Source organism: Melanaphis sacchari, unplaced genomic scaffold (assembly GCF_002803265.2).
Source record: "Melanaphis sacchari strain LSU unplaced genomic scaffold, SCAv2.0 Contig2_pilon_pilon, whole genome shotgun sequence".
Taxonomy (NCBI): Eukaryota; Metazoa; Arthropoda; class Insecta; order Hemiptera; family Aphididae; genus Melanaphis; species Melanaphis sacchari.
In genome coordinates this window covers 4,658,730-4,730,818 of record NW_020271173.1, presented here as the reverse complement: position 1 = coordinate 4,730,818, position 72,089 = coordinate 4,658,730, and the positions used below count along the sequence as shown (strand labels likewise).

Sequence of the window (72,089 nt, the reverse complement as noted above, 5' to 3'; positions counted from 1 at the left end):
TCCTTGTAATTATTCGTATTGCAGAACGTTGGATTCGTATACTTGTACACGATCAATACTTTCCCAACAATTTTCAACATTGATGAAATAGATATTTTGATTTATGTTTGGTTATACTGATTTCAGTGATTCAGAATTACCGTTTCACACTAGTACATATACCAGTGGATTGGTAATGTAATATTATAGGTGATCCAGCACCACTGCAGAGTGACTTGACCACTGACGTTTTTAGCGTAAGGAAAAGCGTTGGTTGCGGACGACAAAATGTTAGGTTTTGCATTTTTTTTTTAAATTGTTGTTATATTTTAAATTAATGTTATTAGAATCAGCTAATATTCGTTTGCTTGTGAGTGCGCTACATTGGCTTCATGTGTTTTGTGCTATAAATTATGATTGATTAAGCAATAACATGTACGTCATCCGGTGATACTCAATTGAGCGGGTGAGTCACTTTTCAGATTACTAATAGGTAACTAACATATTAGTCGACAAACACCCATGGAATTTAAAAATAACTGGGATAGATAGAAAACCAGAACTTTCATCTACAACGATTGCATAAAATTGTGATTAACTGTTATATACAATGTACTTGAGCTGTTAAATAAATAAGACTTGATCAGTCTATTCTGTTGTATCGTGTTCGTGTTCCCTCAAAAATAATATGTACTTTGTAAAATAGTAAAGACTTTTTTCATGTTTAAGTGGTATACTTCACTGACCCAGCAAACACTGTCTTAATATGTAGTGGTATGTGATTTAAAACCAAAAGAAGATTTATATTTAAATGTATTTTATTTTATATTTTACGGTACAAAGTGGCAACGTCGCACATATTTTCGAGCCCAATCCTGTTTTTTTGTTGGCCTCCTATTGTTTGATTGCGACCGTGTTCAAGAGGGCTGTGAAAAAGGTTAATCGTGTTCAATCCGGTTTCAGCTGTTTTATCAAGTCAACAAATCACTCGTTTTCATTATCCATTATTAAAAATAATCGAGAATCTTGAACAAAACTATTACCCAGGAAATATCGTTTAACATTTCCTAAAGAATAATCGTCTACTTCGTTTTGGAATGTAGATAAATAATTGCAATCTTAATGAAATTGAAAGTACCATATTGTATGTTTATAAATTTGCTGTCGATATTCATTTTTGTGTCAGAATTTTATTGTGATCAGGCCCGGTTTAAGGCGTAAGTAGTATATATATATATATACTGCAGCCTGTACAACCACGGATTTAAGAGCACTGCGTACTGTCATCGATGTTTTTTATTAAAATATCTAAGTTTAGAAATAGTAAATTAAAGTCGGTATTACACTGCATCGATACATTTTTTCGAGCGGTCTTATTATTTACAAACGCGTTATATTTCCATAGGACCGGTAAAACACCGACTGTCCGACTTGATGTGTGCATCTACAGACCACTATAATTGTGCGGGCACAAGGCCGCAACCTAAAGTAATTAGTAATTGAGTGACTTGAGTCAGTCCTTAATAGTAGTTACTTATGGTTGAGATTTTCTATGTTTTTACACGCGTCGTGCTAACAAAAAAAACGTCCGTATGTCACTTATTGAAAGTTGTAATAAAATGTTTTATACATTAGTGCGAGTAGTGCGTTAGGCTTAGGTTAAATTATTAATATTTACTTAATAACTATACAACATTCTTGACAAAATATAAAACAGGAAAACAATGACTTAATGAACGATTATGATATTATTGGGTATGATTTCTATCATAACTGTTATCTCTTGTAATTATTTGTCTCTACATTAGAAATATCTAGAATTTTGTTTATTATAATTTCGTTACTCGAGTTCCCTATTTTCGTAATTTTATCTACCTACTTAGGTATGGGCTATTGTTTCTGTAATTAAATCTTTGATTATAACATTCTATTTTTTCATTACTGCGACCATTTTCTTGTCAATAAAATTGCAAAATATAATAAATTTTAAAATTTTAAATAAACTTTTTTTTTATTAACACAATTAAATAAAAGAGCTGTCGTGACTCACGGGATGCCTGGTAGATGTGAAACATTGGAATTAATAGATATTAAAAGTATTTACAATTAATGAGATTAGACTACATTCAATACAATTAATATTGAAAAGCAAGTTAGTATTTACTATGTAAACAAGCGGAGAACGTGATATTGATAGAAAACAACACATGTATGTCATATTTATAACAATGGTACATAGGTAAGATAACAGTGATAACACACACCACGATTATTTTGGGCTACATTTATTAATAAGCGCCACCGCCGTCGCACTATAACAATGACGGAGCGGGAGGTCATGGCATTGAACTTTGGAGTTCAGACTGTCACGGGATCGTATAATCAAGGCGTGTCAGTAAACGTTTCACATCTAAAAAAAATTTTAAATTTTAAAATATCCATAATTACTAAAAATAAGCCAAAATAATCTTACTATATTTTCTACAATACTAGTGGTAGTTTTCTTAGAGCTGTTCATAATAAAGTGATGTATAAAAGTCCAGATATAAAATAAAACTTAAGTTCATACACTATTTATATACTTTTATAATAATTTTCTATTACATAAGTATGAATATAAATTTTTAAGGTGTGGTTGGTGAAAAATGTTCGACTACCAGAAAGTACAAACACAAAAACTTAAAAAAAGACGTCTCTTTCCTACGAAATAGTCTAAAAAATAAAATACACTAGGCCAGATGTATTTTAGGGTTTAGCAATAGACAAAAGATGTTTAGTAGAAGAAATATAATTTAAAAAAAAAAGGGTTTATCCAAAAAACAACTTAATCAAAGTATCAACGTAATACTTTAGAAATTAATCGACAGCTAAGTTTCAATTCTAAGTAATTAATATTATGGTTTTATAGGAAGGTGTAATCGTGCTTCTGTTTTTGAAAAAATATGCAAGATGTGCCCAGTTAAATTGTGTAAAACTATTGTTTTCAACAAATTATACAGTACATTTTCTAGTACGAATGAGCCAATAACATATAAATATGGTAAAGATACGCCTTGGAATATTTTGAAAAAAAAAAAATAAAGGACACTGGTTCAAAAATGTGGTTTGATAATTGATGAAGATTTTACATTCATGGGAGAATCACTAGGTGAGTTCACCAAAAGTTGCTTATTTAAATTGTGTATTTACATATAAATATCATTATAGTATTATTTTAGATGGACTTATTAGAACAGATACCATAATTGAAGTGAAATACCCACATTCAGTAAAAAACCTATAATCTAAAAAGATCTTATAATTGAAGAGACTATCAAAAACAAAAAGGTAAGAAAATACATAAGTAATACACATAACTACAATATTATATAAGTCATTTTTTCAATTAATTTTAAAATGCTACATTTTACTATAATAATATACAAAAGTACTCGTACTTCTTTAAATATTATTTTTAATTTAAATGAATTTCTTAAAAATAAGACAAAGTGGAGAAATTACATTGAAACATGATAATAATTATTATCAAATAATTGGATAGTTGAATATTTCCAAAAGAAATATCTGTTACTTCATTATGTATTCGCATAATTGGATACACATTAAAATAATCAAATATGATCCACAATTTTGATTTGATTAAACTGAGTCTAAATTAATAAAGTAAAATTAAATACATATTATACATTACATAATACACATACAATGGAACCTCGATAAGTCAAACCGCGATTAGTCAAAAACCTTGATAAGTTGAAAAAAATTCTGTTTCTTTTCGAAAACCCCGATTACTTGGAAAAAAAACTATAGATAACTCGAACATTTTGTGCTCCAAATATAGACGGTTAATGACAGATAATTTTATAAACATTTATCTAATCAGCTTGTCCATTCCAATAATTTTATCTAATCGCGTTTATTATCGTATGAATTAATTAACTTGGCACGCAACAGCATTTTTCATTTGTATCGGTATTGTCAGTTGCGATCGATCGGTTACGCGTGTTCGATATCTCTGTACGGTTGTGAATGTAAAAAATGCCTCGTTATTTAAAAACGCTTACTATTGGAGAAAAACAAAAGGTTCTTGAAGCAGTGAAAACTGGAAGAAAAAAAAAGGACATTGCGGAAGAATTTGGAATACCAGCCAGCACATTATCAACCATAATAAAGAATAGTAAGGAAAATGATTTAAACTTTCCAACAGACCGGAAGAGGAAGAGAGGCCCTGGTTTTTCAGACGTAGAAGAATGTGTAGTTAAGTGGTTCAAACAATGCAAAGATGCCAAAGTCAGTATCGGAGGTCCTATTTTAAAAGAAAAAGCCAAAAATTTCGCAAAATCATTAGGTCATGAACAATTTAAGGCCAGTAACGGGTGGCTTGAAAGTTTTAAAAAACGACACGATATTGCTTTTAGAAAAGTCTGTGGTGAAAGTGCAACTGTCAGTGATGATATAGTAAATGAATGGAAATTACATTTGAGTGAGCTACTGGAAGGATATAAACCATGTGATATATTTAATGCAGACGAAACTGCACTTTTTTACAAATATATACCAGATAACATTTTAACATTAAAAAATGAGAAATGTAACGGTGGTAAACGTAGCAAAGAACGACTCACACTATTATTGGCTGTTAACATGACTGGTACAGATAAACTGAAACCTTTAATAATAGGAAAATCTAAAAATCCGAGGTGTTTTTCTTGTGTCAAATCTTTTCCCGTTGATTATACAGCAAATAAGAAAGCATGGATGACTAGTGAATTGTTTGCGGAATGGCTATTACGAATAGACAAACAGATGAAAATACAAAAACGTAACATTTTATTGTTTATAGACAATTGTTCGGCTCACAATTCTTTACCGAATTGTCAAGCTGTAAAAGTCAAATTTTTACCACAAAATCCCAATTCAAAATTGCAACCTTTAAACCAAGGAATTATTAAAACATTCAAGACGCTTTATAGAAAAGAAATAGTGAGAAAAATTATAAGTGATATGGATGACGAAAAATCTACAGTAATCGATATTCTTCAAGCTATGCGCATTGTTGATAGAACATGGAGAAACGTAACAACATCAACAATCGTGAACTGCTTTAGATCGTGTGGGTTTGTACTTAAAATTGAGAAAATCGACACATTGATGCCTATAATCGAAAATAATGATTCGGATGACAGAGAATGGACGCTGATAGCAAGTCGTTACGGAATCGTGGAAAAAACTTTTAATGATTTTGTTGAAATCGACAAGGACATTGCCGTTTCTGGTGTTCTGACAGACGATGATATAACTGACTCCGTTCGTGGCACTGAAGATGTATTATCTGAGCCTGTGCATCGTGTTTCAACGAAGCAAGCAACAGGAGTACTCATATTGCTAGGACATTCATCGAACATTTAAATAATGTGGACGATAAAGTGTAGGTACTCTGCTTTAAATATAGTAGAAAATATTATTGATAATAGCAAATCTCAAATTTTAAGTCAAAGTAAGATAACAAATTATCTGTTATAAAGTTACAACACGTGTTTTATTATATTTTTTTTATTTAAATAACCTATATAATCAATTTTTATACATTGTAAATGATAATTAAAAACTTTAATACATACATTTAAAAAATATTTAAGTCTATTTTTTTCTAAACCTTAGTAACTCGAAAACCGGTCATAGTCCATTCGGCTCCCGTTTTACAAAAAAATCAATTTCCAAGCGGCTCCCGTCCAAAAAGGTCCAACGAACAGGTAAATTCTTAAACGGCTTCGGTTTTTTACAACACAAATTTTTTTCCACTGTATACAGATTTAGGACTATCTCAAAAAATATATGGTTAAAAATGTCTTGGTGTACACTAAGTAAATTATTAAAATTGTATAAAAAAAGCTTATAGTATAATATGAAAATTTAAATTTTTAACGTTAAAAAATATAAATAATGTAAAACATGATTGTATAAATAATAATACTAAAACAATCATACATTAGGTAAATTTGTTAGGCACAATTTTTTTATATAGTCTGCGTGCTATTTTATTTGATGAAAACTCATAAATGATTTTTTCCACGAACACTTGTTTTTTTCGATCAGACAGGCGTCCATATGTCTAATAATTATTGTAATGTTTACAATCATATAATTATACCTGTTTGTAAAACTTTTTGACGGGAGCTGTTTGGAAATAAGCAAACAATAGACGGGAACCATTAGGGATTCGACGCAAAAACCTTAATAAGTCAAAAACCTCGATAAGCCGAAAAAATTGCATTTCCATTGAATTTCGACTTATCGATATTCCACTGTTTTTATTTATGAATTCACGCATATTATAATATATAATATAAGGTAAGTAAATGTTAAATAATTTAACCACATTTTAAAATATCTATACATTGCCATATTGGAACTTTTTTGTCAATAGGTTTTCTTACGAATGAATACTATCGCAGAGATTATTGATCCACAGTATGCCAAATGTATTTTTTTTAAGCTACATCACAGACTAAGAGAATATATATAAATATTTAAAATAAAAAAATATAGAACTGCATAAAAAATCTATATTTTTGTATGACTAAGAAAAGAAGAGTTGGTTGAATGAATTAATATAATTATCATAAATACATTATACAACTACCTATTAAACGATAACGATTTCAATTTTTTTTTTTTAAATTAATTGCTCATTTATAATAGTAAATTAATAACTCACTTATCATTAACATTGAAGCTCTGTGTAACTATACAATTTTAATATTTAAAATTTTAATGTACATTTTTTTTTTTTTTTTTTTGGCTGCGTATTTGTTAAAATAATATCTTGTTAGGTTAGAACTATATTTAATTCATGTTGTAAATTATTTTTAAACGAACATTTGAAGTTAATTGACATAATAAGCATATGTTTGGTAATATTAAATATGCAATTATTTACATGTTTTTATATAATATCCTAAAAATACCTAAAACAGTTTAATTATTTTTCTTGTAAATTATAATAAAAATATTTAATGAAAATATCAAGTATCTACTCATTTCCGGAGTTGCCAGATTACGGCCCGAATACAGGTAGTCGTATTTTATCCCAAATATGTAAGGATCTCGATTGCGTAAAAGTACAAGGTCTATAGTTCAAACACACATTGGTTCACAAAATAGCTTATAATTAATAAACTAAGGTAAATATTTTAAATAATGTATTGGACGTATTTATATTTAAAATTCAAATACTTTTATGTAAATACTTTAAAAAATTAAAACAATTATTCGTTGTTATATAATATTGAATGATATCAACCTACGTCATATACAACATATCTTGTTTATGATTATTATAATTAATATACCAACTTCTGAGACCTACAAAGAAAAATTAATAGCTAATAATTTATTACCTGAGAAATTAATTAAATTAATTTCTGATTTTATTAACTGTTTAATTACCAAATAATTAAGTATTTCAAAATTATTATAAAACAAGTTTTACTTATTTACATTTTTCCGCGTAAAAAATATTTAAACACATGGTAAGTATATTTTGTATATTAAATACTTTCTGAATGGATGTATATTTGTATGTGTATTTAAATATACAATTAATGTGTTAATAGCCGATTATTAAAAAAATAATAAATTTATTATATTAAAATCTTATTAATTTTCGAAAAAAATAATAATATATATACATATATGCAAAATTATAAATTATGGACTTAACCACTTTTTTTTAAACCATCGTGAATTAATTATGATGGTCGCTCACAAATATTTTTAGTTGCCTTTCTTTTTATACCATTTCGAATTTTTTAACGTTTCAATATCTGATCATTATTTATTATTGGCTTCATGATTTTGATCATTAATGTCAAGTTTACTTTAGCTTATTAAAATTTCTATGTATTGCATCGTTCAACAAAATTTTACAACATTTTTTTATTTCATTTACTAATAACTTATAAAATCGACATTTATATTTAAGTAGAAAATCTAATATTTATTTTTTTCGCTTAACATTTCGTAAATTTCCATTATTTACATTTTATACTATTTAACCTATCGGACACAATCGGAATAGGCCAAAAGTTAAAAAAGTTACTCGGAGCCGCAATCGGACGACGCCTCTCATTCCTCAATTAAAATCAATTTCATGTGGCCGCAACTTAAACTGTCAGTGCAGTCAACAAATTAGACAATTTAAAAAAAAATCAAAAGATTTTAAGAGTTCAAAAATACAATGACTGACAAAAACGCACATCCTTGTTAAACTTGCCATAAATTCCACATTTTCACATCGATATATCGCTCAAAATGTATTACTTGGGATAGAATTTGAATAGAATTTTTCCTCGTGACAGTATGACACAAGGATTAGGTATAGCCGATAATTAATCTTATAATTTAGGGTTTACGACACTTGATATTTTGTTACTGGTATCTACGTTATTACCGGTTACACGATAATAATTACTGTTAAAATTATACGTCGGTAATTATCAATGTCGTATTATCAACAGATTTATTGTTTCCAACTCAGAAAATCTATCTTAAAAACTAAATGTTTATAATTATTAGAAAAGTCACAAATATTTTGTATTTCCGTGAAGGAGTTTATAATTTTTACAATCATAAAAAAAGGTTCTAGTTCTACAAATAATTCTAATATTATATACTAGAAGTTTTCAACCTTTTTAATTTTTATTGTAAATTAGCAAATAATTATTATGGATTATTTTCTGTAATATATAATACATAATACGATATATTACAAATATATATAAACTATAAAGTCTTAACCTAAATGTGAAATTGTTAAATATAATGTCATGTTCATTTAAGTATCCTAAAGTTTAGATGCAAGTGCTTGTTCTTGATAATGGATGCAATAGCTTTTCAACTTTTGAAGTAAATGAGAAAATGGGGCGCGATACGATTGCGCGCGATCTTTATTGACATTACCTTTTTAGGCGTAAAATTGCGCGCGCTATATTATTCTTACTTTTAAGCAACGTTGCCGAATATATTTCATGGTATTTCATGGTAAATCCGTATGATACTATAGTAGATTATTTATTACCTACTTATTATTGTCAATACCAGATAAACTTTCCATCACTAAAAAGTAATTGGTTATGTTTTTAATCATACTTTTATAATGAATCTGATTTATTGTAAATTTCCAAACATGTACGAATATACCTATACTATAATCGTGCATGATGTGACTATAATAATAAAAGTCTAGAAAAAAATGGCTGAAAGTTTCCATAGAAGGTACATATAACGCACAGTTAATTAGTGCCCATCTTCCAATATTTATTGTTATAACTATCCTTATATTAACTTAGTCAGAAACATTTATCAAATTATTAACCATTTCCAAGGGCATAATCAGACCAAAATCGAAGGAAGAGTTACAGAAAATTAAATTTATCTGTAAGCAAAACAAAGATTATGTAAAAATAAGCCACCAGAAAATATACTTAAATATTTGGCCATAGTTGGAAATAGGTGTCGGGGCTTTAAAATATTTATATCTGTATTTAAATATTAAAAAAAAATTATGATAAAACTTAATTCTTGTTTAATAAAAAATTCGACAACGTTGCACCCAATTTCAGGAGCAATCGTACGCCTTTGAATAGTTAAAATCATGTCCTTAGCTATTTTGATTCTGCGCGCAATCCTATAACAAAAAAGGTGAAACACGCATAATCGTACTCTGCCGAAAAAATGGAATATAGACCATATTTTACCTGTACAGTATACATTTTATAACGTGCACAATATGCTGCCTTTATAATACTGTATGTTCCTATATTCTAAGATTAAAATCAGCTTCTTTGTTCCATCAACTCATAAATACTGTACAAATTCTTAAAAACCCCGTCCATTGTTATTTCTTGGAAAGTTTCTCGAAAGAGAATAGACACATGATAGTATCGAATTAGTTTCATAATTTTCATCCTACTGGCTAAATCGCTAAATTGGTTTCTTTTAAACAAATACTTATACATTGAGGAGAGTTTTTTGTTCACATTTTTGTTCTATTCTATTACCAAATAAATACTACCTAATTAAAATAGTTAATATTTTCAATTTTTAGCAATTTTAGTTTAAAACCATACTCAAAAAATTGTATGACAGACAATGTCTACAAAAAATTTAAAATAATTTAAATAATATTTGAAGAAAGTTTACTTTCCCCAAATTATTATTACCCCAACAATCTAAACTTTTAAATGCAGCCGTATAACACTTATCGTCAATAATACTGTTCCTAGTACACACATTTTCAGATATTTCTTAGGTACCTAATTATTTAAGGTAATTATTATCAGATACATATTGGGCACTTACTTAAAGTATAACGTTAGGTAATAGGTTAATTAAATTTGTTCCGAAAACAATATATTTATTATACTATTATTATAATTAAATATATTTATACCATAATACGTTATTGTTATTAATTTTTGAAATTTTGAGTTACACGTTAATGATACCTCATCGTAAAAATCATAAAACCGTGTTAATAGAGTCATTATATAAATTAACAATATTTTAGTATTAACTTTTTTACCTTTTTATATAATTTAAGGGTATGAGTGTTTAACAGTTTGGTATTTAATACTGATTTTAAAATTTGAGTAAATATGTTTTTACAATTCTTCGATCACAGTTTTTGTTATTGAACTTCTCTAAAACAGCTGGACTGATTTTCATGAAATTTGTTGTTTATATTTGGTAGGTCTGGAAATAGGTAATAGACTATTTTTTAAACCCTAGGTTTTAAGGGTGGCCGACTTCAAATATTTTTTTTAATATTTAACGTGTAAATCACGATATATAATAAATGGTGCATAATAGGTATATAACAGGCGGCTGTCTGCGGATTTTCAGCTACTTGTAACCTGACTTTTTTGTTCGTCAAATAATGTGTTTGGTATCAGCGTGTAGACATAAAGTGTTTCGAGAAGACGTGAACCGATTAAAATAATCTCGCTCACCGTTCGTACACCAGTCACCTATCACCAACGTCCAACACTATAACGTATAGTGAATATTTGTATCAATAATTTTTGATTAAACAAATAACAAATTTAAACGATAAAATATATGTCGTAAATATAATAAATCAATACACATATTTATTTTTACAAACGTTATCTATTTGTTTTTATTCATATTTTCAACAGAGATTTCAACAGTGAAATATTATTTTGTTTGTGTTATTATTCATATATAGTCATAACTCATTACTTATTAATTATTACTAGGACTTCGATTTTCTAGCAAATGCTTCTTTTGAGGGGATTAGGGAATATAATAGAAAGATAATATTATTATATTTGAATACGTTTTGAATCGTTCTGATTTCAATGAAGTAAATTTTTTTTTTTGCTTTTTTCTACAAAACCTGCTTTTTATTGCTTTTTCCCCTATTTGCTTCTTTTTTCTTAATTTTTACTTATTTTTCTTGAAAATGTAACTTATTTATATAAGTTATAGACTAAAATAGTATATTATTATTGTCAGAAATTATAAAACCCGTGAAAAAACTAGTAATAAATGGATAACTGATAAAATAATTATCGTTATTGTGCCGAAATTGTATAGTTTTAAAATTATCTGCGTATTTTTATAGCAGATTCTAATACTTTAGTTGACCGGTAAATATCAGTTAGTGAAGTATAGTGTTCTAAATAATTTCTCTATAATCGTTATTAATACCCAATAGGATGAGTTTTAAAGAAAGTAACTTGACTAAATATATGATCGTAAATTCCTTTTTTAATATTTAATTTTATGTGTAATTTAAAATTTTTTTTTTTTTTAATTAAATTTAATAAATGCTTTTTTTGGCTTCTTAAAATGCTTTTTAAAGAATTTATTTTACCACAAAATCCAAGTCCTACTCATAACGTTTAATTTTTTTTTTTCATCGTTTCTTTGCGCAATGGTATTAAATTACAGATAGTAACTATGATGCAGATGAACATGGTTGAAGATAACCTCACGCTTGGTTCACCCCTAGGTCAAGTTGTTTTTATTATTAGGATACCGATTATTAATAGTGAATAGCCGTTTAAATTTAAACGAGTTTAATTTCCTATAAAGCTTTTTTTTGCTATGTCCATAAATATGCACAAGAACAAACACCGAAAATCGCAGGCTTTGACATCACGAATCCTTGTTTTTCTCATGGACAATTTTATGTTGCTTGCTCCCGTGTCAGATCAGCAAAAAACCTAAATGTGTATGCGCCTCACCAAAGAACAAAAAATATTGTTTACAAAAAAGTATTTTCATCTTAATAGAAATATGAACAGAGGTATTATATATATATATATTAAACTTATATAATAAAGAAAATAGTAGTTTTTCAATCTAATTTGTTTTTATATATAAAATAGTTGAATACCTTCTGGGCGAAACGGTGTAATTCAGCTAAATAAGTATATAATATTATTTAAATGGAAAAATATAAATTTGTGTCATACGTGTTTTCTAAAACTACTTATCAGATTATTTTTAAAATAATGAATTCGTCGCGGTGCAGATTTTAACTATAAGTGTATTGTAGACTGTGGTCCCGTTGACTATACGACTACGGATTAATAATTTTTTCAGGGTAATTTTATTAGCAGTTTCAGGCCGAACAATTAATCAGCTTAATTTATTTATAAATCAATACTGTTGTATTAAACCAAGTCAAGCAATCCACAATAGTTTATTATGTTATGTTTTTTTATGAGCAATTTTACAAATTACATAACACGTCATCTGACCTGATTGACCTACCAATTATACTCCACGCATAACCTGTTGGCAGACTATGTTTTGTCCTTTGCACGTAGCTCTTGGCTTCTGATTTGTTCTCCAAACATCTGGTTATCGGTCTACAGCGCTAACCCAAATGTAAACAACATAATACACCGTGCTGCAGTGACTGCGTTTTTTGAGTTTATATTTAATCTCCGTCAATATTTTGAGTTTTGTATTTAGTGTTTAAACACTTGTTATTTTATGAATAATATAATTAAAGATGTCAGATTAGGAATATTCATCAATGATATTTTTACAGAAAAAAATTTTTGTAGCAAAGTTTGTATAAATCAGTTAATATGGAAAAAAATAAAAAATTAAAAAGTAACAACATAAAAAAAAATATAATGTTATGTATTTATTTTTATTTTATGCTGAATATAATCTTACTAATAATATAAAAATGTATTTTATCTTTCAATGAATAAATTCAAATGTATATTATAATATAATTATTTTTATATTTTTTAAATAATAGATACAACTTAATAAAATATTTATTTATAAAATCTTAATAATTTAACTATTTAAGTTTTTAGTTGGTTGGCAATAAAAAAAAAGCTATAATTGTTATGCATTATTAAAATCAGAAAAGGACAATATTAAATATCGCAGTTTAATGAAACGCATTTCCTATACACTTGACGTAAGACTGAATTTAATTCATTTTGGCACAATAAAGGGTTTCCGACACTTTGAAAGGTATTAACAGTAATTAATGAAAACGAAACTGCCAATTATCGGCAAAACCTTTTAAACGAAAGTTTGAAGAGCTTAAATTTTAAATTTATAACAATCGATGGTGAAGTAGTATTTTAACTGAAAGAAGCGATCTTTTAAGCTGAAAAAGAAAATATTTAATGTGGATTCGTTGCTTTCGAGAAAAAGAAGACCCATTTACTATCTAGACCAGGGGTCTCCAAACTTTTTTTATCCGAGGGCCACATAAAATAAAAAAAAGCTCTTAGCGGGCTAAAATGTATGAATACATTGAATTTTCGTATATATTTTATAAATTACAGCTAATACAGCTGATAATTTTTCGTGCGCGCGATAACGACTATGAAAACTAGGTATACATATTTTTAGAATATTTTCCGTTATTTGGCGGACTAGTGAAAACTTATTTGGGGGCCGCATCCGGCCCTCGGGCCGTAGTTTGGAGACCCCTAATCTAGACAACACGTTTTCGGTTAAATACTGGCGATTGTTTAAGTCTGGATTGACAAAATCGTTACTTCGTCACTTTGAATAGAATGATATTTTCAAAAGATTCACCTGGCCTTCAAAATCAAACTAACAAAGGAAAAAGGTTTATTGTTCAACAAATACTGGATCTACAGCTGGTTCCATACCTGGTGCGTTATGTTTTGAATAATAATAAAAAGAAAAAACTTGTTTGAAGAAATAGTATCTCTTTTATATGACAATGCCGTTATTGTATTGGATAATGTATACCATACCACTCGGGAAAAAAAGAATAAATTCTAACAATGTCCTGAAAAAAGGTAAACTTGGTGGAATGGCTACGGTTTAAAGACGAAGAATTCGATGCAACACAATGTATATAAAAATGACCTTATTGAAACTGTCCAACGTATAAAATCAAATAAATAATTGATATTTAAAATACCTAAATTATATATTTAGATTCACTTTATTATTTTATTATTTTAAAATACAACTCGTAACATCATCGATGAGTTGTGAAAGATGTCGGAAGGATAAAATTGCCTCCTTACCATTCTAAATTAAATCCAATTGAATTAATGTAGTCATTGATGTTTTGAGATTGCTTCCTTGTCATTGTATTATAAATTGAATCTAATTGAATTGGTGAAGCAATATTTAAAATCCAACAATACTATGTAATGACAAATAAATCAGCTAACGTCAAATATTTACTTCACCAAGCCATTGACAGTGTGAAAGCAGAAAATTGACGTCTTTATTTCACACATGGAAGATGAGTAACAAAAGTTTTGGGAAGTCGACTTTTTTTAATATGAGATTATTAAATCAACTTCAAACCAATCCTAACTATATTCTCATAATTGGAGATTAACAAACTCATCCAATGACGATGACAACGACGACTATTAAATTTCCACTATAAATACTGTGTGTAATATTTATTAATTATTACTTTCTTTTTTTTTTTTTATTATTATTATGTATATTATATATTTTTCAAATATTTATGGTAATTGTGAATAACAAGAATATCTATGTTTAAATGAAATAATCGTTTTTATCTAGCTTTATTACTGTTAGGATGTTCGAAATATCGAAATAATAGATCTGTATATTTGTATTGTTTAAAATTAACAAATGAAAAATAAATAGTAGTACAAAATACAAAGTACAAAATACAAAGTATAACTGAAAAAGTGACAAAGCAGACTGGTTGTTAAAAGTCAGAGGCAGGTTTGGCAACATTACTACAAAGGTATTAAACCAGTGAATATTAATTCGCATTTATTCGGATCGTGAAATCCAAAACGAATTCCATAATAATATACAATAATAAATCAATAAATAAATAATAAAATCGAATATAATGGCCAAAGGAATGTGTGTGTTAATTGTTATTGTAATCCGCAAGCACATGACGTCTGCTATACTCGCAGCCAGTGGCCATTTGACAAGTTATAATTTATCTTAAACATGTAGATGTAACAATATGTTAGTCATAAAAACAGTAATAGGTACAAGTGGTACAACACTGTTTTATTTGTGTTCATTGCTTTATTATTTATTTTAATGCGTTATTTAGAATAAAATATAAATTAAAAATAAATAAATAAAGCAAAAATGAATTACTTAAATATCAATTTTTCGTGTTCTGTGTTAAACTTTAAAATTTATAGTATCTTATTTTTTTTAACATCAATTTTAGATTCTGAGCGAAGCACTGAATATATTGATTTTACAATGATGTATATTTTTTTCTTTTTGCAAACTATTTATAGGTATGAGAAGTTTTCAATTTTTTTTTTTTTTATAAATTCCAATAAAACATTTATGAATATAATATCATATAATATACATTAATAATCTTGAAAAAATTTTAACCAAACGTAGTACTAAAAATTAATAGCTTTATCAAAAATCATCAATAAATATACTTAGTGATATAGACTAACAGACCATTTCCGCTCAGAAATAGTTTGTAAATTAAATATGTGTTTAAGCCAATTTTTTTTTTAATGGCATGTGTTTAATACATGATAAATAATCCACTTAAACGTGACATTTATTAGAATGTATTTTGTGTTTATAGATTATTATTAAATCAAAGAAAAAACTAGCATTGTTTCAAATAATTTTTCATTATTTAATGTACAATACTTTTTTTTTTGTAAGTTACCTACTTTTTTCAAGTGATTACAAATTGTATAATGACATGATGTCATTTTAAAATGAGTTTTTTACTCAATTTTAAATTTCGGTGAAATGATTTATTATAACTAGAATCAACAATTTATGAATCATTAATATTTTTTACCAACCAAACTCATTACATTCGTCACAGTCGTCAAATATTTATTATTTTTTATTTGATATGAATAACTGTACACTTTAATGTTATTTAAAATATCGCGTACAAATAAAATGTTTCAATGAGCTGCATTATAATTATTCGCTGTAGGTATATCAACTAATATAAATGAAAATGTATATAAGCATGACTTCGTCAAACATTACAAAAATATTGCCCTCCACCGTCGATGATATGAGGGTTGAAAAATTACAATATTCTAAATTTATATTCGATCGATTTTCTGAAAGGTTTGAGCATCCGAATAAATCGTTTACATGAATTTGGAAAAATGGGAAAGCCAAGTCGGTCGTACACCGCTTGATCTTGTATATCAAAATATGTGCATTACTTTTGCAGGGTAGTAGTTTCCGGCGGCGAAATTTTATTGGTCGGGTTTAGTTGATAACGTGTCGGCAGTAGAAATGGGGTAGGGAATCGCTGGTAAAAGTTGCTAGGCCATCGCTGGAAAGCGAAATTGACCAAGAACGGTATCGTTTGCTGCTGACCATACATAAACACTTGTTGGCGTGATGATGATGACAACGGGAAAAAAAAGGCTCTTTGCTGTAATTGTTGTTGGTTTTGATGTCGTTGTCGGCACTGCTGTTGCTGTTTGTATTGGTTTTGTTGTTGTTGTTGTTGATATAATTTGTAAAGGTGTTCATATTGTTGTTGGTGCGGTTGAATTGGTTGTCGATGCGGTGGATGTTGATTCTGTTGCTGCAGTGTTTGCTGTAATTTCCTGTCTCCTTGCAACAAATCATATTCGTGCGTCGAAAAAACTGAATAATATTATAGAAACAATAAGTTATAAAATATATCGCTCAATAATTAATATTAATTTATTAGGTGCCTTTCTAAACACTCATTGACGTTATAATAATAATAACAGTAATGATTGTTATTTCCCGTATTAAATAATAACTTTTACTTTAATATTGTTAAAAAAAAACGTAGATAAATATAGAAATCATTCGTATTGTATCGTTTTGAACAAAATAAATATGTAAATCAAAATTCAACTATTAGGAAATAAGATTATTTCTTTCAAGTCTCAAATGTAGAATTTATTACCTGATTGTTGCGTTTTAACAAACTCTATAGGAAGGCAGGTGTTAAATTGTTTGTTTCGTGATCTCATCCACGGTGCGAGTTCATCATCAGTTCCTTAACAGACAAAAAGAGATACAAGTTATATAATTAGTAATATTAGTCACATATATATAATATATATATAATTAATTGTATAATAAGTTTATAGATATACCTTTTGATATTAATGGCTCGTTTAAGTTAACGTAAGGCCAATCTTCAAGTACGAAATTAGTTTTTTTGAACGGCTTAGATGTATTTTTAACATGGTAGTCTAAAGATTTCTGAGGTTCTTAAGCAAATGATAAAATTGATACATTAATGATATAGTTACTTATTAATATTATTTAAAATATTTATAACTTACTGGAATTATGTAATACCAATTTAGTTCGTCTATTAAATATGGTTTTGCTTACGTCCAACTTCAAAGATATATTTTTTCCACCTAACCAATAGTTTTTTTCTGCATACGCAACAAAATTTTCTACATCATTAGCATTCCTATGAAAAACTTGTATTTCACAAAGAGTTATAAGTAGTAATTCATTTTTAGTTTAAAAGACATTTTCATTAACAACTTACATAGAATATAAATCAATAATTTTCGTATAAGAAATTATTAAAAAAATATATATAGTTGTATACAAATAACACATTAAATTTGTATTAAAAACAAAATTATTATAAGACATTAATAACATAACATTTTTTATTTGAATATAAATAGTATTAATTTTAAATAAAAATAAACTTTTTTAATCATTTATCATATTACAGTGGAACCTCGATAACTCGAACTTCTTTAAGTCGAATTTTCGATAACTTGAAAGAATGTCTTGGCCCCTACTTCATAACATATCATATGTGTAACCTCTGTAAGTCGAATTTTCGATAACTCGAATTTTTTTTTCGTCCTCAACTGATTCGAGTTATCGAGGTTCCACTGTATTATCATATTAGTCATATTGTATCTAAAACTATTATTGCGCATAAATCATTAAATTTGTAAGAAATTTAATTGACAAGCATAAATATATAATCAATATTAATAAAATGTATAACTAAATCATAGTCATAGATATTAAAATCAGATAGGTATTTAATATTTATGCACTAAAAAAATATACCTACGTAATTACTAATAACGTACGGAAGCTTTTACAGTAATTTAGTTTGCTGCAGCTATTAATATTCGTTAATTGATTATTAAAGTAGATAAATATAATACAAGATAGTTTCAAGTTTGTAATAAACTTTGTGTCACCTAGTTACTCTTATATTGTTATAATGTTATGACTTATGGGTAGCCGGGTAGGTATGAAAAAAAATGTGTATTGATGTATTACTTTAAGACTACATACATATTGAAATTTTATTATAATTACACATTTACGTCTTATTATGTTTATGCATATGTAATATTTTTAATGGGGTGATAATCAAAAACTTGAAAAAAATAAAATTAAATGATTAATAATATTATTATATAATATATAGTGTTTATCATAGACGAATTATTTTTGAAATTTAAATTATGACTTAATTAACGTATATTTACTATTATTTATTTAAAGATTTCATGAAGTTTAAACTTAGAAACATAAAGATATTTTGATTTTATGCCATCAAAACTATTTTATTTTCGTCTTTGTTTTTCATCATCCCAACCCTTTACTTTCTCACCTATCCAACACTCACTCTTCCTGACAACTCACCACGCCGCTTTTAAAGATGTTGGTGCTATTACCTACTAAATTAGTTGTTAAATAAACCAATACTACGAAGGGTTCATCCCTAATGACTTCTTTCAGTGGCAAACCCAAGGTGGTGGACTCCGGATCTGGACCCTCGGCTTATGTCATAGTATTTATTTTTATATTTTAAAGTTACTCTGAAATTTTCATCAAATTTTATTGATTAGATTGATTATAATATTAGATTTGTTATTTTGTTAATAACACATCGAATTCGATATATTGATAAAATCAATTAAACTGGCATAATAATAATAATTAATTGACATACATTGTAAATATAAATTTTAAAATGTAAGAAATATGTTTATTAAATAATTTAATTTTGTTTATTAAGCAATAAAATGTATGTATTATTTAAGGAAAAGAATAGAAAAACAGTAAATAAATACATTTTTGGATCCCCCCCCCCCATTGAATAAATCCTGGTTACACCATTGACTTCTTTCATCATGTGTTATTTTTTATTTATGTTGTTGATTCTATTATCATCTCATTTTTAAATTGTGTTAAAAATACAGATAGTGAATTTTTTTCAAATAAAACAAAATCTTTATCCCTTAATATATTATTAGCAATACTCAAATTCTTTAAAATCAAAATCAAACATATTATAGAGAATTTTAAAATTTATAATGTTAATAATCTATATAATTTAAAAAAATAATAATAGTGTCCGTGTTCAATCTGTAGATATTTTCATAATAATGTCTTTGGAAGAATGTATTTTTTAATTATAAGTTTATCTATCTAAATTATAGTTACAACTGTTTTGAGAATTCAAAATCAAAATCCATTGGTTTAAAATTGTGCCCAGCTATAGTTATTCTGATTAAACAGTTAAATAGACGACATCATCGTGTGTACACTGTGTACATAGGTGTTATAATATATGTTTATTAATAGTGTTATAAAATATATGCGTATCTAAAATTTGTATAAATCGACATGAATTACACGATTAATTTAATATTATAATAATTATGTGATTTACTGTTCTGATATTATATCATCAAACTCACTCGCCGGCGATGCATCTGAGAAACAAATATTCGGTGTCAAGTAACATCCACGTCTCCGAGTTGGAAAACCGACGACAAGTTTGTCGGTCGATACGATTGTCGCGCGTCAGATTAACTTCGTACACGTCATCGCCATCATAGACAACTGGGTCCGAAACGAAGGAGTCGCCTGCGACGATCGCCAACTGACTTTCCGGTATCAAGTCCTTAACGGGTACTTGTCGCAATTCATTACTGACATTGACGTCGTCGAGCATTACAGCACTATTTTTCCCTTGTATGTTATGGGTTTATAATATAAAGTATTTAACGCTATAATAGTAATATAATAACAAACTATATAATAACTAAACTACGTAAACTCCATGGTCACTCACCGTGTAGCTTGGTATATAAAATAATAAGTGTAGCTATAATGCCGCAATTGGCACAGAAATAATGTAAATAAATCGGTCGTTACCACGGGCAGGAATATTATGTATATTACTTAATGTATTATATTATAATAATATAATATAATATAATATAATAAAGTGTGTTGGTATGTTAATAGTTTAATATGATATTGACGACTATTTTTATCAAACAGTATCCAAAGAGTTATAAATTCCATCGATATCTGAATCTAAATATATGTACGTATTTATTAGTTATTTTGTTATATGTTGAAATTTTGAATTAGGACAGCGGTTTGGAAATACAGTTTTAAACTCTAATATCTAAAATTTAAACAAAGTTATAAAAATATGCATAAATAATTATTAGTTGAATGATAAAATCGATATTTTGGTAATTTACAAAAGTTTTGATTAAATAAATTTCTATTCAAATTTTAAGCCGCAATAAATTAATTTTAGAATTTCATAAACTAACTGAAACTTTTTCTAAAAATATGTTGTGTGGTTGGTTAATCACTATAAATTTAAGTTGTTTTCTATTTTTCACTATTTCTTAAAAAAACTATAAAAAATTCATATGAAATTTACTTTCTTATGATTATTACCCACGTCACATTTCCAATTAATAGAGGATATATTAAAATCTGTATAATTTTATCAATTACATTTTTTAAACACTCTTTTTCTCTAAAAATGGTAAAAGTATTTTATTAAATAAGTAAAATTCTTTGTAAAATCAAAATTTTTCTCGCTAATATTCAACTTCTAGAATGTAATTTTTAACGTAAATATTTTCGAACTAATACCTATCCCTTAAAATTTAAATTATTCTAAGGTATAATATAGTAAGAATAAATAATATATTTGGTTTTAGGTTGTGAACGAGGAGTACAATTTTTTTATTTAAGTTGAATAATAGGTGCTAAATGTTAGAAAAAGCAAGTTCTCCTTTTCTCAGTGCAATAACTATATAATAATGAAAAATATTTTTTTGTCTTTAAGCAAAATTTGTACCTCTCATAACTGTATTTATTTTTAATCCTTCTTATACGTGTACCGAGATAATAAACACGCTACATGTGATTATAATTCTAGAAATGCGATTGCATTTACCAAAAATTCAAACAAGAACGAAGTAATAGTAGGTACATAACTTAACTATAAATTAATTATTTATATAAATCAATGTTATTTATTTTAAATGTCTATAGTGTTTACAAATAGACATCAAAATAGATCTAAGGACAATTAAGATCGAAGACGTATACCCACACAAAAACTATTTCATTTGTAGGCTATTCTATTCCCAGTTTGATAAAGTGAGTTTTTTATATTTTATATTTTATAATTTATGAAATTGTATGATTCTATGTTAAATAAAAGATAAATACATAACGTACGTAATAACAAGTTTTAAATTATATTTTATAAATTTTTCACTCATAATGAAACGTTGATTGTTTTAATTATCGTTTTTGTATACAGCTAATTTACTTATCGTTTTGTAGAAGTCGTTCCTCCTATGTATATAAAAATCCCAATTATAATTTTTTGTCACGGAAAATAAGATTTTGGTAAGCAGCTAAAATTAATTTTTAGACTATTGTGTGTTGTTCGTCTTATGATGTCGTTCATATGATGACGTCAGACTGAGCTTACAGCTTGTTGAATGGCGTATAAATATTTGTCTGTATACGGTATTATTTATAATGATATATTACATTTATTCGATACTTATTTGTCAGCCACTATTGAATTTCCGCTTTATTTTTATTATTATATTTTATCATGTACACATACACACATATATATATATATATATATTCACTTTTGATTATCGTTTTGAACAGTTTATAAAATAAACTTTATACTTTTAATTTGATGAATGAGCCCCTAAAATTGTGTATGGCCTTGAGCTAGAATAGTGTACACATTTAACATTTTTGTTTTTTGTGGTATTTGATGCCTTTTTTTCCAATCCTATTTGTAATAACTATTTAAGTAGAGTTATAATAATAATTTAATGTATGTTTGTTATAAATTTACACTAACATCAATATTGCATACTCGAATCGCCGTATTACATTTTTAATATTTATCTTTGCCATTTTATAATGTAATGAATGACAATGACATTAAGTACCAAACTACTATTTTATATTTTACAAAACCATGCACACTCTTAAGGACTACATATTTATTAATAATACAGTTTAGAAATCATGCTCTATTAACATAGATAATTAATAAAGTAATTTTCCATTTCATATTCCATATCTACAGGTATTATCTAAATTGTTGAAAGTGATTCACGCTATATTAAATGACTTTACAGTTACAATATTCAATTAAAAATTAATTAGGACGGTTATTGTATGGAAAGTTTAATAAACATATGGATATAACTGCTTTCTGTAATGTATTGTAATATGTATTATAATATTTTATCTATACAATTATAGTACGAGTAGATATGATTTAAATACCTTAGATATATGACACAGCAGACAAATAATATATTATATATTTCACAAAATTTCAAAATTAAAGATTTCTATTATTCATTAGAATTTTTTAACTGAAAATCCTTTGTGAAATTTAAGTTAAAAACAATTTTAATATTTATTTTAGGCTACAGTGTAAATAATATGAATAAATAAATAACATTCTTTGATTAGATAACGTACCTACATGATAATCTAACGATATGATAGTCAGCTGATGTAGTGTTGGTGAAAGGTTGGTTACTGCGGCACAAGCGGTGGCTATAGCCAGGTTTTGAAGGATTGGTTGACAAGTAAAGGACAAAGGCTGTGTACCGGTGATAGCAGCAGAGCAGGGGTTGATGTTTCAAAAGCCCCAAATCATACTACTTGTTTATTTACGCGTATGAGTACTGTATTTGTAAAAATGCATAGCTATAAATTTATATATAAATATATATATATATATATTTTTTTTTTTGTGATAGTTAGTATGGTAGTAAATAGTAATTGGCAGAATTTAAGTATAAAATGTGCCTCTGGGCGCCACATTCGTTTACACAGCATAAACAGCACGTTAAAACTATTGGCACCATTAAACGATCATATAAATAGTTTACATCAAACACAGTATTGTATGAAAAAAAAATCAATATTTATTAAATGATATATAAGTACTTATTTCATGTAGAGTGCACGTATGATGGATATTGGATACATTATATCATAATAACATGTATTGTTAACGTAATTATTGTAATAATATATATAGTTAGATAGTCTAAAAACCAGTATAGGACGTGAATTTTTGCTCAGCTGAACGTGATGATTATTATTGCAGATCTATATGAATTATTAAATAATCTCTGTTTATTTACACACGTATAGTGTCATGTATGCCATATTTAGTATTGACAATAATTGCATCATTTTCAACTGATGGTGGATTATGGATACGCTATTTCAATCTTCATTACCTGAAAACACGATCAGATAAATTTGTGCGGTGTAAGTTTTTGAACCGTAGAAACTGGAACCTCGAACCTTGAATTAACTTAACCTAACTGTTTAAATTTCTGTTCTCTGTCACAGTTTCATAGATTACAAATATAAAACCACTTTCAACATAACTTTTTTAAACTAAAAGAATGCACATCTTTTAATCTCCATTTCAATTATTGTAATATTATCCTAGGCATTTACTTACCTAATATAAATATTAAGTACTATATTCTCATGCGTATCAAAATTATAATTCTAAGTTGTATATCCTAAATACTCTTATATATACACACATTCATTTCATACATAAAATATATTATGTCAGCACTGCAATTTATTATTAATTATTTAATATTCATGTAAAAATTATGTTAATTGTGATTAAATATTATATAAAGAGCAGAGTTTTCTTTTAAAAATATATTAAGAAAAAAAATCTATGAATCTATGAAGAATCAAATTGGTAACTAAAAATTTATATTTTAAAATATCGAACAGATTTTGATTTAAATTTTAAAATAAGTGTTCTGGTTAGATTTAAGTTCTATAATTTTAAAGGTTCTAGTTTTTCCGGTTCTTATTTTTAATCTAAAGTTCGACGTAAACGCTAAATTTCTGAGGACGTCTCACATGGAACTATAAAAGTAGGTGTAGATATTTTAGAAAGGTGGATTATAGTTAGAATGCTACCTGATGTTTTTGCTTCTTACTAAATTTACGTGAAGTGCATTACTATTTATTACCTAAATATTAATTATTTACACAATATTTAATTGATATTAATTGTTATAAAATGATTACATAATAGTATGTTCCTATATTATAGGAACTTAATATAATAAAATATTATACATAATTTATACAAAATTGTTATTCAGATACTTATTTTAAAATAATTGAAATGATAATTTTAGTACCTATACTAAAATTCATTTTAAGTATACTAACGGTATTTAATTTAAATATTTAAAAATGTTAGGCACCTAAAAGCTAAAATTGCTTATCTAAATTAATATAATTACTATAATTTGGATGTCTAAATACATGAGTAGTATAAATTAAGTTATATATTTTATATGGTGTACCTACCAAAATATATGTGTACCATATAATGTCCATGATAGGTAACAGACATTAAAGTTATTAATTATTTATTTTGGGGTAAGTAAATAACTCATTAATAATCAACATTTAATATATAAGTAGTACACTATAGTATAGAAATTGTTTTTTAATTTTAAATATGTAGGTTGTAGGTACAAATATTTTATGATAATGTTTAAATAAAGGCAGACATCCTTAACCGTTGCAGGTTTTTTGTACATCTTTATAATAGAGAATACAAATTACAATAATTGTATTTCAATATTTAATTTACTATTTTTGAACCAATACGGTTTTGTTTTTTTAGATAAGTATTAAGGATTTAATTATGTTAAGTTCAAATATGAAATTTTATATTTTTTTTTATATTATCTCTATATTTTGGTACTTAATTTAAGAAAAAATTAAACATTTATTTTAACTAACCATGATTTAATGGTTGATCATATATGATAAGTAAGCACATTTGTTTTACGTCATTGAGATTCAAATCCATGCTAATGGAGCATTTAAAATTATAGTTTTATTTTTAAATTTATAATAAAACAATATTTTGATTGCTAGTCAACACAATTTAAATAACAAATTATTTAATATTAAATAGTTTTTTTTTTTTTTTTAACTAGTAATAAATTTAAAAAAATGTAAAAGGTAAATTTTAGTGTTTTTAAGGACATAAATGCATGTATGATTTGGTAGTTTTTAGTATACATACTTTTGGGCCCTACTTATTATATAATATTTAAGAAATAGTGTTGTTCAGAAGTTTTTTTTTAGATTAGTGACATTTTTAACACAATAACTTTTTTCAAAATGTATTTATCAAAGAAATATTACAATTAAGTTTTAAATAATCTAAACATTAACAATAATGTAAAAAATAAAATTTAAAGATTAAAATTTTTAAAATTATTTTATTTTGAATAACTTCCTATTATTTAAACATTCATCAGTATATTGTATGTTATGCTTTATTGTTGTCCAATAGTCTGAATATTTTTATACTTCTTTAAATTAGTTTATTAAGATTTGGAATTATATATTTCAATGCTGTATTATAATGTTTAAAAATGCATTTTAATTTATGATTAATATTAAAACCAAAGTGATTTATCTATAGATATTCTAATTTATGTGATAGAGGAGTGAACAAGTGATGTTTGTGATCTACAAAAGTATGAAATTATAAAACTAGTGAGTATAAAAGTGGAATGCTGTAATTTATAATTTTAAATACATTTTGATTATTGCGATACATAATAATTACAAAATATATGCATAATTTTAATGATAAATATGTCAATAATATACAATTAAAAATTAATTATCTGTTTTTTCAACAACATTCATTAATAGATAACAGTTACACTGATAGCATGGAAGACAAATCTTTTAAAAAATATATATTTATATCACTCTTTAAACAATAACATTCTAATACAAAACCAACCGTCAAGAATTAAGAAGTTCGTCTAGTGCATCTGTGTCATCCTCTATTTCAATATCTTCAAGTGAAACTTCATCGCGCCCACCGTTGCCTATATTCAACAATCACAGTTATTAAAATACATAAATACCACATAGTAAATAAATTTATATTATTATTTTCACCCACTTGAACTCTTCATCACGGGAATCATGCCTGATATAATATATTGTCGCATATCTTGTTGAAATACTTGGTTGAAAATTTCTTGTCTTTCTTTGAGTTTGATGTTTATTTTTTGTTCTAAATCCGCTACTTTCTCTTTGTGATCTGCTTCTAGTTCACCTAAAATTGAATACTTTTAATGAATTATGCGTACTAAATACATCAACACCAGAGATTATACCACTAATTTTTTCTAATTCTTTCAGTTTTTTTGATCGGTAAACAGCCAATTGAAACCGTTCATTCAACATCTGTTCTTGCAGTTCCTGTTCCTCAACTACATCATCTAGCTTCAATAACTGGTGTTCAACATCATTTATCAATAATTTTATGTTTTCTGAAATTACATAAATATTTTGTTAAAAGAAATAGTCAATTATTGATAATAATTAATCATTTTATACAAAATATTACCCATGTCTTTCATGGCATTTTCAATACTCTTAACTAATTGTGGCATAGAATCCATGCAAGATGTAATTGTATCCATTTTTTTCCATTGTTCGCTCATCTGATGATGTAGAAGATTAATCATTTCATTGACTTCCTAAAATAAATGTTAACAAAATATTTATATACAAATAAATAATTATTTTTATATCATATACAAAACCTCAGCTTTATGGGCATTGTCTTCAGCTAATAAATGTAGTTGATTCCATTCAGTCTGATATTTATGCAATAGATCAGCACCAGCATCATAATTAACGGGATGTTCATTAGGTGACTGTACAACAGCAACATCATTCACAGACAATCCTCTTAAGCTAGAAACAAGAAAAATACATGAAAAAACCTCATATTGTTTTTATATAAATACTAAGAATCAGAGACATAGCTAGAATTTTTTTCTAGTAGGCCTTATAAAATTTAATATATACACATAAATACATATTAAATAAAACAACATAGAATAAATTGCAATTTTTTATTTAACATAAAATTAAAACTATTTATTTATTTCACACACAAAAAAAAAAAAAATCAAAATCAAATTTACTTCTAAAACTTAGATAAAATTATAGAACCAAATTGCAGTCAGAAACAATTTCAGTTGGTTCTTGAAGTTTAATTGAATAGAAAATAGTGGTAAATCAATGTAGATATGTAGTTCACATGATAGGGTGTAATTTGTTATAATTTAATCATAAATAAAATAATGTTTTACAATAAGTATAATATTATTCATTGTACTATTTTAGTTGTTGTAACTATTCTTTTTTTTTTTTAATATAATTGATTTGGATTTTTGAAAAAGAAATTATAAAAAATGCGATTAGGCTCGAACCTATCATATTATATGTTCACAAATAATAATATAAATAATTTGTGACATTAAATAATGCCTCGTGTTATGATTTTCTTTGTTGGCAAACATACTTGAATGAAAACATAAATAACATTTTAAATATTTTATTATAATAATATAATAGGGTTAGTATATAATTAATCATATGTAATTTTTAATAAAATGCCAACATTGCAGACAAAACAAAATTATTTATACACTTTGTAGTTGATTTTGTAGGATACCTGAAACAAAAACATCTTATCTTACAAAGTAATTAAACATATAAATTCAAATTTTAAAGTTATGCATTGTATTACTAAAATAAGTGTAATAATACTAAATGATTTAATTTAATTACTTAATATTTTATACAATTCTTAAATGTTAATTATATAATTTTAAATGAATTTAACAATATATCTAATATGTTTATTGTTTACTCATATAATAACAATGTCATTACATATAATTTTGGCAAGATCATTAATAATAAATAACAAATACAATAAAGATATTTGCAATACAATTTTTTTATTATTGATTTATTAAAAACAATTAATAATAGAAAACATTTATTAATATCATTATGCATCACTAAGTACCATATAGTTTCTTAATACTGAAAAATAGATTTAAATATACATAAAATATTTGAATGTAATTAAAATTAAAACACAATAAAAGTAAATTTTAAATCACCATTTTACTCGTATTATTGAATGTATAAAACATATGAATAAATAACACTTAGAATACAATGTACTATAATAATGTTTTTATTGTATCAGGTATATTACCTGTAGTTTAAAATTGAAGCATAAATATTTTTGGCATGATGTACAATATGAATAACACTAACTTAAAATTAAAGTTATCTTGAATTAATATGTATTATTCTTATCATTTGAATATTTAAATGATTTATCATCATTTAAAAATGAATAATGATTATAAAACTCATGAAAATTATCTTAAAGTATAAAAACAAACCTATTTTATAACATTTAATAAATATCATTCAATATTCTTATTGATAAAATTACTATACATTTTTGTAATGATGTAGCTGAATGCAATAAGTATTTATTTAAAAAAGTTTTTAATAGTTTAATGTACCAGATACTTAGGTATAACATTTGATTGCATCCTAAGATGGAATTTACATATAAACAATACAGTAATGCGGCTACAATTGTCAATTAATAAATTTTATAAATTTAGATATAAAGCATAATATATATTTACTATTTAGCCTTATAACAGGGGATTATTCGATATGGATGTTTATTGTGGGGTGGATTATCTAAAAATTCTTAAAAATCTTTACAACTTCAAAAAAATAAAATTATAAGAATTTATTTTGATAAAAAAAATTTGGAACGTTCTACAAACCAAAATTAAAGATTTTAAATTATTGCCAATAAGATTGATTTACCAAAAAATTTGTGATAAATTGAGTTGAGAAAAATAGATATGTGTGGTACAATACAGAAACAAACCAAAATAAAAGAACACAAGGCTTTAAATACTAAAGTTAATTTAGTAAAAACAACTTGTGGTAAAAAATTCATAAATAATCTTGGGCCTACTATATTTCATTCATTGGATTTTAACGTAATGCAGGAATTATTATACTATAAAAAAAAAAAAAAATTAAAAAAAGGTTATTGTGCAGTTTAGTAAACTTAATTAAATAAATTTAATTTTCATTGTTTACATTATAGTATGTTAATATTATTTTTATGTTTCATATTTCAATATACAAGAAGTTTATTTGTATATGTATTATATTATATTAAATCTTTTTAAAACTGATATTTTTTATCATGTACTAAATAATATTGCTTAATTGTATTTATTATTAGTTTTATAATTTACATTCTATATTATTTAAATATTTCGAACTCTCTATCACCAAAACAAGCCTAGCTTAATGAAGATAGATAATTGATAAAATGTTATATTTTTTTTAAATTATCATGTATATATATATATTTTTTGTCAATAAAAATAAAAAGTATATATACTATATAGTACAAGACTAACTATAAAATCTGAAAACGTCAAATTTTAAACATTTAACTGTCATAATTCAACTAACTTTATAACTGATACTAATAATTTCAGTTCAAATGACATTGCATTTTTTATCAATAAAAGTTTACAACCTTCTGAAATTAATGATGTATTAATAATTAATCTTTGGAAACCAGATCCAACATTTGTATTCCCAATAATTAAAAACCGATGAAGTTATTGATGAATTGGCAAATAAAAAACAAAAACTAGAATTTATAATATAATTTGTGATTTTTTTATGGTAGTTTGTTAATAGTTTGAATTCAATAAGTTAATAAAGAACATTTTAAACTAATTTATAAAATTATTTCACTATTAGGTATGACACCTTCCCCCCAAAATAAGTTTCTAAATACGCCACTGTTTTAATTAAACGTCCAATGTGTCATTCAAATTTGAACCTCTAACATAAATAATAAATATTATAGGTAAGGGACCTTCAACTACATTTTTAAACTTTTTGGATAAGAATAATTTCTTTATACTAAATTAAAAAATGTTCAAGAAAATTTCAAATATCTATAAATAGCTAAAACAAAGCCAATATATTTTGAAAAATGATTTCATGTCTATAAATGCTAATTAAAGATGATTTTGAAAATGTGTGATGTTGAGTAAATATTCCTGTTTTTTTTTATTTCTTTTAGTAATTTTATAATATTGATAATAAAATTAAGTACTGAGAATATCTCCAAATGTACAGATTGGATAAGATTTGTCATCAAAAATCATCAGTAATGGTTAAAGCAAATTTATATAAATACTACAGTAAAATATAAGAAAAAAATTCAGAATAAACAGAAAAAGTTTATGGGTTTCAATAAATTTAATATTCTTAATTTTCCATACTATTAATATGTCGTGTTTACTTTAAAATAAAAGGCAGAATATTATTTTGTAGCTTATGTAGGTATTGTCTGTGCCAACACCACCAATAAATAAAAAGTAATATTGTTTATAATTATAAAAGTTATTATTTTAGTGATTAAAATTTTATACTAAAATTCTCTTAACTTATAAGAATTATAAAATAGTTATTAATAAATAACTTTCTAATCAAATAATATAAAATTAAATAAAATATATAACTATTTAAGCATTATTATTATTACATTGTTGACTCACATTTAGATAAGATAATTTATTATAAAATAATGCTAAGTATTTAAATGAATAACATGTTCTCTATTGAATTATATTAAAACTGTTCAACATAAATTGATTTATAAATGTTCAGTCATTCTTATATAACTATAGTCCTTAATTAAATTTAATATTGAATTAATTTAAGGTAAGCAATAAAGAGATATGTATATAAATAAATAATATTTTATTAAAATATCTTTAAATTAATGTACTTATCAATTCAATAACAATAATCTAGAATCTAGATTTATATAAAATAACACAGTTTTAATATTAAATCATGAAAATTAATGAATAATGAATACATTATTTTTATAATAAGATGGTTTGTATCATGGTAAATTATTTGAATAAATAAAATATGTGTTTTACTGATATAAAATCGATAGTTATAGTGGTTTTAATTATGTAGAGAATAGAAATAAAGAGTGATATTTTGTATTAAAATATCAAAAAATTAGTTCAGCATAAAGTAAAAAGTATTTTATATCTATTTATATTTTAAGAATAAACTACACACAATAAAATTTTTATTTTATTTCAGGGATGATTTAAAATAATTATGTAAAGGTATAAAAATATGAAAAAATGGGCCCCTCTACTATGTATGTTGTATATATTGAAAACAGTGATATAATTAATTAATTTTTTTTAAATAGTTACCTTATTATCTAATAGATATTAATATTATTACATAAGTTTCATAATTTACATTTAACCTATATTTATAATAACATTTAGGTCAAAGAACAAAGATCAGAAGAACTTATTCACTAAATAAAATTTTTTAATTTTATATTTATTTTGGATTCTATATATTTTTATAGTACCTACTATAAAATAAGCACGTTTTAAGCTACTCTGATTACACATTAGAAATTAATGAAAATGTATGACATTAATGTATAAAAAAAAAAAAAAAAACTAAGAACCTACTAAAAATTTTGTTTTATATTTTAATAATATATCAAATACAAATACAAATTTAGTACACATGGATAAGATAAAAGATTTTATTATATTTGATTTAGATAAGACAGTTTGTTTAGTAAAGTAACTAAAAAATAAACAACATAAATGGCCCTGATTAATAAGAATGAATACTTATAATTTTATAAATTACAAGGTAGTTGAATTATATATATTCAACCATTTTTATAAATTATAAATATTAATAGGTTAATAAAAATTTCTAATCCATTATCAAGAACCAAAGGATAGTATACAAAGTTAAATTACTTCAAAACTACTTATTTAAATTTTGATTTTGATGTATCAACATTTTAAGAAAAATTTTTTGCTTAATAAGAATTTGTTTCTTCATAGGTCACATATAAAAAAATCTCAGGAATTAGAAAATTTTGTTTTAAATTATATGAAAAAATGTAAAAAATCAGATTTTAGATTATTGCATTATTGGAAAAAAAGGAAGTGAGCAGACTTGGTAAATCACATTGTATATTAGAGTTTTGAGTATAAATTAAGAAAAGAACATATTTCAGTTTTATGTAAAGAATTAGTTAACATTTACTATAAATACATCAAGTTAGATGCATAATTTTACATAGTCTTTAACTGTTTACAACAAACTTTAAGTAAATATCAATAAATTATTATCTAATATTATAAAATATAAACCAGAAAAAATCTTATCTTAAGATGTTTATAGTTAGATTGGTAAAATAAATAATTATAAATTGTGTCAAACAGATACAGAGTAGGATTTATTGCGTTTTATCAATAAGTGAAATTTAACTTCTCGGAAAAATAAAAAGCAAAATCAAATACTCAACAATGTACATTTTAATAGCGTTTTAAAGAATGTCAATGAAAACAACAAACTTGGGGTAACTATATTATTTTTTCAGCATTTTAGTGAATAAATAAAATGTTCAATTAACATGACGATAACGTCATAATATAATAGTGTCTTTAAAATTTTTTATTTAATGTGTTTTTAGTAACATTTACCTTGCTGACAATCCTTCTTGAACGACGCTGTGCAATTTTTCTCTTAAATTACCAAACATCATGGAACCTGATAACAGGGGGTAATTATTTATTGAACACTATAATGTCGTTAAATTATTAATTCAGCGAATTTAGAACGAGAGAATACATTTTTAATTAATTAAAATTAAAATTTAAACGCCTTTTTTTAATTTTGAAAAACTATCCAGTTCACTATATTTTGTATTTTTGTTATCATTCAAAACGATTCTTGGAAGTGATAACCGCATGACACCAGAACTGATAAAGTAGATAAGAGTGGACATTTTTTAAACATTAAAAAATCCAAACGTTCAGCATAGATCGTTTTGATTTAATTAAGCAATGTAATAGGTATTATACATTTAGTTTTAAACTGTCCTAGTAGCTGTATCGTGAGCGCCCGCAACCGATTTTGTGCAGTTTTATTTTTAACAAAGAATAAAAAACCATTCTTTTTCACATATTGAGGTGAATAATGTTAATTATTCTTACATTGTTATTTTTCATAACTGATTATATCATCAGTTAATTATATCTAAGATTGCACATTTTTTTGTTTACATTATCGCCTGTATTTACTGACTTAACTGTTCAAAATATTTTAGTTATGCACCAGAATTGAACAATATGAATACCAATCGTCTTCAAACAGAAGAACCGGCTTTGATTTCTGATGACATACAGGATGAAAACAATGTAACCAACAGTACTGCAATTATATTTGAACCACTAAGCCCTGAAAAAGTTAGATGGTTTTACAAGAGTGATAACAAAAGATGGACCAAATTTGATGGTTTTGATTCATTAAATATAGAGTATAGGTACAGGGCAAATTTCGGCAATGAAGAAGATGTATCTAGTTTGAATGGATCTTTTAATTATTTTGTTGGGCTTTATACTGTTGTTGTGAGAGGAGGTCTTTATGAAGTAGACTTAGCAAAAAAAAAGTGTACATCTATATTTTGGCCTGGTAAGTATATATTTTATAACTGTTGTTAATTTTATTCATATTATTGATTTTTAAATAGGTGAAGAGAGTGACATTTTTCGTGGTGTTTGGTTTTATGATGGATATGAACCTTACAAATATGGTGAGGAAGTTGAGAGGGAACATCTAAATCTATTCAAAGATGGTACCAGAAAAATTGAAAACACCGAAGACAATGGAAAGTCTGGTACTAATATTTTTTTTCACAATTTAAATATAATAGGTATATTTTTAATTAATTGAGATTTAAGAAAATTAATTATTTTTACAGTATTAAGAGACGTTACTTTTGGGGACATGCATGTAGTATGGTATTCATCAGCTGAGGTGTATTCATTTAAACAAAAGACTTTTATCAACACAAAAATCATGAGAAGTGTTACAAAAAAATTAGGAACTTATTTCCAAAAATGTAAGTTTTGTATAATTGTATAAATTAAAAACTGTTGTGAAATTTTAATTGAGGTTTTGATTTATTGGGTTAGGTAAATTTGCTATATTTATTAAAACATGGTATATAGTAAATACAAATTTTAAATTGTATCCTTAAAAAGTTAAGTATATGTATTTGGCTTACATTTATCACAAACAATAACTTTGTATTTTATTCACATTATGCATTTGTTAAACTTAATGTAATAAAAAATATATGTATTACCATTGATTTATAATCAATGGTATTACTTAAAGCTATATGATTGTTTTAGCTGCTGGATACAAACTAATCAGATCATACAAAACTGATGCTAGTGAAAAAGATAAACTAAATGATATAACTCATCTAGTATTTTTGATTCATGGAATTGGTCATAAAATAGATAATAAAAAAATAATAAAAAACACGTCACAGTAAGTATACAAGTACAGTAATATTACCTACTATAAATTATTAATTATCATATAGCTTATTCCTATGTTTATAATCATTAATAATTTTGTATTACTATTATATTTAATTTAGATTTCGCGATTGCGTGAAATGGATTAAACATAAATATTTCCAAGGTACTGAACAGAGAGCAGAATTTTTTCCTGTGGATTGGAGATCACAGTGTAGCTTTGATGGAGGTATTGTATTTCAAATAATGAAAATAATGAAACATTACACATTATATTTATCTTATACTTTTCTTTTGAATTCAGGACTAGTTGAACAGATAACACCATTAAATTTGAAAAACATACGGCAAATATTAAATTCATCAGCTATGGATATAATGTATTATACTTCACCAATATATGGTCGAGAAATACAAAACAGTTTGGCAAACGAATTGAATAGGCTACATTCCGAATTTGTAGAACGGCATCCACACCATGACTTCAAAGTATCAATAATGGCACATTCTTTGGGTAGTGTTATTTCTTATGATATTATAACAGGATGGGAACCATTTGTGAGTAGTATTGAATATTTGTTCTTATCTCTTATGTATATTTAATATTATAACACATTACATTCATTTCAGATTAAACGAAGTGACAGTAGTCCAAGAATTCATTTAAATTTTGAGGTATATACATTATGTTTAAGACAAAAAAATAATAATATAATATTGTAGTGGTAGCTCATAAGCTTTACATAAGGTGGGGCATAAATAATTTTATAATATATCTATTTAGGATAATAAAAAAAATTAATTTTGTTGTAAGTATATATTCAAAATAATGTGTTTATCTATGTTCAATTTTGTTGAGTTATTTTAGCTCTGGTAAAATAATAACAAATTAAAAAAAATAACTTTACACAATCATAATATTATTTTATTTTGTTTTTTTTTTTAAATATATTATTGTTTATTGATAGTAGTTAACTTTGATATAAGAGCACAGTAGTTGGTCAATGCTTGGTGGTGTATTATAATTTTAATGATTGATGTGACAGTGTATGTTAAAAAAGACTATTTTATAGCTCATGTATTGATACATGTAGTTAATATTTGGACAGCTGTTTTGAGCACATTAAATTTATACTTTGCAAATTATTGAATTGTTTATAGACACACTTGCAAACATGAAAAGCTACAATAACTTATTTTTTAGTAAAACATTTTTATATTCCAAGTTATGTGCATAACTAATAACTAATTATAATTGACTATAAAAATCTAATAATTTTAATATGTAATTTATTTGGGTTATACACTATGAGTCCTAGCAAGAGTTGCCACTATATTATCATTGTAAATAAATTGTTAATCTTGTGTATTAATATTTAGTTGGAGAATTTCTTCTGTTTGGGTTCACCATTGTCAGTATTTTTGGCATTACGGCAAAATGAAATATTTAAAGAAAACTTAAACTTGTTTCCAATGTGGCTGGCCAAAAGAGTATATAATATTTATCATCCTACAGACCCAGTTGCTTATAGGTACACTTTATTCATAATTGTACTAATTGAATCATGTATATTTGACATTTGTGGTAGTGAGCATGTTTAATATTTTATTATCTTAGGTTTGAACCATTAGTGACAAAAGACTATTGTCGCTATAAACCTGTTGGTATTCAGGCCTATGGTGTAAAATGCGATTACTCGGAAGTTCCTCTAGAACTGATTGAAAACATGGATTCTAGCTTTGAAGAAACCAATGGTACTGAAGCTAAAGCACCAGATATGAAAAAAGAAAATGAAACATTCAGTCGTAGAATAAGCACTTGGCTTAACATGTCAAGTAGCAATGACAGTAAAGCCAATAATTCAAATCAGTTTGAAAATAATGCATTTTCACTTTCAAGAAATGGTACACCAGTTGAAAGTATGTAATCTAATTTTTATTATTTAAAATGAATTAATGTAATAATATTTTATGTGAAATATGAAAAATTATCTTTAGATTTGAATCATCGGTTGGATTATATTTTGAGAGATAGTATCGGAGGATCGGCCAGTAATTACTTGTCAATGTTGTATACGCATACGTCGTATTGGTCAAATTACGACGTAGCTTATTTCATTTACACTAGATTATTCCCTGAATTAGATAAAACAATGGAAGATTTTCTGAAACCTGAAGAGAAAATCCCAAATTTTGACTTACAATTTGAACAAGGTAATAGTTCTAAACTCTAAAATAAAAAAAAAATTTACCTCAGCTGTTCACAATGTTTATAATGCTCAATTTTTAAAACTAAATAAATATATGTTTAAGACTAAAATAAGAAAAAAATATTTGTTTACTGTTTCAAATCTTTAAAGGTATTGAAGTGACTGAAGATTTGAAACATTCTACTTAAGAAGCAAATTATCAGTAACATCTAAAAAAAAATTGCTTATGTTATTAAGTCTGCAAATTTTTTTTTTAATTTACTATGAAAAGTTCATTGTTATACTTAAAATATGTTAACAGAAAATAGTTAACACCAATCAATATGTTTATTGCCCAATGATTAATATTTTATAATTTATTGAGTCTTATGATACTATACAGGGTAAACTTCCATAACATTTCTTGAAAACAGTAATTTATTATCCAGTATTTTGTCGTTATCAATAAATACTGTATTCTTATTTCGTTTTCATGTATATCATGTTTTAAATTTATTTCATTTATATTTTGATATGAATATACTTCACTATTCTTTATGTTGTCTAAAAGTAAAAGAAAAAGTAACTCAATCTCAGATGTGATATTAAATATTAAAAATATAATGTATTCAACTGAAAAAAAAAATAAAAAAAAAATAAAATGTTATTTGTTTAGTAATAGTTTTATATTTATAACTATAAAATTTAATAATTGATACATGTATGTCTAAATAAGTTTATCGCAGTGATTTGACAGTTTTAAAATTAAATTTTAAATGTAAAATTCACAAATCTTTGTAATACGCTGACACATCTTGTGTATTACATATGTATTTCTAAATGAAACACATGTTCTTAACAATGTTGTGATTTGTATTGGTTAATTATTATTATGTGTTAAGTAGTGTAGGTAATATTGTTTTATTGTGTTTACTAGAGAGAGACCTTGAGTGTTTTTCATTTGTTTTTATTCAACTACACTGTACAATTTAATAGGGTATGTGTATTATGCACAATAAAACAGTATTACAAGTTATTTTTATAAAATGTATTTATTATGTAATGTTTATACTTTATACTTTATCTAGCGTTGTTTCACCAAATGTTGTGTGTCCATTAATAGTTATTTTGGAATACTATTTTAATTTTATCAAATTATTTTTATTGTAGTTACAATGATAATGTTTTTAGAAGAACGAAGTATAGTTTTGATTATTTATTGTTTGATAACTGTGAACTATTTTATTATGCTATATTTTAAAATAACCTCAGGTTTTGGTTGTGATTGTTTTAATATAGTATATGTATTTTTTTTGCAAAATATATATTATATTAAGATATGAATAATATGTTCTGTGATGTTAAAATGTTATTATTATTATTAATACTACTCTAATATAATATTGTGTATATACATTTGATATTTGTATAAAACATTTTGTGATTTAAATATGAGTTTATTTAAAAAAATATATGTGTATATTGAAAATCAGTTGACAAGATTGACGAGGAATTTTTATTTGTTTGTTGTAAATAACTTTTCTGTAGTATTATTATTTATTTATTATTCATTTAGATACTAAACAATTTTTAGAATAAAGAAAAAGTGAATGGTATTAACAAAAATAACATGAATGAAATTACAAAATACTAATTCATGGTGTTAGTTTAAAAAACAATCATGTTCATTACTATTGAGTATTTAAGTATCCATTCCAAACTAGGTCATACTTTTATTCTTTTATTAACCAATCTACATAAAATTACTATAGTTCTGATATGGCCTCATTTTCCTAAATATAATGTTATATAATATTTTTTAAAATGTTTAATCTACTATGCTGGACATGAAAAACAATTTTTTCCATTTTACTTGGATATTAATCCAAATTCTCTTATATATTAGTCCGATATAAGAAATATTTTTTTAATAGAAAACCAATTACTCATAAATAAAACATCTCAATATTGATATATTAAGATTTCTTCATTCCTTTTGTATCATTTTTAAGTTTAACAAATACCTCTGTTTTACTATATATAGGACATAGATGTATTTAAACCAAGTCTGTAGAAATAATAGTATCATATTATTGTCTATACTCTAGAATCTAGTTTATTGACAATAAATGGTTTTTTAATTAACAATTAATTCTGATGTTCGTTTGGAAAGTAATAGTTAAATGCTTCACTCGATCTTATAAGGTGCTAATTGATTTCTTTAATAGATATATCTTTTATTTTAATCCTTTCCTCCTCTGAAAACAGTTTATTGTTAGAAAGCAATCAAGCTCGTTGGAGCATAATATACAAATTTTCCAAAATTCTAATTTTCTTAAAAGCAAGAAGTAAATACATATTTGTTGTCTGCCTTGATCAGTGAAATTAAAATCTTTAAGATTCTCAGTAGTTTTCCTATCATGGTTGATTGTAACTAATACAATTATTATTGACGTTCAAACATTAAATTTGTTTACTATTTAATGTGCAAGTACATATTTGAATATTGTATTAACACTTTTTACTGTTGTTGATAACTAAGTGGTATTAATATTTTATAACATGAATTTTTTCCATTAGCCATCACTGATGTTTTGTAAGATTTTTTAAAGTATTTTGAAAAAAAATCAATAAGTTTGCGGAACCATTGAGTGAACTCTTTGGAGCACAGTTTAAGAAACACTGCACTAGATACTATACTGCATTACACATATAATGTATTAATACATTTATATGTAAATAAAATGTGTACTAAAATATTAAAAATAAAAAATGATATAGTGGGTTGGAATGGTTGGATATTAATCTTGCATCCATGTACAGCTTGGATTTTATTGAATTCGTTAATTATGAGGGATTTTTAAATAATCTTTTAAAGAAAATCTTCAAAGTACCAACTGGATTTTATACCACTTATTACATAGATCATAGGTGGCTAACTTATGGTTCACATCATTGTCAGATACGGCTTACGTCTTACTTTAAAATCAAAATTTACTTATTATTGTGCTATAAATTTTAATTTTTTAGATATTAGTTTAAAAAAAATATGAAATTATATAAAATGTATTTATAAACATTAAGGTTCTTGGTATCATTGTATTTACCTATGTGACCCGTAAACCTATTCAAGTTAGCGACTCCTGATATAGACTGAACTTCTCAAGTGTGTTTCATACAAAATAATAAAAATTAAACAAAATAATATAAAAACATATTATATTCCTGACTTGATGTTTTATGATAAAAATATATTTAATTTTAAAATTGTACAATGTTACAAAAATTTTGTACTTTATTAATATGTAAATATACATTATTTTAATTAAGTTATATAATATACAATACACCTGAGATATGTACAACAATCAATAAAATGTAAAATATATAAAAATTTATATGTAATTTAAAAATACATTTTACATTTGTTAACTTTACACTAAAGAGGAACACAAACCATAATCAATGACAATACATTAATTATGTAACAGTAGCTATTAAATTTTTATAACATCCATTTTTTCGCCGAATTAAATCACCCCAAAAGACGCGGATGCCACATGCTGGACATTCACCATCTATGGGTATAACATGATCAGACGATCCTAAGAATCGTTTGGCGAGACACAGTATATGAGTGGCTGCTTGACAATCTGGATCTAAACAATTTAATAGACTTTCTGCAGAACAATTACGTGCACACAAAACACATATTTGACATTTACTGCCGTCCATCAAGCTGGTATCACTTGGTGACACAGGTTTTTTACATACAACTGGTCCTTGACATATAGACATGTGCATGGGTGGGAATTTGTCGTTCTAGAAAATTAATATTATAATTTTAAGTAATGATATAAGATATTTTATACTGTATAAGTTGTATGATTTATGACTTTACTTACACTAAAGTCACGATGATAAAGCATATTTAGCCACCGGATGTTTAAAGCTAGACGATTCCATGGGCCCACATGCAGCATTTCAGAAAGTATGCGGATACAATAGTCATATGCTTTTTCAGTTCTTGCTTTTTGTGCTATGTGTTTCAATCGTCTAGATGTCTTAGGATTTTGCCATGCCCATTCAAACTAAAAAAAAATAATCTGTTATTATTCAGTTCTTGAATTTTAATGACTAACATCATACTCTTAATGCTGATATATCGTTAGGGAATCCGTGTACAATCAAAACCATTTCCCTAAAGAAAAATTAGTATCTATTAAAATACAATTTTATAAATTAACATTAATTATAATTAGATCAATATAGTATCTACCATGGCCCACGAAGACTGGTTTTTCTGGCGCCTCCACTTTTAACACCTTTGTTGTGTTGTTTTATACGGCGATTGGGATCCTTGGTATAGCCAATGTAAGTTTTTCCTTTGCTCTTTTCATTTAGGCAATACAATAGGTATACTCCATAGAAATTTTCTATTTCTTCGGCCATAACAATATTCAAAATAATTTTAAATTTAACTCATATTATTCATACTATTACAAAATGTGTCGTTTATAATTCAAAAACTGACCATTTATTGTTTAACAATCAACACATTTTACTATTATTATCATTATTTTAATAATCAAATATTATAATGGAAAAACATAGATAAATAATAATAATGAATACCTATTGAAATGAAAGACTATTTTAATAAAAACTAAAAAGTATACGAAATTTTTGAAATTATATCTTATCACACTCAGACGTGTTAACATATTATCACATCACATATTATATATTTTGTGATAGGTAATAGTGTTACCCATAGACTCTATGGTGCTACTGTTATTTCGTGTTCAACAATATTTATATTTTCATCTACGGTTCTTATCAAGGTTCTCATATATGATAAAAATTAAAAGTACCTACTATTTTGATTTTTGATTTTCTTGACTGAAACCTGCACGTGATGTTTTTAATAATCAAAATTATTTAATTTTTACTCAATAACTGTCAAATGCAGATTTCAATACAGTAAATATTCAAAACTTATAGGCGGATAGAAAGTTGTGTTCAGAGTGTGCAGTATTTTCATCGGATTAATAGATAGGTACATTTTTTTTACCTATTTATAACTTAAAAAAAATATTAAAAAACTAATTCCGCTATTATTTGTGAAAATTAAAATGTGAAATACTCTAATCACTTAACTAGAATTCTTCTCCTTAGTCGTCCCACTTGTGGGACGTACACAATGGCTACCATTGAAGCTCGGAAATGTTCTATAACTACAGTCTACAACCACCGTCCACCACCACATTTTTTTAGTTTCTTTTATTTTTTATTTTTACTTATTCTAACTAAATTTACCATTCGAATAGTTATTGAATATTATAATATATCTTTAAATAGTTTAAATAGATCGACTTTACTGTAGCGAGTAAAGTTATAAATTATAATACATTAATTATTTTTCATCACATGTTTTCCATTGCACTTAATTGCTTTCACTCGGACTGTAAAAATTGTATATAACTTAAAAATAATAAAAATGTTATCATTATCATGATTTTAAAAATGTCATGATGTCAAATGTGGACTAAATATTATGTTATATCTTATAAATAATGGTAAATAGGTTCTAAATATAGACAGTTACTTAGATGCTTAGTATTATTCATTGTTTATCATTTATATAATAAGCCATGACTAGAGTCTACAGAAAATTTAAAACCTAGTAAGTAGTAGAGCATTATAACTTACATATAGATTGTATATATAGATTTAAAAATATATAAATATAAACCTAACCTGTACCTAGGTTCAGTATTGTTTTGGTATTTTAAATTTAAAATAAGTTATGAGCATTAATGAACAATAAAATTGTCGACTATTGAGAGTTTTGAAATATTATTCGTATTAAACTCAAACAAATTAATGCAAGAAAGTCATTTTCAAGTAAATTTTATGACGAATTCAAGTATGTTTTCAGTAATTTAGACAATTTGCAAAATATTGATACTTTTTACGATAAAAAATATAATAATTAATATTCGTGTAGAGCGATATTGATATTTTATGGAAACACGTGAGTTTTGTAGTGTGTTCCGTTATTTCTTTTTCACAATCGAACACACACACTATTTTTTTTCTTCATATTATAAAGATACTTAGTATGTGGTTACACGATTCGCACCTACGTACTTAGAAAATGACTTATATTTGAACTCTTTAAAAACGGTCGAAATTAAATCTCCTTAACTTACTACTCATATTTTAGATCATTATTATTATTCATTTTAAATGATAATTAAATATGATTTAAGATGTACCATACACGCAAAGCGCATGCACTCCATTAAAAAATTGCCTACATTGAACACCTTAAAAATGACAAAAAATTGTGGTCCGCTACCTCTTGAAGACTGGCGACACTCATGTTGTGATATCGGTGTTTCTGGTCCAGATGCATAACGTGAGATATTTAAAAAAAAAAAGGTATTCAAAAGAAAATTGGTAAGTGGAGGTCAGTGATTTCTAAAAGCTTTTCATCAAGGGTCCATGTTCTACAAATGTTTAAGAACCGCTAGTCGGTTGGTCTACGTATATCGATTGCTATTTTCTTCCGTTTTCGTTGATTTCCAGGCAAAGACGCCTTCTGACTAAAAATAATATTAAGTTACATTAATATTTTCTAAGTTGACGTTCGTAATTGTTTATGTAGATTAGTACAGAATTTTTTAACAGTTCGATATGAAAAATATTTTGTAAAAATGTTTTCTTTTTCATAAACACATAAATTGTAATTATTATTGTTAAAACATTTCATAATTTGCAGTAAATTTTTATAGTTTTAACTAAATCATTGCAATGAACACAATATTCACAAGCATAATGCATATTAAATATCAATCCTGATATTATTATTAAGGGAATTAGATTTCGACTAAGGAGTAGAGTATAGGCAATTTGTATGGTGTATTAAAATACGTACGTTTATGTCGTCTCGTGTGTGTGTGTGTGTTTGTGTGTACTGTGTAGTATACATAAATAATCATATAGAATTCTATATTATCTATGTTAATTGGTAATTAATAGTAAATGATTATTAGTGTGAGTGGTTAGAGCTACTTCAAGGTACAATAAAGGATAGAATAATCCAGTACTCCACACACGCACGCACAAGTGAACAACGCACTGTCGAGTGCTAAACGAATGCTATTTATTTTTTTTTTTTTTATAAAACCTTTTGCTAATTTTTCTAACCTATAGTTATTTAATACAATTTTTAAAACAAAAATTGAATTTTTTATGAAGCTTACTTAAAAATTACAGACTTTTATATTTTAGAAATAACTTTATTCGGTTTTTCATTCAGTATTTCATTCAACTAACAGTGTCCTGAAATAATACTTTGGAAATTTGGATAATTGGACAAAGACCATATCGGTAAAACAATTAGTGGATATACAGAAAATATTGATCAAAAATGAATACGAATAACAGAAAGTCATAATGCGGTCAGGTCGACAAGTTCGCTAATAATAATAATACTGTGTATTCCAAATTGATGCAGTAAATCGATACAAATTATTGTGTTCTAGCAGCCACTGCCAACTGTAGATAATAAGTACATACAAGTTTTATCATAGAAGTACAGAAAATATTTTCAGTGGCGCCGAACTTCTAGAAATGAACTCAGGCCAAAATTAAAATGCAACGGCCTGGTGCCTCTTAGGCGGTCACAAGTCTACATTTTTATTTCGTATGGAAAAACAATTATTTTTTTTTAAATAAATTCTTTATTAGGCTATCTGTTACAGAACTGAGCAATGTGAGTTTATTTATTAAAATAACAATGAATAATGACGTGGACATTTAAGGGCAAAAAGATTTGTTTTAGTTTAAAAAGAAATGCCAATAACGCAATCCATGCAACTGATAATATATAATTTTATTTGAGTCAAGTATGATGTATCCATGTAGATTTATGGTTTATAAATATTGTTCAAATTTAGTTAATATATTAATAATTATTTATTTATATTTATGTACTATGTAAGTACTTATATAGTTGTATATTATTTATTTAATACTGTCACTAAGTAATCATACACATTCTAGTGTAAATTTTAAACTATAAAACGTTAAAAAAAAAGTAGTCAAGCATGAAGGTTACCTACATGTACAATATTACAATTTTATACATGCGGTTCAATTACAGTGCGACCATTACATATTATAATTGTTATTATTTTAAGGAATATTATAGTATATTATTGACATATTCTATAATCTTGACTTTTATTTCTTAAATAAACTCTAATTTTTTTATACAACTAAATTGAATTATTAATATATGATACTCGAGTAAATAAAATCCTTTATATTTCATTATAATATAGGCTATACCTATATATATTTTTAACTTTTATTTTTAATACATACAATCTATAAATAAGTTTTAAAATAAGTATATTTAAGGATTTACATTATTGGCATGGTTGACAAGATGAAGTAATCACCCAGCGGTAATACTTATTGGCTAGAGAGTAATATAGGCTATATTACTCATTAAAATCGATAAATTATACACGAGTAAGATGCAAAAGTAAATATTAGATTATTAAAGAGAAAAAAGTATATTTGTTAATAGTTATATATACATTTATAACAACCGCAGACAGATAAGTTATATTATATTGTACTTTGAAATTTTAATCAAGTAATAATATATATTTCTAAATGATAATAGTTATAAAATAAAAGTGTTATTAATGTTAATAAGAAATTGTATTTAAAAATTATAAATTGTGTTGTTCAAAACAGTATTACAGGTGGATTATGCAAACATTTTAATCGTTAATATTATTTTTGTGCAGATAATTAGGTAATAATTTTTATTTTAACCATTTTTATTTTTAATTATCAGTTTTATCTTATTGGGATATAATTATTATTGTTATTTTTGTGGTACTCGTCCTCTAATATATAATAATAATAATAATTATACTACATTATTTAAAATAAAAATACTTAAGTAAAGATTTTTCTAGTCACGACTTAAGATAGGTAGTTGGTAGTACTTGGTATTCGGTTTTGTCTTGATTATTAGTTATTGCGTTAAAAAAAAAAAAAAAAACTATTGCACGTCGTTTTCTAAAAATGTTTATCAATCACCGTACAAATAAATATATTTAGATAGAATTATAAAGTACGCTATAACTATGATACGTGTACAATGTTAATGTGTTTAAACTGCTTAACGTATTATAAGCAAACAGACTTTGAACCTCCCTCCCATCCACTCCGAAAATATTATCAGTCGACTATTGGTAACTGGGTCTATTTTATGATTTCCGCGTTATTTGACTTAAACTTAACACATGTGAATTTATCAACAATTCCATCCTGCAGAACAATCGCTACAAGTACAGGCTGTATGCATATTATTTCAATTGACTGCTGCAATCATATATATATATATATATCAATATATGTATATTATGTATTATATGTGTGTGAATGCGTTCACATAACCATAAGTGACTTGGAAGCTTATGCGATGTATATATATTATATTGTATTATACTATATGTATATATTTAAAATGCGTTTACGATCTTCGTTTGTACCACACTAACATGGAGTGCGTTTCTTGTCGCCCCTCACGGCCACTTTCACCGGGTGTCCTTTTTATCCGATCGCATGTATAAATTTAGTATCTCTTTCTATTTCTAATTTTTATTTTTATTTTCTTATTTATTTATTTATTTCTGACGTGAAAGTATGTCGTATAATATGGTTTATAAGGATGACCCCTGCGACCGCTCGTTACAATATACTGTTGTCATATTATCCTTGGAATTATGTAAATTTATTATACTCATCACGTTATTCTTATACTTATTAGTTGGCTTATCGATATTTTATAATGATAACGATAATAATATTTGTAGAGTTTTGTAGATTTTATGTGTAAGCAATCCACAAGTCTATAGTCTATCGCACTTATGGCTCTGTAATGTGGTGTATAGGTAACCCTAAATCTGAGGTCAGATCCTCAAAGAAAATTTAAATTTTCAAAACGACCATTTTTTAATTTTTCTAGTGTTACTATTGAACAGGGTGCCTATAGGTAAAATTTTAAAAGGGGGAGGAAATAAAGAAAATCTCAAATTTAAACTAAATTGTTTTATTATAGTTAATTAAAATACATTTTGATAAGTAAAAAAAAAAATAGAAAAAAAAAATATAATCAAATTTGTTATTTGGTATCGATAAATAAGAATACTCCTAATTTTTTCGTTTTATTATGTCACAGTCATTAAGTCATAATATTGTGGTAATATTTATTGAAATATAAGTTAATATTATTTTTAGGAGAGCAAGTGCTCTTATCTTATCTACAGTGGGCGCCCATAGATTGGGTATACTTACAATTAAAGAGTTATTATAATTGTAGAACTTTGTATTATATTTTATCAAAACCATTCAAATTATTGTGTTAAAAATATAGTTTACATTTAACGGAGTTTGAGACAATGATTGTAAATCCACTGGCATTACCTAATTTGTCACGGGCAACGTCGTGCAAGATTAGCAGTATATAATAAACTACAGCAGTAGAATTTCAGTAACCAGAACCATATGATGGGTTACAGTAGAAATAAAATGGTTGTTATTGAAAACCGTGCAACATAATGTTAAAATATAATACATACCTACTCATAGGTATTGAAGTACGTACAGACTACAGATGATATTTCGAAGGGATTTATATTTCTTTGAAAATTTTTGAGAATTTAAGACTATCGAGTTTCGATAGTTATTTATAATATGTTGAGATATGATAATAATCGTGTTATATAATATTGCATTTTGTATAAAACCTGCAATAGGCCAGTTCATACTAATTATTTTGTTGAACTAAAACGGTGCCCAGAAAAAATATATTGTTAGACATGCAGCTACAAACTTTTTCGTTATCATGGGAAAAAAAACAAAACTCGATTTCGATGATATTACCGACGTCGCTGAATAGTTCATCACGACGGAGATAAGAAAGTACGATCGCAAGACTAGCTATTCCATTAAGTATTAAGTATTACACTAGCTATATATACTCTGATCAGCCGTATCACCTGCGCGCGATAGTTCGTGACGTTTTCACTTTCTGTATGAAAAAAAGAAAAAAGTTAAATAAATATAATGAGTAATAACTGTAGATACATTCAGCATAAAAACGACGCAAGTTAGCATGATGGCGTTGCCACATTGACCTCTGCTGTGATGAGGTTACGACCGTATATATACTCGATTTCTCACGGCGTGAAAATGCATTCGATATAAAACCACGTACATAGTAACAGGGTAATTGGCGTTTGTTGAATCGCGAATCAAAAAACGCGACAATTTTTGTTCAAAAACCTTGAAAGTGTAATACAAAGTTCGAGTTGTTCTGTTGTTTTTGTAATATATATATTTAAAATAAAATATATGCTTAATGTTTTTTATTTTTAAAACTCAGATATTTATACAAAAATAGTGATATTTTAGTTTTTTTTTTTTATTGTAATTTAAAAAATATTAATCGTTGAAATGATCAGGCTATTCAAAAGATACAACATAGATAACAATGTCATAACAACATTAATATGATTGTAGATACACAATTTTGAGAATAAAAAGATTAATAATTAATAATTATTAAAAAAATATAAATAAATAAAAAAAATTAATAAAAAAAAAAAAAATTTAAAAGTACAAGCCTCACGAGAGTACGGAGGAGGCTATATAAACCATAGCTTCTCCCGTTAAAATATACCACTGCAAGACATTTAAAATAGCTTGTAGATAAATTCACAGATATTAAAAATATTTTGAGTTTCCTATAATTCACGATGAAACAACTAATCTGTATGTTTAATGACCGATGCTGTGTAACGAATATGTGTATGTACCAGCACGGTACATAATAATAATTATTATCTAATATTTTGCACTCAAAATTGCAATTGCAGTGACCCGTATCGAAAGCTGCACAACGTGATCGAACGGATATTATAATATATAGTATACGCGCAATATCGATTTTGAAAACCCGAGAACGACGATAATTTTTCGTAGTGAGATGGTTTAAAACAATTTAAACATGGAATATTAATAATTTTTTCTTTTCAGATTCGGCTGTGGTTCAAAGAATTTTCGTTGTTGCGCATTGATGTAACGTTTTTACTTTATAGGTAATAGTATCTTTTACGCGGCGTGTGCGCAATTACCAATGTATTCGTATTATATTATATAGAAACTGATTTACATATTAATCGTTTCATATAATAATACGTGTACGTGATGTTTAGGTATAATATTTATATATATATTATATTGTGTGAATAGACGTCGGAGGCTGTTCAGATTATTAATTATTATATATCATAATATTATAGACTATAGTGTAAGCATTGATTGTTCACAACGAAATCCGTTCAATTATTCGGAGAATTCACAAATAAACGGAAATCTACGTCGTCTGTTATCAGTTATTAGTAGCTGTTTATTGCTGCTGCCATCTATTCCAAAGACGTATTGGACATTGCAGGTTATTAGTTATTAATTTATTACTGTTTATAATAGGTTTACTGTTTATTCAGGGCTGGCGCTGGTAAAATTGATGAGGGAGGGAGGATTTTAATGTACAAATTTGTCTACCACTTTCTAAAACAAAATTTTAAAATACTAATATTATAGGACACATCATCCACACGTGTAGTTTCTGTAGACTGTCTTACACACGTGCAAATTTTGTGTTCAAAACAATCCATTTAATTATGTAATTTATATTATTTTAAAACTAGAGTAAATTTATATATTAAAACATTTAATGATGGGATTATTATATTGAAATTATTTTAAAGTTTTACTACAATTAAATTTTTTTTGTAGAATTTCAAATTGTCATAACTTGCTTCATAATTAAAATATCAATAAAACCCTTCGAAATGTTCTAGATAATAATTTTAATTTTAAATTGAAAACTAAATATGTAAATCAATTATTGATCAATTTACTTTAATTTTAAAAATTATTGTGTGAAATGCATACGGTATGCAACATTTGTTGTGTTACGCGTATGCAAAATAGAGTTAACACATGCTAATGTAACACTTTCCTAACAGTTTATTGGATATTGATAAAGTTAAATAATAAAATAAAAACTATATAATATTATTTTATATAGAAATACATCAACTATAACATTATATATAAATGGTAGGTAGTCAATAAATCAAATTTTAATTCGTCTTTTCTTTAATAGGGACCACAATTTTACTGAACTTTTTAAATCTAAACAATCCAAAATATCATTATAACTGAAGAGTAACTTTTTTAAAAGTAAATTTTGGAGGCGATCTAAATATTTTGGTCAAATTATATCTAATTTTTTCACGTTGTACTGATGGTTTAAAACTTTTAATACAGCAATCACCTTATCATAAACATTTATCTTAAAATCTTTATATCCTGGAGGTAATAGTTCAATTATATTTTTTATATCATCTATTGGAAAAATTTGTTTCCATTTTAAATATTGTAATCATAGGTTCAAATGTCACCATATATTTTTTTAGATATTTATCCAATAAAATTAGCAGAGTATTTAATATTTTTTTTTTAAATTGAACTCGATAAAATTTAAGTAAATTAATTGAACGCTGTATACTTGATTGGATTTTGATCAATTGTTTTGATATAAGTATTCTCCGATGATGGTAATTATAAACTGATATTGGATCAATATTTAAAATTTAAAGAAAATGTAATTGCCTGCTTATTAGATTATTCATTTGCATTTATAATCTTTGTTTATATCGGTTTAGATATTGAATAATTAATTAATATTAAAGCACCAATTGTGTTTAATTTTAATTTAGTTATTTCAAGTTTTACAGTTCATATTTTGGTCTTGTACATAATATTTTTTATGAATGATGAGGAAACAACGAAAACAAATGAAAGAAGTTTTTTAGAAGTCCAAGTACTTGACTTCAAGCATTTTTTGTCCACGTTTTTTGCAAATTAATAATTTCTTATAAAGTTTCAATTATTAAGTCGAAAATAACTTGCATAGCTAAAATTATTTAATGCAGATTTATAGAATAACGAAGTAAAATTTTGAGTTAAATTTCTACGTTTTTGTGTATCTCGGATTTTCATATTACTTCATGCTCTAACACCGTTTTTGACCTATGCCGGATCAGAAAATTGCTTGTTTAGGCCTTTACAACATTATGTGCAAATAAAACAATAAACAACATCGTTTACAATGCTATTTTCTAAATGAGGATATTCTATAAACCATATTTGCTTTTTTGGTGAAATATCGGAATTCTTAGAGTGTTTGGATAGCTTAGGTTGACAGGGTCCTGGATTAAGAAGATACTTTCTTTGGGATAACGATTCACTCGTTTTCTTTTTCCGAGATTTGTTCAAGAAAATGATTTATAATATTATCATTTTCTTTGTTTGGTGAAGACTTAAATAAATTATTCATAACTTTTTTTGTACCTAATTTATTTGTACTTTTCTGATTTTATTAAAAAAAAAAAAAAAAATAGAATCTAAGAAGTGTTGACTAAAAAAAATGTATGATTTGGAGAGGTTTCTCTCTTGAGTTTTATTAATGAAGTATTAAATACTTGAAAACTTTTAATAATCATTGTTTCAAGTATTCCTACACAAGTTATCCAATCATAAGCTGTCTTCTATACCAACCAAATATTTCTCTCTTAAGAATAACATAATAGATATTATATTTAAAATATTATGAAATAATTAGGTAGATAAAATAGTTTAATTTTACGCAAAATTAAAGTTTTTCTTATAACTCATACTAAGAATAAAAATATTGATTGTTAAAGCTTAATATATTTTTTTTTTTTATGATTAGGATTGAGATTCGATTATATAGTGGAATATTAATAACTGATATTAGTGAGAATTAAAAAAAAAAAAAAAATCAAGTTATCTGAAATTCAAGTTACCTATTGAAAATATTTTGATTTATTATTGAAACAAGGGGATGAGGCATTCCTTTGAGTTATCGAAAATTCGACTTATAGTTGTTCGGATTACCAAGACTCGGCTGTAAAATATACAATATATATACTGATATATTGTTATTCAAACATGATAAATTAATTTTGGTAAGTGATCAAACTGTTACATATAATTAAAATCTTAATTTTAATCCGTTATTTTCCAAATAAAAATTTTTTGAGTGACAATAGCATGTTTAACTGTAATGCATGTAATTTGAGTTAGTATCATCAAAATATCGAAAAAAAAATGGATTTAAATTCACAATAAAATATACATAATAATTAATATAATTCTCATCAGCCCCGATGATTATTGATTACCTATTAATTATTAATAATAAAAATATTTTACATTTTATCAAATTGGTATTTATAAATTCTATAATATTTTTACACCATTACGGTAAATACATGATTCATAATAGTCAATATTTAAAAATAAATACCAAAATATAAAGGTTCAATTTTTCACATTTTTATTTAATTTTTTTCATAGAAGATAATACTTAATAACCTAATTTAATATTTTTAATTTATATTATACCTATATCGTTTATTACATTGGGTATCGTCTTAATTACTGAAGTATTTTTTTATTGGTTAGAAATACTTGAGTTGTTACAATATTTAAAACGTTGTTCACGTGAAACTATTTTGATTTTTTTTTAACATTATTTGTTTTGATGGTGTTTTTAAAAAAATTATCTTATATTCGTGACATTTTGGATTGGATTTTCATAATTTCTTTTCAAATCTGTAGAAAACATCAAGTAATACTTTTGCTGAAAGTGTAATCTACTATACTTATTGAATTAATATTATTATAACATCATAAATAATTTTAAACGTAATAATATACAATTTTATAACAGTATTTAAATAATTTTTCAATAATATTAAAAAATAAAAGTATTTTATATGTGTTTAAAATTTGTTTCAAATATGTTTAATTGCTTGAATTTACACAACTGTTGCACTATAAGCAACTTTGTTTTTGTCATTTATACAAAATGTGTGGCTAATTTTATTCTCGTTACTTATTCAAGCGCCTTCCTAATATTATGTATATTTAAAAATATAATGATATTTTGACTAATGATTATTTAGATTCATACATCATAAATTGTTCTAATTGTGGAAATGAGTTTATTATTATTTTTGAACAAATGTTAATCAACGATAATGTTCTTGAAAATACCTGTCAATAATTGAATAATGGCACGTCTGGTGATGCGTTTCGCTCATGCGTACATAGTCATTATGTAGATATCCAAAAACACGTCCATTTGTGAAATTATGGCCAATAATGTAAAAATGTATAAAATTTGTTTAATTTTTGGATTTTAAAAATTTATAATCATTGCAATTATTAGAATTATCATTCCAACTCAAAATTCCATTATTATGAAAAAAATGTGACGTTAAAATCGTTAAATACGACACTTGTAGGGTGCATGCGATCGGATCAATAATGCGATTAAATTATCGATTATTCGTGACATATTAGGTAATATTATATTATTTTTAAGATTATGTTAATTTTTTTTTATTATTTGCATTCTTGATAAGACGTCGCGATCTCCGAGCGTCGTTGTGGTAATACGGGTTTATGTGTTTACAGAGATGTGGGTATTCTCGACCTACGATAATATGCGTTGACATTTCGCGTAAAAAAATGTAGTAAAAATAATAATAATAAATAGCTGTAGAGGACTAAAAACTGGAATAACCGTTTATGCGAATATGCGAATATATATTGTAGAATATACGGTCAAGGCCAAGGTAGTAGGTACTATTGCGCAATAATCCATTGACTGCGTACAACATATTTTAATAAATATTATAATGTATGTATATTGTAGAAAAGTAGTCACGTACTGATACAGGAAATCGCGGTTATTGTTAGTTACAGCTTCCGAATTAAAGTAGTGAAAGTAAAAGGATTATAAAATTAGAACTAACAAGTTTACTATACAAATCGTTGTATTGTAAAATATACTTTTAAAAAGTATTCAAGTACAAATACTATTTTATTCGTATTTAAATTCTTTCAAAAAGTATTTAAAAGATACTTTCATATATTTTATTTACAATTTTTTACCTTACACATCGACAAAATTGAATTTTTTTGTTGCATTTTCATGTTTTATATTAATTTGATAGAGACTTTTGTGCTGTATCACATAGAATAACTTTAAATTACTCATTTGTTTTCTTTGTCAAGACGTTATTCGAATTTTCAGTTCGATATAAAACATATTATATATATAATATGTTTTATAATGTTTACTAATTTATTTATATAGTTACAATTTATTTTTATTTTACATGATTAAATTAATCCATGTTTAATGTTTATAGCTCGGATACTAGCAATCGGTTTATTGTAAACATTTTGCAATACAATTGGTACATTATTAAGGAATGAAATAGATTAGATAAGAGATTTGATGCACAGGCTATAGGCACGGATTATTATTTTTTATACTTAAAATTTAATAACTCGAAAACCACTGGTTCAAGTTTAAATTTAGATGTATAAAAATAAAAAAAAATAAAAAAAATATTGCTCAATAATTTATAGAAAAAAGGTAGTTTATTATTAAAAAACAGAAATTTGTATTGTCACAGGATCATTCGTAAATTCATAAACGCAATTATTGTATCTAACATCTAAGTGTATGTATTCAAATTTCTATATTAATAATTAGAAGTAATTTACATTGTATTGATTACAATTTAGTATTGTGAACTAAATAAAACGAATAATGAAAAAAATATTATTTAGTAAAATAAATAATTTATAGCAATATACATTTGTGAACAAATTTCATTAAATTACTAAAATAGAATTAAACATTCTATAAACAATCGTATAAGCAAATAATATTATTTCATGTTCTAGTATTAAAGGTAAGAACTTCAAATCGCTATTGGGACGAATACAAAATAATAAAATAATAATTTCGTTGTGCATTCACTTGTAATGAATGTTTGTGCGACAAAAGCGATTTTAAACCACTCAGAAAGTTTTTGGTCTTGTGTATGAGAAAAATGGTTGGTAAGGATTGGTTTTAGATAAGTTGTATGAGTTTTCCAACGCCTTGTATGGATGTAAACATATATATCAATATGTATTAGGTATATTTATATCTGGAAACGAATTAGAAACTGGTTTCCATTGAGAAAATAATTGTTTTGGTCAATGCTGTATGTGTGTGTGCTCAGTGCTCACTCATTTTGTATATTATACGAGTTTATTCGTACTTTGGTATTTTGTGTATAAAAATAGGTACTTGTGAGTAGCAACAGAAATACGAATGTGCGAATTCCGAAGACATTCGAAATTTCTTTAGTCCCTTTGACAATTATAATGATTTATGATTGACATCTAAATCATCTAATTATAATTCGATAAATAAATCGATTTAACCGTAGTATAACGTGAAAAAATAATGGATATCGTTATAATATGACGTTTTATTATCTTACACACACAGAACTACGGACAGAAAATATATTGCATTTATGCGTGATGTAAAATTTTTTTTGATCTGAAATAGTTTTCGTTTTTGTTTTCACATTGCAATGATGTCGTGTCTGTTAAATGTAGATTATATTTATTCATTCACTTCTAGCACATACAATAATACTTAGGCATACAGAGATATCTTTATTTTATGTCAACGGCACAAACTCATTGAGCTCGATACACTCATATTTACTATATTAATACGAATTATAATGTTACATATTGTGGTAACGACGGTATAGCTATTTGTTAACTCAATACCCACGATCAGGTCCATATGGAAAAATATTATATTCAATGTGAATTTTTAAACATGTATATAATAAATAATAGTACATACATTTATTGGTATACTAGTATTTGAGTTTACATAGTACAAAAACAGCGTCATTATCTGAAACTGGAAAATCGAACTGGAAAGTAATAAAAGAGAGACGTTCTTCGAAATAATTTAACTCAACTGGTAATAGGGACTAGGGAGCAATCGCATCAACTGTACCAAACTACTAAATAATACTAAAAGGAAGTTACGAGTTTGACATCAAAAGTTTGAACCTTGTTCAAAGGAAATTCTTTGGGTATAGAAATTGTTTCTAAATGCCTTTTATTTGTATTACCTAAAACCTTAACTAATCCAATTGATATTTTAAATTAATACCCCCTCCCCCTAACCCCTTCCAAAAAAATTATTTCGAATGTTAAAAACACACTTTTTTATTTTTCTTTAACACAATATGAAATTATTTGTTTTCAAAATCTAAAATTTCTTGTGTTATCTAACATATTATTATTGTATACCCTATGTATATTGATTATTCGTAATATAGGTAATCATTGAGTATATATTATAATTATATACTTACAAACCGCCGCTGTTGTCATTTTTAATTTATCATTAAATGAATGACATACAATTTTTATATGCACATAAGTTTGGTATATTGTTTTAACTTTGTAGCTATTATAATGAATAATTACAATTTTTCGTTGTTGAAATGATATATTATTGTATATTATTATTATTCTCGGTAAAGCAATAACGAAATGCGAAAACGTCTTTGAGTAAACATCATCAATTATTATGTCAGTAAATTCCTCTCCTTGTTGAGGTGATATTGATGTGCTGCAGAAATGTTCAATAGATAGAATTACTATATTAGTACACGAGCTTCAAGCGCCAAAACTGAAAAAAACGATTTGTGTGTTTTGGAGAAGGGGACATAAGTATAAAAAATCAACCAATTGTATTATATAAATAAACAAAATTTTGTAAATAACTTAGCGTTATGACGTTACCATATAAAAGTAAAAGTATTTGTGACATCGATTTTTATAAACATTATAAGGGCCTATGTAAATAATGTGTTTGTAAAGCATTTTTTTTTGAAAATATTTCTGGAGTCGTTGGTTCCCCTCTCCAATTTATTCATGTCTGATATCAATTATTGTAGTGTTTTTGCAGAATATGTTACACTTTTTCGTAATACATATTCCATAATATTATAATGATATGTTATTATATCGTATACCGACGGGATTAGGTCGTTGTTGCAAGTGTAAATTGACTTTAAATTCAATTTCCTTACAAATACCCACAGACTGTTATGCGCGCGCATATACCCATGTTATACCTATACATATCATTTAAACGGCATTCATTCGAGTTGTCTGCATCGTGTTTATGGACGATAATAATATATAATATCAGCTCCACACGCTCTACTTCTGTTGCTCGTATATATATGTTCTTCACGCCTTTTACCGACACGACGGTTTTTTGCCCTTCTACTTCTCGTTCTCTCACGTCGTATATTTATATTCACCGCGTGCGTGCAGCGCAAAGGCCTATATATAGGTATATAATATACATATATTATAATATATAGCTGCTGAAACGAGCTTCCGGCTATAAGAATAACGCGTTCAAATCATAAATCCACCCCGGTTTTCTCCTTCATAAAAAAAAAAAAAAGTAGTCGCCACGGTAATTCCGAATTTATCGCCACGGGGCCGACCGGGGTCCTTTCGGTGTTAACGCTTTCCGGGCAATTTCATTTTAATTTTCAGCCTCCGCTCTCCTGCACTCTTGTGACGGCATTCGTCCGTCCGTTGCGCCCACGTGCCTCAGAAATATAGTGGTGCGTGCAGTGCCGGAGTCACCTTATCTCGATCTCCAACAGACCGTATTTCTTCTTTTTTTTTTACCGTCTGGTCGTCGTTGTCGTTTTACTTGAACTGTATTAATGTTATACAAATGCTGCCGGTGGTTGGTGTATACTTCGTTATTGTTTTATTGCTTTGCTTGTTACTACTTCTACGTCGACGAGACTAAATGTAGCGGATAATCTCTCACTGAGTTTAAATGGTATTATATATAATGTAAATATATGTAGTAGGTATATATTATACTGTAGGGAGGTTGGAATAGACATTATACTGTGCTTTTTCTCTCTCCGTAACTGTAGTTGTACGTATCTCTTCGTGGATAAGGTTATTTAAACGATTTTTTTTTTTTGGATCCATATTAAGCCGGATATCCGATGAAATTATACAATTATCGTCGGAGGTGGATTTCGAATACTTTGAATTAGGTATAAAATCGTACTTTCTGTTTATTGGATATATATATATTTATAGAAGACAATAAAGTAATTATTATTAGTGATCATGCTTATTAGTTATTCAACATATGTCGGCATTTTGGACGCCGATAATTTCCGGCAATTTACTGTTAGCAAGCTGCAATGAGGTTGCGGTCATCCGGATATGTGATCACGTAACAATATTATATAGGTAACCGCACATGATATCATGTTATGGGTACTTACCGCACTTGTGTGCAAAGCAAACACATAACACTGTCTGCGTCGTCGTTTTCGACTTCAATTTTTTCTGTTTTATCGTCATCGTCGTCTCGATGAGCTCTTGATGTCTCTTTTCGAAATCTATAAGTTTAAGTATATACCCTATGAATCGTTTCTCTATCGATTTAACTACTTTCACTTGTGCTTAATTATATTATTCGTAGTATAAAACTCGTTAGTTATACGAATTTTCAGAATATCGGTAGGCGATAGTGCTCATATTATAAATAACGTACACGTCTGTTAAATAATTACTAATTACTATCGTTAGGTATAGATGCGCAATCGGTGGACGGGCTTTGATTAATTTCCATAAACGTTTTATCAAACGTTTAACTATGCAAATTTATTTTTATATTTTCTTTTTGATTAATTTGTGAATTTAAAAAATTCAAACGTTACATTTTTTAATAGTGGTAAATATAGTAGTATAATACAATCTCAAAAAAATATAATGAGCAATTATGTTATTTCTCCATAACGATATTATTTTACTTATTGAACATTTGTCTATCTATTCGTTGATTCTTGTTTTTCCTCTACATTTTTAAATATTAATTGAATATATTTTATTTACAAACATAGTTGTAACTATGGTAAAACATTTTTTTTATCATTATTTTTTATTTGACCAGTTAAACGTAAACTATAAAAATACATATATTGAAATGTAAATATAAGTAAATGAATATAGACTTAGAAATGGCTCACAGTATTAATGTAAAATAAGTATATTTGGTATTATATTATAGAGTATTATACACAGGGGGTCAACAAAAGATAGCTGCCATTTATGAATATTATCTGACCTATAGCAGAAGAGAAATTTTTTTTTAATTTTAACATTAATTTATTATATGTACATTGTATTTTGATGGCCCCTAAAAACTTAATGAATTCTTAATTTGGCCCTACACTATTGAATTTTTTATTTTCATACCATTATTATAGTTTTTTTAGAAGCTAGACGAAAACAACAAATTATTTACACTTTCCTTTTAATTTTGGACCCAATGACAATTCATATTCATGTAGACAACGATATTACATTTAATCTTAGGTTTGAAACGCATTATAATATTATAAAATATTTTTCATTTTGTTCTCTTTACTAAGTTCGAATATAAACACTACAAATGTATTATAAATTAATATACACATATATTATATACAGAAAAGCAATAGAAAATAACTTTAATTTAATACTATGTAATTTAAATAATTGTGATAGTTACAATATTTTAAAATACGTTTAATTATAAAAGATGGTGTAATAGCTTACTATCTTATGAAGATTTGAATTATTTACAGTAATAAACTAATATATGATTATCATTATATTGTTAGCAAATGTTTCTTAAAAAGCTATAAAACTAAAACAAATATATTTTGTTTGAGACTATATTATATTGTTTAAATCTATTATTTTGTATCTTATTTCACTTATGTAATTGTTTTTATTTTTGAAGGTATTTAAAAATAAAAATTGATTTAAATTTTAAAGTTAATTAAAAAAATATTTTTTAGAAATATTTATTTCTAATATAAAAACTGAGGTACTTTTTGTGCTGTATACTTGTTTTGATTGTTTTATGTGTACCTCGTTAGCGCCAGTCAGTAGTAATTGAGTAAGTTTCTATGATGTATTGCATAATAATTTTCATTTAATAATCGATTCTACGAGCAGAGCTTCGATGTAATTAAGTGAATAGCCACATAGGGATCTCGTATTAGTATCTATGTTAGTTATATTATATGTATATTCAGTATGTATTATATGATAAGGTAAACTTAGAAGTAAATACTGATTTAATGTGTAAAAACTTCGAAAATTAAAAATATTTTTAAAGTTATAATTGCACAAAATTGCAAAAACTATTATTGGAAATTGTATCACTGTCAAGTATAGTATTAAATTATGTATTTGGTATAAATGTCATTAATTTTTGGAATGATAAATAAATAATAAAACCACTTGCTTTCTCACAGTTTAGAATTGTAATAAAAACGTTTTCCTTGCTATAAATTCACATTAATAGACAACAGTTAGTAGGTACTCGATATATACGACTTCAGTTAACATTTATTTTTATAGTAAAATGTATCTGACGTTTAAAAGGTTGGTCTAAAACTCTAAATGTTACGAAAATTATACAATGTCAACATTTAACATAATATATGTTATTGTCAATGCAATAAATTCAGGTAATTATGATATTGATTTGTCAATTCTTATAATGTTTGGGTAAGTTAGTCATTATCTAATATAGACATATATTTATGACATCGACTTGATAAATCAGAAAATGTTATAATTTGGTAGATAAATTAGTAATGATTCAGAAAGTATACGCTATTGTATATCAAATGAAAAATTATTTGATATTTTACATGATAGCCACATGCACTACATTATGGCGGTCGACATTGAATGGTTTATGAATTAAAGATAAAATATTGTAATATTACCAAGGAAGCTATTATGATCTATTTAAGTTTCCAAATTCACGGTGAAAAAAAATCACTGAATCCAAAGTAAGGCCTAGTTTTTAAATCAACACCTCATAATGCATTCAATTCATGAGCCCAAGTTGACCTTATTGATATGCAAAGTCAAAGTTTTAATGAATTTAAATTTACTATGAATTATCAAGACTATTTAATAATATTTATACTACTTAGACCTAAACGTGTCGAGGAAATAGCATTTAATTTGACTGATATTTATACAACATTTTGGTATACCTGCATTACTCTACTAATGGAAGATAATTTGTTAACACTGTTATAATTGAGCTTGATGAAATTATGTGATGTTGGGTGATATTAGAATAGTTTACGGCCAATCAAAATACAACAAAAGTCAATGATCGGCAGAATGAGCTAATCATAATGTTAAAGATATTTCGGCAACATGGATGGCTAAAAATAATTTTAAAGACCAACTATAGGAAATAAAATTTGTTTTATTTAGAAAAAATCGGGCTTTTCATTCAGGTCTGTTAAATTAATTGTTGAAAAATTTAAATTAAATGTTTTACAAATATAATTGATAATTATAAAATTGAAGAGTTAACTAAGTAGTTAAAAAATGAATTTTTTAAAAACTTAACTAAGCAGTTGGCTATCTAATTAACTTAATAACTTAAGCTATTTACAAAAATCCTTAGTAATAATTATTATTCTTCCATTCTTACTTTAAGCTTTTATAATTAAACATAGGTTGTTTTAACCTATATAGGTTAGGGTTAATATTAACTTATAGTTAAAATGTTGATTATTATGCAATATAGGTATTATTTTTCTTTTTACATTAAATTTTTGTTTACATATTACTGCATATTTAATGGATATTATTGAGGTATATATTCTTATGTAATAAAAAAGTCGAAACATGTAAATATTTATGTTCTTATTCTTGCCAAATTTTATTTAAAAAACATGAAATATTTAACAAAAAAAATGTATTTTATTAGTTTATTATCTACTTATATTTTTATAAATTGTATTAATTAAATTCATAATCATTGTAATCAATTGGATACAATATACATTTGAAGATTTTCAAACTAAAATTTACGGTCATACGGGGATTAGGTCTTAAAATTCATTTGTAGCGGCTAAAAGAGCGTTCAACGTCGACCGAGGATAATAAGAGATATTTCATACTTGATATATCAGATGGTGTTAATTGAATATCTATTATTGATGTAATGATGTGTTTTCATATTATTTAGAAGAATATTTCTATTAGTTTTTATGTTTTGTACACCAACTTTTTTAGTGAGCACGTAAATTAATTAATCTTAATTATTACTTAAAAATTTCTTTGAACTTCATTTAATTTATTTGCTGCACTTCTTACTATTGAAAGACTTTCAATAACTGTTAGATTTAAAGTTTCTAATATTTTTATGACTTTGACCAAATAATAAAAATGTACGGAAATATTTGCTAAATGATTATTTATGTCATTATTTTACATATCACAAAATGTCCAATATAGTAATGGTTATTGTTAGTATTTCTTTAAACTTTAAAGGAACCTACGCATACAAATACAAAATATGTACTTTTATTTACATTTGTAAATGTGTTTACACTAAATTACGTAAAATAAAAAAGTGCTTTTTTATTTGAAATTTTATGAAACATACTTATTTTTAATCAGAATTTAGAAAACTGCATTTAATACAATTATATATTTACATAAAAATTAGCGCCCTAGTTATTATATCATGTTTATGCAAATTTTAATAAGTTATTATTTTATGCGAAATTTTCAACAAAAATAGGTATAAAATAATATTTTGTCAAGATAATTCTAAAATAAATTAATAACAATAATTAACAAACATAAACTGTGATTTATTACCATATTATTACTCAATTAAATTTATTTATTTTCTTTAATATTATTATTAATGTGTATTTACATGATTTTTACTGCATATTAATTATGGAATAGTTTGATTTTAGTGTGCATACAAATTCATAATTTTTTTCATAAACTTGCTCACCTTTGATATTCACTATGAATTGGCAGATTACCATACGAAGCAGTATGTTTGGGCTTCTTATAAGAATTGGTATAGAGTAAGTTAGATTTTCGCTTAATAAAACTGCTAATTTAAACCAAGGAGATGATATCGAAAATATTGATAATATTCCTAATGGTTTTGGACTAGTTAACAATGAGCTACTTAGTAAAAAAATTTGTAATTTAAATTAATTATTTCAAAAAACAATTACAATGATTAACAATTGCTTTTTATATATTAGTTAAGCAAGACAAATTATTGAATGAAAGCAATTATTAACTGTAAAATTCTTAGTAAATCAGGCTAAAAAAATAAAAATGATGAAAACATCTGATATAAAATTTAAAGAGATTGAATTTGAAATTAATGTTTGAGTTCTAATTTCCAATGTTAATGGAGCAAGAGAGTAGAAGTACTACTCAAAATTTCTTAGTTATTATCGCAATTATAGAAGATAACACGTATTAAAGAGGTATATACATTTCAAAATAAAGAAATTAATTTAAATTAATAAAAAAATATTTTAGGTACAGAGAACGGTTTTCTCAAACATTTAAACACTAGAACAGAAATTTTTCTTTGCAAAGAAAAATGTTTTTTTCTTGAAAACGTCCTAAAGTTATTTGATAAAAAAGCAATTACATTTTGTGAAGCAACTATGAGGACAAAAGTATTGTGGGAACTCAAAGATTTCAATGGTACCACTGCAAGACAAAATTTAAAAAATAAATATACTTGTCTATCTGCTTAGTAGTTTTGTACATCAAAGTGCTATGGCAACTTACATAATCTCCTTAAAAGTAATATCATTATAAAAAATTTGATTTCATTGTGTATTGTTTATTCTTAAATAATAAATATATGTACACCTTATCTATAACCCTGTTAGTTTTGTATTGACTAAATTGTTATTGACTACATAGTCTTAGTCAATAATGATAATGGCTAGCCAATCATAAACATTAAGTATTACCATTGTATGTCTTACTTAAGTATATTCTATAATTATAAGCCAATAATATCAATGCCTATGAAAACCAGTCTGAGTCAACATAGATCAGCTATTTTCAATAATGCCTAAATATCATCATTGGGGAACGAGAGTAATAATTTATATAATATTATAGAAATATAAGGTATAGTAATATGTGTTAACTACATATTATCTCGTCCCAAACTTTCAAAGTAAATTTGTTATCCATGTAGTATAATATACCATATAAAACGCATATGTTTTAGCTACTTTTTGGCGTGCGCATATAAGTATATTAAACTATGTTCAGACGTCTAATAATCGATTTGTGTATTATACGTATTAATGTATTATTCGATTACACTTTATATAATATAATTTTGAGTTTTCAACAATGTTTATGTATACACGGCACACGCCTATATGTGTGTGTATTTAATATTAAATTTGTATTACCTTTCTACTTTTTCACGCACGTCGAAGTTGCGGAGAAATTTCGGAAGTATATTGTATTATCTGCAAGCGGCAATGAGCTAAGTTTAAGTTTGAATCGCGTCGAGTTGTCAAACGTTTATGCATGCATTAGAATAATTATTTTACTGACATATTCCTGCAAACGATATGTACAATTATTAAAGTAGTATACGTGCGTATGCGTATATGGCATAATATACATGTATTATATGCACGTAAGCATGCGCAATGCATTCGAAAACGAACGTGGTAAATAATAAACGTATAAATTATTTAAATATCTTAGAAAAAAAGTTCAGTCATTATTTAAATTTTAGTTATTTTTTTTTTTCATTGTTCAATGGTTTTTCGAATTTTTCTCTTTATTTTTGATGGGAAATTGACTTCAGTTGGAATTTATACTAACATTTCACTATGATACTATACTGCACAGTTATTGTTACTGCTGTCTTGTAAAGAATAAATAACAATTACGAGTTTGTTCGGTACCGAATTTATACACGAAACCGAATTCAGAACCGTCGGAATCAAATAAAATATTATCGGATGGGAATTTTTTTTCAACGTCTTTGATCTGCGTGTGTATCCGACGGGCGACGACGCACGTACCTACCACAGTGCTTAATTACATTATTGTCATGAAGACGACAACGAGTTCGCACAAACGAGACGATAAATTTAATACAATGCCTTACTATCCATTAGGCCCAACATTATAACATTTTTTTAATCGAGCTTGTATAACCAGAATAATTTTACGGTCCAATGTACCAATGCCCAATATTACAAATTGGTATTTTAGAAATATACTATATTATTAAAGATACGTACATTAAATATTAATAAATTAAAGAAACGCGTTTAAGGTGTGATAAAATGTATTAATTAACGTTAAAATTTTTTCTCGCTTGGTAAAATTTTCTCTATTATATAAATAAGTTTTAAAAATCGAATTCGGTAATTAAGATAACTGTCATAGTAACTAACAAATTAATAAATAATAATTAAAGTTAAAACTCGGGAAGTCGCTCAGCTGCATATCTATTAGGTTAAGAGTTTACCTTGTCATTGAATAAGTCACTGTAATAGGATATAGGTTTGATGTATTAAATTTGAGTTCAGTGATAATTCATTGCATATGAAAAAATAATTCTGCAGAGTGGAGAAATTTGTTGTAATAGAAAAAGTTGTAATTAGAAAATAAATAACTGTACATTTTTGAAATCTAAGCCTGATAATAATATAATACAAGGTTCCTCATAAATTTTTCTTACGAAAATTTATTTTATAGTAATATATTTTTTTATACAAGTATAAAGCGTTTGAAAATCAAATTTTGACGACCTTGGTTATTTAAATAAAAAATAATGATTTTATGATGAATATATTAATTATAGAGATTTGAAATTTTCCATGATTATGTATATAATTACATTGTAAGTAGTACTATTATAATTATTTTTCAAAAATATTTATTTCATTTTAGACTATTTATACCACAATCTCTTATCTATACCATTTTACGTTATTATGGTATTGATTTAATATAATATATAACGTTTCTGGTAAAAAATAGTTTAGTATACAATAAACAACCATAATAAAAATAAATAATTATTACTAATAATATAAATAAATTATAAAATATCCTTATTTCTTATAATAACACACAGTTTTGGCTTAGAATCGATTATTCGCATGCAATAAGTATAATCATTAAATTCAAATTTAATACACCTATTCTATTGACCCATTGTGAAATATTGAAGTATGAAGTATTTTCATAGATAAAATTGTAATTTTCCCTTCTTTATCGAAGAAAACTTGTCAATTACTGTAGATGAGATAATGCTAAGCACTATTTATAACATAATTCAAGTCATACTCTACAAATATCTATATATCTATTTATTTATTTTTTTAATATAACTACGTTGGTTTAGATTTTTGAAAAAATAATTTGGAAATAAGCTGTATGTTCGGGTCTATTTGGGTTAAACATTGCATTGACCCACTCAATAACGAAATGCACTCGAAATCAACTATGACATAGCGATATTCTTGTTTATTTATTTTTTAACATTGATATTGCTTTTATTGTTATTGGCTATTGGGTTTTGAGTCTTTCAAACCCATATATTATTATATATAAAAAAAAAAAAATTAATAAATAAAATAATAAAACTATATTATTATTTATTATGATATTCCGAAAATCAATCGTTCGCTAGGCACCTATATAATAATTAATTACATTGGTTACAGTCTACAGGTGTTAAAGTTCCGTACAGGTACGAGTTCAGTACGCTCACTAGCTGCTTATACACTATATGTAAGTTATTAGTGTTATAACATACACATTGCAGCATTGCACATTATATAAAATAACATAGTACATAAATACGTCATAATAATACTATAGTTATGCGGAATGCAGTTTTGGTCATAGTTGTACTCGACCGTTGCTGCCGAAATAAGTACTGCAGGTTCCGGCAAAACGCATTGACCCGATTTAATCTGTTTAAAACAATAATAATTAATAATTGAAATTTAATTTAGACGTCGCGGGGCACCCGAAACGCAATATTAATGACGCTGCACTCGGCCGCTAACAACCGAGCATGTTATCTCGGCTATATCGGTAAATATAATATAATCTGACCGAGTCGTTCGGATGCGTGGAGACGGGAGATTAGACCCACCAACAATGATTATTATTATTATTATTATTATTATTATAGCTGCCTTCTCTACGTCGTTTGCACGATAGGATTATAATATGTACGGATGATAACGCGGAATAGTCCTATGGTGATGCTCTATACCATGTACACCGCTGCACAAATATTTTAATGTTGTTATTATTATTACATACACATAATTTTATAGAGGTTGGTGCACGGCAAATGCTGTAAGCGTATGCGTGCGTGCGCGTGTGTGTATTTATATAGTTCAAAACGCGTACTGTAAAGGACGAATAATTTCATGTTGTAATTAAAACAATATTTGGGTACGTTTCTCTTATTCGGTGTGTACTTACGCCTATACGTGCGCATTGCAAACAGGAGCGCAATCCTATGTAACACTATATTATACACGAAATGGTGGCGGCGCTGCTTTGAATTAACGAATTATATGCATCGCCGGTCGTGTTTGCCCGAACGCTGCAATAGCTGCACATCGCGATCAATTTCTGAAATATGTACAGTGCGCGTGTAATACCTATAACCGAAATCAGAACCGAAAAAATACGATTTTGAAAACTTAAACCGGAACTGAAAAAACTTCAAGAAGGATATGAATAAATATTGTATTTACACACGATGACGTATTTATTGTATAAATAAACAGTGTTGTTGTTGTCAAAAAATTACCATATAGCTCTACCAACGCAAAGCACTGCCGTCTGCCGAGTACACCGCAGGCTATATTTATACCTAAAACTGTTTACAATTATTAATTATTAATTTTTTTTTTTTTTTAATAAAAATAAATGTACAATACAATCGATCGTCTTCGAGTTTAGAGATGTTTGAGTCATAGTTAATTTAACATATTCGTCATTCAACACATAATATTGTACGAACACGAAGGCATAAATGCTTGCGGTTTCGATCATGATGAGTTTGTACTTTCACTATAATATACAATATTATTGATGCGAATTGTTTGAGATTTATCGGTGAAAAGATTTATGAGCTGTGTTCGATTTCAATGTGGCTAATATTTTATCGGGCTTTATTTCTGTAAGTACTTATGCTAGTGAAATATGGACTGTGTGTGCAGCATGAATTATAGTAAAACGGAAATTGTAGGTTGCCCAAAGGGAAATGAAGTTTGATTTACCTAGTAGGATAAACTGCATCAAAAAACCTATAAAGAAAAAGAGATTATAGATTTGATTAGATCGTTATAATTGAAAGGTCAAAGCGTTCGAAACGCGAGTGGACACTGGACAGCACTTAATATTTACATGACGACGTTGAACATAGTAAACGGGCGTTAATTTACGTACGTCATATACAGCCCTACACGAGGAAAATTCGAATTTTTCAAGTATTTGTGGTATAACAATAATCTGAAAATGCTAGTCAGGAAATCACAAGAGTTGTGTACTATATTTTTGTGACAAATAAAGAATTGCAAAATTCAGATTGGTCGAGGGCTGAAGTTATATTTTTTAAATTTATATTGTGTACAGAATAACAGTACCTATAGCATTATATATTTGACCGTATTGATGGTAGTTGATAGATAAACGGATTGGTAACAAATGTACATTAAATGTTCAACATGTATAAATATTATGTGATAAAGTTTAACCGAAAAATACATTTTTACAGGTCTGGCCCGATCAGAACACAATGATTTGGAGGGAATACGAGTTGACCAATACATCCTCGTGAATTACTCGTTTTAATGTTTTGTTATGTATATAATATGTATTATATATGTATAACAATATCGTAACTAGTACAAAGGTTTTGTGAAGAGCATGCTCGCGTGTGTGTCTACACTTATGACTTATACATAACATGGTAAGGCTTATATAATAATATAATACATAAATTATCCAGGTCGGCATTAACACAGCTAGTGTTAAATAATACAATAACAATGAAGTTGAACTCGTAATTGCTTTCAACATTAATCTTGTTGCTGCGCACAGGAAATGTATATTACCGAGATTGTCAACTTCATTGATTGTGCACCTACTAACACAGTCACAGAACGTGTTTAAGCAGTCATCTGGTTTTATAGTAGATATATACTGCAGTAATCGAAAGTGCAGGATTGTTTGAGAAATCCCGGGGTGACATGGTCGCACGGTAGGTCAAAAGTTCAAGTGAAGTGTATAGGTACATGAAACAACTACGGAGGAACAAATTAGAAATTGTATTTTAATCTTTGTTCCAGGTAATTGATTCGTGTAACTTACTACTATTTTATTCTCTCTACTAGGCCGATTGAATACAAAACCTATCAAAACAGTATTCTTTTATTTTTTTGCCGCTAGAGGTCAATTTTTAACTTTGGTTATTTGCCCATTCAACAAATTAGTATTATTACTCTGCGATTTCGCTTTTTAAATCGTTATCATTGGTATAAGATAAGTACGAGTCATCAACTAATAGCGTTTCTAGAATATATTTTTTTAAAGCTGAAAGTAGTTAGTTCTTATTAGTTCTGTACTTCTATAATTGGTAGTCTTAAAATATTTATATATAATAATATATGATGTTTATTTTATACCTATAATAATATTAGTTGTTTATTTGTTACATAAAAAAATGACGAACTTACGATTTTATTCATATATTTTTGAATCGAAACTATAATATATCATTTGAAAACGATCTCTGGATGCTTAAGTAAATTATTATTATCATGAAAATAATTTTGGCAAAAAAATTAGCTAATGTGATCACAATTTAAATGAATTACTTTTGTTCGTATATGGATGTATGATTATGTATGCTATTGAAATTGCTATAACAAATTAATAGTGTTCCAGTATAACAGTTTATAGGTGCAATTTTATGGAGTAACCTGATTTTGATTTAGATCTTTTGTCACTTTGTCAACTTCAAAACTACCAAAGATCTAGACCATACTATATTACTATGTAGTATGTACCATTTGATTTTCACTGTATATAGCACGTCACATTATTAATAAATTGGTTATCATGTAATCTAAAATGAATAATAATAAAAATAACTGGATTGTTGCGTGTGAAATCTCGAACAATATTCAATCTTGGTTTGTTTGTTAACAATACATTTTAGTTCAGTAATGTAATTTCAAATTTGTATAATTATTATTAGGTATGATATATTTTAATCTGACGCTAAGATATAATATTATATAGTAGTTTCATGTACAGTTATATAATGGCAGAATTAAGAAATATTAACATTACTATAAATTATAATAGTATGATGATATATTCATATCATAATATTATCGTGATTGCCAATTGGTACTTGCAGACACACAATAATAAAATAATAACGAAAGAACAGACTACTTATTATTTTCTTCTTGTAAAACTGTAGCAATATTGTCAATATAGACGATATTATTTATTCTTTTAATTTATTACTCTTAACTAGGGTTTGGAAGGAAAATTGTTAAATATATAATCATACATATAATTGTATATTTAATCAACCATTAAGCTCATTAAAATATACAAATATATGGTATTGACATTTTAAAACGTTAAATTTCAAACAAAAATATTTTAAGTTAAGCTTATTTAAGTTCCTGTACAAAATATCGATGTGAATCACTTAATAACAGAATCAGTAAATAGTAATATTTAATATTAAATAAAAATACTTATAGGTATTTTGACTAACTTTTAGTACACTGACTTAAAAATTAAAAATGTTTGACTGAAATTAGAAATATTTATTTGTTTTCTCTATTAAATTTTTAAAGGAAAAAAAAATTACTCGTTATAATGTATCTGTTTCACCGTTTAATTTCACTTTTTCTAGTTATTTTTATGTTATATATACGAGTATATTACGTATTATTTATGAATATTAAAAAAATATATTTATGTACGCTTACATATTTATTTGATTTAGAAAATTTTAATTTTACTAAAACGTATTATTAATTTTGAGATTTCTTCTTCTTCATCTGGCCCTTAATACTCTTTAAACGTTTTTACCACCATCACTAAATCTCTCCATTTTTCTGGGCGGCTTTCATTTGGGCGAATAACCCTGAATAACATATCGTTTGAGTGAATATACGTTTTCCTTCTCATTTTTAGAGACTTAGGATTCTCAATCAATTCTAACTGCCAACTGGTATAGTTAAAAATGTATTATATTGTCATATAATTTACTATAATATATTTATTACTTAAACTAAATTTTTTATTAGTATAGTATCTCATACTCAGTTTTTTAACATAACATATTATTGTTTATTTTTCGGTTTGATACTTTTCCCATGATTTTAACGTATATTTGTAAATTGGTTTTGACACTTTAAAATAGTTATAAATATTATAATCAATCAGCAGATACGATGCAATAGTAATATTTAATTGTAGTAATATATAAAAATTATTGTATAATTAGGTATGTTATTTCTCTACTATTCAATAATTTATAAATTCGTTTAAACGATTGGTTAATTTCTCACCTAAACGATATATGCTCTACTTAGGTAAATTTCATGTTATTCGTACAAATGAATGACGTCCATTTTTATCTATCCCGGGCTAGTTCTGCCCAAAAGAACTT

General features: G+C 26.0%; 5 protein-coding genes across 6 annotated transcripts; 2 read left to right on the top strand and 3 right to left on the bottom strand.

Annotated features, from left to right (window-relative positions):
• The first annotated feature begins 4,017 nt into the window (after positions 1 to 4,017).
• Positions 4,018 to 5,388, top strand: LOC112595891 (tigger transposable element-derived protein 6-like). Its single transcript, XM_025341279.1, has 2 exons — positions 4,018 to 4,515; positions 4,567 to 5,388. The coding sequence occupies exons 1-2, from the start codon at positions 4,018 to 4,020 to the stop codon at positions 5,386 to 5,388; spliced, it is 1,320 nt and encodes a 439-aa protein (XP_025197064.1).
• An 11,078-nt stretch (positions 5,389 to 16,466) lies between these two features.
• Positions 16,467 to 20,618, bottom strand: LOC112596042 (putative uncharacterized protein DDB_G0274435). The gene is made up of 5 exons (XM_025341489.1): positions 20,226 to 20,618; positions 17,814 to 17,950; positions 17,622 to 17,738; positions 17,429 to 17,521; positions 16,467 to 17,136 (listed from the first exon to the last, which is right to left on the bottom strand). Exons 1-5 carry the CDS (start codon positions 20,480 to 20,482, stop codon positions 16,700 to 16,702), a joined length of 1,041 nt encoding a protein of 346 aa, XP_025197274.1. The 5' UTR covers positions 20,483 to 20,618; the 3' UTR covers positions 16,467 to 16,699.
• Positions 20,619 to 26,474: 5,856 nt separating this feature from the next.
• On the bottom strand, positions 26,475 to 33,506 carry LOC112595998 (dysbindin protein homolog). The gene is made up of 6 exons (XM_025341433.1): positions 33,351 to 33,506; positions 27,477 to 27,630; positions 27,278 to 27,410; positions 27,045 to 27,200; positions 26,828 to 26,983; positions 26,475 to 26,750 (listed from the first exon to the last, which is right to left on the bottom strand). The coding sequence occupies exons 1-6, from the start codon at positions 33,410 to 33,412 to the stop codon at positions 26,665 to 26,667; spliced, it is 747 nt and encodes a 248-aa protein (XP_025197218.1). The 5' UTR covers positions 33,413 to 33,506; the 3' UTR covers positions 26,475 to 26,664.
• Positions 33,130 to 37,845, top strand: LOC112595997 (phospholipase DDHD1-like). 2 transcript variants are annotated; one of them, XM_025341431.1, is made up of 13 exons: positions 33,130 to 33,226; positions 33,341 to 33,430; positions 33,977 to 34,341; positions 34,400 to 34,546; positions 34,631 to 34,771; positions 35,067 to 35,208; positions 35,321 to 35,427; positions 35,503 to 35,756; positions 35,829 to 35,873; positions 36,579 to 36,730; positions 36,817 to 37,118; positions 37,197 to 37,412; positions 37,559 to 37,845. In XM_025341431.1, exons 2-13 carry the CDS (start codon positions 33,411 to 33,413, stop codon positions 37,594 to 37,596), a joined length of 1,929 nt encoding a protein of 642 aa, XP_025197216.1. In that variant the 5' UTR covers positions 33,130 to 33,226; positions 33,341 to 33,410; the 3' UTR covers positions 37,597 to 37,845. The 2 variants fall into 2 exon arrangements, with proteins under 2 accessions (XP_025197216.1, XP_025197217.1); XM_025341432.1 differs by lacking the exons at positions 33,130 to 33,226; positions 33,341 to 33,430 and adding an exon at positions 33,632 to 33,839 and having other exon boundaries at positions 37,559 to 37,843.
• A 2,897-nt stretch (positions 37,846 to 40,742) lies between these two features.
• LOC112595992 (structure-specific endonuclease subunit slx1) lies at positions 40,743 to 41,892 on the bottom strand. Its single transcript, XM_025341425.1, has 4 exons — positions 41,667 to 41,892; positions 41,537 to 41,588; positions 41,293 to 41,478; positions 40,743 to 41,209 (listed from the first exon to the last, which is right to left on the bottom strand). Exons 1-4 carry the CDS (start codon positions 41,837 to 41,839, stop codon positions 40,868 to 40,870), a joined length of 753 nt encoding a protein of 250 aa, XP_025197210.1. The 5' UTR covers positions 41,840 to 41,892; the 3' UTR covers positions 40,743 to 40,867.
• Between the last annotated feature and the right edge of the window lie 30,197 nt (positions 41,893 to 72,089).

What these genes read in the sequence shown, in the direction of transcription:
- LOC112595891 (XM_025341279.1), top strand. Translation starts at nt 4,018, where the DNA reads ATGCCTCGTTATTTAAAAACGCTTACTATTGGAGAAAAACAAAAGGTT. An exon ending in TATTTAATGCAGACGAAACT is followed by an intron (nt 4,516 to 4,566) that starts GCACTTTTTTAC and finishes TTAAAAAATGAG; the next exon opens with AAATGTAACGGTGGTAAACG.
- LOC112596042 (XM_025341489.1), bottom strand. Translation starts at nt 20,482, where the DNA reads ATGCTCGACGACGTCAATGTCAGTAATGAATTGCGACAAGTACCCGTT. An exon ending in CGAGCCATTAATATCAAAAG is followed by an intron (nt 17,522 to 17,621) that starts GTATATCTATAA and finishes TTGTCTGTTAAG; the next exon opens with GAACTGATGATGAACTCGCA. An exon ending in TGTTAAAACGCAACAATCAG is followed by an intron (nt 17,137 to 17,428) that starts GTAATAAATTCT and finishes AATATTATTCAG; the next exon opens with TTTTTTCGACGCACGAATAT.
- LOC112595997 (XM_025341431.1), top strand. Translation starts at nt 33,411, where the DNA reads ATGGAACCTGATAACAGGGG. An exon ending in TACATCTATATTTTGGCCTG is followed by an intron (nt 34,342 to 34,399) that starts GTAAGTATATAT and finishes ATTTTTAAATAG; the next exon opens with GTGAAGAGAGTGACATTTTT. An exon ending in ACAGACCCAGTTGCTTATAG is followed by an intron (nt 36,731 to 36,816) that starts GTACACTTTATT and finishes TTATTATCTTAG; the next exon opens with GTTTGAACCATTAGTGACAA.
- LOC112595998 (XM_025341433.1), bottom strand. Translation starts at nt 33,412, where the DNA reads ATGATGTTTGGTAATTTAAGAGAAAAATTGCACAGCGTCGTTCAAGAA. An exon ending in CAAGAAGGATTGTCAGCAAG is followed by an intron (nt 27,631 to 33,350) that starts GTAAATGTTACT and finishes TCTTGTTTCTAG; the next exon opens with CTTAAGAGGATTGTCTGTGA. An exon ending in TCCCGTGATGAAGAGTTCAA is followed by an intron (nt 26,751 to 26,827) that starts GTGGGTGAAAAT and finishes TGTTGAATATAG; the next exon opens with GCAACGGTGGGCGCGATGAA.
- LOC112595992 (XM_025341425.1), bottom strand. Translation starts at nt 41,839, where the DNA reads ATGGCCGAAGAAATAGAAAATTTCTATGGAGTATACCTATTGTATTGC. An exon ending in ACCAGTCTTCGTGGGCCATG is followed by an intron (nt 41,589 to 41,666) that starts GTAGATACTATA and finishes ATTTTTCTTTAG; the next exon opens with GGAAATGGTTTTGATTGTAC. An exon ending in ACGATATATCAGCATTAAGA is followed by an intron (nt 41,479 to 41,536) that starts GTATGATGTTAG and finishes ATTTTTTTTTAG; the next exon opens with TTTGAATGGGCATGGCAAAA.